The sequence below is a fragment of the Tachyglossus aculeatus genome, unplaced genomic scaffold (assembly GCF_015852505.1).
Source record: "Tachyglossus aculeatus isolate mTacAcu1 unplaced genomic scaffold, mTacAcu1.pri scaffold_78_arrow_ctg1, whole genome shotgun sequence".
NCBI classification, from domain to species: domain Eukaryota; kingdom Metazoa; phylum Chordata; class Mammalia; order Monotremata; family Tachyglossidae; genus Tachyglossus; species Tachyglossus aculeatus.
In genome coordinates, this window is record NW_024045093.1 from 1,072,699 (window position 1) to 1,144,787 (window position 72,089).

Sequence of the window (72,089 nt, forward strand, 5' to 3'; positions counted from 1 at the left end):
GGGATTAAGGCTGTGAGACCCATGCGGGATATGGACTGCATCCAACCTGGTCAGCTTCTGTCTACCCCAGTACTTAGAACAGTGTCAGAAGGGGAGGGTGACATGCTCAGTTGTAACACCAATGGGCCAAGTCTACAAAACACAAATTGTTGTACAAGCAGCCTGATCATTTGGTTAGAATCACCTAGATATTCTAATGCAAGAACGGTGAAGATATTTTTAATCAATTTACCTTACATTACTCTGAGCTAGCCAAATTATGCTGGATATCAACCTGCCCAGGCCTTGGGTTTTTCACATTCCATTTCCTTTTTTTTATTCCTCTTGTAAATCGTTTACTTTGTGTCAAGCACTGTATGAAGCACAGGGCTGGGTAGAAGATAATAAGGTTGGATACAGTCCCTGCTGTCCAACGTTGGATTCACATTCTAAGGAGGAGAGTGTAGGATTGACTCGCCATTTAACAGATGAGGAAACAGAAATACCGAGAAGTTAACTTACTTGCCCAACAACACACGGCAGACAAGCAGCAGAGCCAGAATTAAAACCCAGGTCCTCTGACTTTCAGTCCTGTCCCCTTTTCACTAGGCCATAATGCTTCTGATTTTATTCTTATAATGCACCAAGAAGGAAATGGAGATTGTCATATTCATTAGCCAGAGGAGGCCTAAAGAGTTTAAAGGTATTGTCAGAAGACAAAAGGCAGGTCAGTAGCAGGGGTTGGAAGTAGAACATAGGTCTCCTCACTCTCAGGCCTATTGTCTTTCCATTAGAGCCTACTTCATTTTTCTTCTGCATTATCCCGAGGAGAATCAACTGGCCTTTAAACATTTTGATTGGCATCCATAGAATTATTAGCAATTTTGAAAATGACAGCAGGCAGTGTTTACTTGACTGTATCTTCAATGCAGCTGGCTTAGCAACAGAAAGGAACCTCCATAGGTGAAAATGTCACTGCACGTCCAACACCCCCCTTCAGTACCCACTAGCCCAAATAGTCACAAAAAGGGATTAGAGACCTGCAGATGACCTATCTTCTCAACGTTGTTAGTAAGGTACTTATTGCTGCATTTTTTTACATCACAGCAGATGTGCTTTTAGGCATTCCCTTCTGGGAATTGCATTACAGATTTATCCCTGGCCTTTCTTTATTCAGAAGATTAGGCATAAAGTTGAATAGAGATCCATGGATGGGGAAGTTGTGACTGATATTGAAACATTCACTCTCTCAGTATTTGAAAAACAATCTGAACTGCAAGTCATCCTCCTTAGAATTCTACTATTCATCCATCAATTTGAAATTTGGGAGAGTCATGGAGCGATCGTCCTAACCAGAACTGATTCACGTCTTCACAAATTCATGAACATTTTCCTCAATAGTGGTAGGACATGAGTAGGAGGAGGAAGAGAAGGAGGAGAGAAAAATCAGGATGAAGAGGAGGAGTAAAGGAGGAAAAGCAGGATGAGAAGGAGGAGAAGAAGGAGAAGAAGGCGGAGGTGGGTGAGGAGAAGGAGAAGGAAGAAAAGGAGGAGAAGGAGGAGGACTGGTAGTAATAATGAATCTTGTATTTGTTAATTGCTCACTATGTGCCAAGCAGTGTTCTAAGTGCTGGGGTAGATTTAAGGTAATCAGGTAGTCCCAGTTGAGGCTCACAGCCTTAATTCCCATTCTACAGATGAGGTAACCAAAGCACAGAGAAGTTAAGTGAACTGCCCAAAGCCACTCAACTGGCAACTCACGGAACTGGGATTAGACCACATGACCTCTGACTCCCAAGCCCGTGCTCTTTCCACTAAGCCACACTTCTTCTGTAGTGGCATTTATTGAGCGCCCACATGGTGAGGTGCACTGTATGAGGCTCTTGGAAAATACAGAATAAACAAGTGACACGTTCTCTGGTTACAAGGTGCCTATGCTCAGCAACTTGGCATTCATCGATATCCTTTATTCCTCTACCATTGTTCAGACCCTAATCAATTTCTTATTCAAATAGAAAACCATTCTCTACACTGAGTTTTTTGGCCATACGTACTTAACTCTTGGCTTAGTCTGTGCTGTGAGTGCTTTCTCCTGGACTTGATATGTCCTGCTGTTGTATAGCCATCTATTGTTGTCTTATGCTGTCAAGTCATGTCCGACTCGTAATGATGCCATGGACACATCCATCACAGAATGCCCCACCTCTATCTGCAACCATTCTGGTAGTGTATCCATAGAGTTTTCTTGGTAAAAATATGGAAGCGGTTTGCCATTGCCTCTTTCCACGCAGGAAACCTGAGTCTCCACTCTCAACTTTCTCCCATGCTGCTCCTGCCCAGCACAGGTGAGTTTTGACTTGTAGCAGATTGTCTTCCACTCACTAGCCACTGCCCACGCAAGGAATGGAATGGAAATGCCTCCGCTTGACTCTCCCTCCCATAGTCGAGACTGGTGGCATCCTGGAAACTCTCCAGGTGTGACCCTGAGAGGTGAGCCATCTGTAGTACACTTCTTTTTCCAGGCTTTGTGTCCCAAATGGTCAGCAAACCCATCTCACTGAATCGGATTTGCCAACTCCTTAATCTCAGTAGACTAATGTTCTCTCACTTTGCTACTCATCATTTTTGATATGAAATCATCACACTCTTGACACAACCCTACTTCAGAGCCTACAAAGAGCCTAAAATCCTCCCAGACTAAGCCCCTCTTTTCTTCTGCTCCTCCTCCCCTCCCCATCACCCTGACTCACACGCTCTGCTCTACCCACCCTCCCGGCCCCACAGAACTTGTGTAAATAGGTACATATGTATTATTCTATTCATTGTATTAATGATACATATATATCTATAATTCTATGTATTTATATTGATGCTATTGATGCCTGTTTATGTGTTTTGATGTCAGTCTTCCCCCATCTAGACTGTGAGCCCGTTGTTGGGAAAGCATTGTCTCTGTTGCCAAATTTACTTTCCAAGTGCTTTGCACAGTACTCTGCACGCTGTCAGCACTCAATAAATACAATTGAATGAATGAATGAATACAAAGGAAAAATAGGGCTTAACTGGCATCTTCACCATCTCTTATAGCTCAACTCTCTCTGCCTTCCCAACAATCTCTTCCACTGATGCCCAACATAAAGCCTTTGCACTTTCACCTCCCACTAATGGGGGTGACACTAATGTAAAGGACCCTATTTCTTCACTTACCTACAACCGGATACTATTGCTTCCCCACCAGAATGATTGAGGTGCTTCTGTGTTTTATATTGAAGTATTTCCCAATCTGAATCCTTTTCTCTACAGCCTGAAGAAGACAATAAAAATCCTCTTCTGAGAGCCATGAAGAGAAAAATATTTTCTATAGGGACACGTCTCAGAATGCTAAACAATATTGAACTGAACCACCTTCCTGTGATTATTAAATTCCTCCACTTGAGAAATCTCTCCTGCTTTGGAGAGCTCGCTACTTCTCTATCTATTGTTTGTTTTAAATGTGGACTATTTGGCCACTTATGATTCCATTACAGTGTAGGAACTCGGTGTGTGGGATGTGTTCTTGTCAGTCTCAGTTGGTAATTTGCCTCATTCAGTGAAAATGGAATTGATGAAGTTGCTGTATATACTGTCCATGTGGTGTCCCCTCTTCGTGGTCATATTGATTCAATCATTCAATTGTATTTATTGAGCACTTACTGTGTGCAGAGCACTGTACTAAATGCTTGGGAGGGCGCAATATAACAATAAACAGACACATCCCCTGCCCACAGTGAGCTTACAGTCTAGAGGAGCTTACAGCCTAACAATATTGTGTTGACAATATCACCTCAGATATCACATTTTTGCCAGCAGGCTGGCATTCCTTTCTTTCCAGAGACAATGTTCCAATCAATCAATCAATAGTATTTACTGTTCACTTACTATATGCAGAGCACTATACTAAGTGCTTGGGTGACTATGATATAACAGAGTTAGTAGATATAGATATGTTCCCTGCTCACAACGAGCTATTCTAGAGGAAGAGACAGATAATATAAATAAACGAATTACAGATATGCATATAAGTGCTGTGGGGCTGAGGATGGGTGAATAAAGTTTGCAAATCCAAGGGCAATTCTCCAAATGCTGAACAGGTCTTAATACAGTCCTTGGCCCAAAGTAAGTGCTTAACAAATACACAACTATCATTATTGATAGTCAAGTCAAGAACTGTATTAAGCACTGTGGTAGCAATAATAATAATGATGGAATTTGTTCAGCACTTACTCTGTGCCAAGATGGTAATGATAACAATAATAACAAATATTATTATTATTATTATTATTATTATTATTATTACTAATAAGTACTGTACTAAGTGTTGGGGTTGATACAAAGTATTTAGGTCAAACACAGTCCCAGTCCCATGTGGCACTCACATTCTAAGGGAAAATATTTATTGGATCCCCATTTTACAAATGAAGAAACAGACAGAGAAGTTAATCAATGACATTTATTAAGTGCTTATTGTGTGTACAGCAGTCTACTAAGTGCTTGGAAGAGTACAGTTCAATCTAGGTGTCAGACAAGGTCCTCTCCCTCAAGGAGTTTACAATATAAGGTAATAATGATAACAATTGCAGTATGTGTTTGTCTTGTCTTATGCTGTCAACTCATCTCTGACCCATAGCAATGCCACGGACACCTTTCTCCCAGAATGGTCCACCTCCATCTGTAGTCGTTCTGGTAGTGTATCTACAGAGGTTTCTTTGTAAAAATCCTGAAGTGGTTTACCATTGCCTCCTTGCAGTAACCTCGAGTCTCCGCCCTCGACTTTCTCCCATGACACTGCTGCCCAGTACAGTGAGTTAAGACTTGTAGCAGATTTCCTTCCACTAGCTAGCCACTGTCCAAGCTAGGAATGGAATGAAGATGCCTCTTCTTGACTTTCCCTCCCGTAGTTAAGACTGGTAGAGCATTGGAAACTCCAGGTGCGACCTTGAGAGGCAGTGGTATGTGCTAAGCTCTTATTATGTTCCAGGTACGGTACTAAGCACTGCGGTGGATGCAAGCAAGTCAGGATCTCTGTCCTACGTGGAGCTCAGAGTCTCATTCCCCATTTTACAGACGAGGTAACGGAGGCCAGAGAAGTGAACTGACTTGCCCAAGGTCGCACTGCAGACAAGTCACACAGCAGACAAGTGGAGAAACTGCGATTAGAACTCTGTCTGATTCTCAGCCTCTTTATGGTCTTTTCACCTGGCCATTCTGAACAGCATTTGGTGAAACCCTGCACCTCAGGGAGCAGAATTAAGCTGCCTACCATCAGTGGATACCATTTCGAGCAGAAGTTAGGAATTTGGACCTTAATTGAAGTACGATGTCAGTCTTTTTCAGGCGGTCAGCCCAAAGCATTCAGGGGCTCATCAATGAGAGTCTTTGAAACCACTGTCTTGGCGTAAAGTCCCTGCAAATTCAAGAATCTAGGAGATTCTGTATGTAGCTGCCAAATTCCACACTTAGTATGTGTCAGTCAGAAACACTGAATGTCATGGTGAAAAGCATCGGTGCAATGATTAACACCATTTGTGATAGAAAAGGGTGCCCTTAAATGCCTTTTATCCAGAACTCTGACTGCTGTTCCAACAGAGCATGACGTTTTGATGATAACAAATTCGGGAAAGCCAAACTGAGGAGGATGACTCCCAGGTCTTCATGATTTACAAAATCTTTTCGTGGTCAATGAAGACCACGTACAGGGCCTATTTTGAAAGAGAAGAATCAAGGTCAATCATGCAAGCCATGAGAAGCAACATAGCCTAGTGGATAGAGCACAGGCCTGGGAGTCAGAAGGTTGTGGGTCCAAATCCCGGCTCAGCCACTTGTCTGCTATGTGTCCTTGGGCAGGTCATTTTACTTTTCTGTGCATCAGTTACCTCATCTGTAAAATGGGGATGAAAACTGTGAGCCCCAAATGGGACAGGGACTGTGTCCAACCTAATTAGCTTGAAGCTTATATCCACCTCTGCACTCAGTACAGTGCCTGGAAGAGAGTAAATTAATAACAAATATCATGAAAAATATTAAAAACTCTCATTTCTACCGTAATGCAGAGATTACAAGCTTATTGAACTTTTCAACAAAGAACACTCACATGATAGTTTATGTCTCCAGTTTGTTGCCGCACCTGGGGTTTATCTATTTCATCCAACACACCACATTTTCTCTAAATTGATGAATGTATCTGAAGAACATCCCCAAATTTCCCAATAGTGTCCTATCCAAAAAATTAGGGAAATCACACATTATGGAGAACCAGAGTGCACTTGGGTTTATCCCGTTCTGAACATTTGTCTTTAAAAAACTTTCTCATAATCTTACTTTGAAAATGACCCATGTAACCAATTTAATCCCTGCCTCCCTACGGAGAAACAAGGCTTGTTTAGTTATTAACTCTCTGGTGGAGAGATGCTCTGAGGCCATCAGCACTGTGTTGAACAAATCAGATCCTGACATTGCCCAGAATCCCTATAAATAATGCCGGCATGATCTTTTTCTTGGAATTGGCTAGTGCTGTTCTAGATTTGATCTGAATATTTTATTTGCCCAGGGATAGAGGATAGGAAAGCACATGAAAAATTTATGACCAAAATTAAATCAAATGAGAAAAGATTTAAATCACAGGGCTCTGATATTTCTTGGGAACTAAGTCCATTCTGTAGCCAAGGAAAACCTGCAATGGCAAACTAGTAGAGAGAAGTTTCTTCAGCAAAGTTACCAACTTCCTCTGAATAACCTGATTCTTGGAGGGATGCATTTTCTTTAACCACACGATAATCATTCAATGTGCACAAATGGGTGACAATTTGATATTATATCATGTTAGTAGACAAAAAAAATCTTCTGATAGCATCCTTCTCTTTTTAAAGAACATCAACATTTCTCTTAATGTATGGCATTTTTCAACTCATTCTCCTTTTGGAGTGATCCCATTGAGTAAGGAGAGTTTGGATTTCAAATAGACCCTTTCCTTAACTCTGTCATATTGCTTAATCAAAATCGGCAACCACCATAAAGGGTAAGTGATTATGTCTATGGTCAGTTACAATTTTGTAGTAAATGTTATATGATTGTATATTGGTGCCCTGGAAAGCTTCCATAATAACTAGGTTCTTGGAGTTTTGTAAAAGTCTTGAAATGGCAGCCAAAATCTAAAGTGAAATGCTTCAAAGTTTCTTTGTGATGTATCCTCTCTCATTTAAACACAAGAACAAATTTGACTTCAGTAAACTGAAAATTTCAGGAGGGAGGATAAACAAACCAGCTTCACTGAAGAGATTTTTGCAAGTTAAATCCATGTGTGTGATTTCTCACTGAAGTCATTTTTTTTAAAGGCTCAAACTGAAATTTCCAGTGAGCTTCAGAGTTTACAATAATACAACTGGTATGATCATCATCATTATCAGTTGTATTTCTTGAGAGCTTACTATGTAAGAGCACTACACTAAACACTTGGGATAGTACAATTCAAAAGAGTTGGTGGACACATTCCCTGCCCACGATGACCCTACAGTCTAGATGGGTAGACAAATATTAGTATAAATAAATGATTCGATATATACAATTTAAAGATACTTATACATCTACAGTAGGTAGATCCCTTCGGCTCTGCTCTCATAATGGAAGTTGTTCTGAGACTTGAGAAGGGAGAATAGGGACACGATATCACCACCAGCCCGCATTCATCCAAGATGGGGATTGCATTCAGCACTTTGTAAAACTCCTGTAACTGGGCCTCAAAATAGCAAGGAATCAGTAACAAGATGGGGTCAGGGATATATAAATGGCCTTTCCAGGATTCTCTGGGGCATACTCTCCACTCTCCTAATCTCATGCTTGAGGTGTTTCCTAGGTACGTGAGGCTAGCCGTCTAGAGATAACAGCATTGGACCGTATGTCAGAGGTTCCTTTCCCTACTTCAACACTTGTCACATTGTGAACTTGGGAGACAATTAACTTCTCTGTGCCTGAATTTTCCCATCTGTAAAATGGGGATAAGATACCCATCTTCCCTCCAGTTTGGACTGGGATCCTCATGTAGGACATAGACTGGGTCCCATCCAATTTTCTTGCATCTACTCCAGCACCTGGAACATAGCAAATGCTTAATAAATAATTATCAGTTTTTTAACCTAGGCTGAAACATGTTGAAAGATGAGAAACCAGAAAAGGTAAGTCAGAAGAGGAAATAGAGGGAAGAATCACATTCTAATTCCTTTTGTAAGAGTAGGAGTTCACAGGTTGGGTAATAATAATATTCGTTTATTATTATTATTATTAATAATGACGATATTTGTTAAGTACTTCCTTCTGCTGCCATTTCCCTGGACCCAGTAGCCTGAGTGGTCAATCTGTCTGTCTGTCACTCTCATTCATTCATTCATTCATTCAATTGTATTTACTGAGTGCTTACTTTTTGTAGAACACTGTACTAAGCGCACTTACTATGTGTCAAACACTATCCTAAGTGCTGGAGTAGATACAAGCTAATCAGGTTGGACACAGTTTTTGTCCCGCATGGGGCTCACAGTCTTAATCCCCATTGGATAGATGCGGTAAATGAAGTACAGAGAAGTTAAGTGACTTACCCAAGGTCACACAGCAGACAAGTGGTGGAGCCAAGATTAAAACTCAAGTCCTTCTGACTCCCAGGTCTCAGCTCAATCCACTAGGCCATGCTTGCTCCCATGTCCATCTTCTGTTCCCCATACACACACACACACACACACACACACACACATACACACACACAAGCACACACACACAAACATCCAGAACCCCTTCGTAGGTGCTGAACTCCTTTATATTATCAGAACCATGGAAATGGTTGAGAGAAAATTGAATTATTGCAACACTGTTTTAATTCTGTGTAGTTGCTCAATAACTCTGCAGTGTTGAAAGCTTTCTCCAATTCAAAGTGAACATAAACTTCTCCTGAAATGGAGGAGGGAGAGAGGAAGGAGGGGGCCCAGTCTGGGAAGGCCTCTTGGAGGAGGTGAGTTCTCAGTAGGGTCTTGAAGGGAGGAAGAGAGCTCCCTGTTGCCTGAGAAGGGAAAACTTGGGCTTCTGTGACTTCCCTCTATCCAAGCACCGATATCGAACCAAATGTGATCAAATAGCAGTTTCCATCCCTACGTATGTTTCTCTAGTAATTCTCTTAATATTCCTTAAACTGTAGGAACATTTTTCCCCTGAATTTCAATATTCATTTCTCACTAGGGGAGAGATGCTGAAGCCACTGGCTGCAGGAAATGACACCGGAATGGCCGACTTCATCCTCATGGGCCTGACAGATTCTCCAAGAGCCCAACTGGTCCTTTTCACATTATTTATCTTGATCTATATGCTGTTCGTGGTCGAGAACCTAGGGCTGATCCTGATAATCCAGAAAGACTCTCAGCCTCATAGGCCCATGTATTTTTTCCTTTGTGGTTTGTCATTTGTTGACCTGAGCTACTCCATAGCCATAACTCCCAAAACCTTGGAGAATCTATTAACATAGAGAAAGAAAATCTCATTCATTGGCTGCTTTGCCCAAATTTATTTTTTCATTTCTTTGGCAGGAACAGAATGCTTTCTCCTCTCTGCAATGGCATGCGATCATTATGTAGCTATCTATAACCCACTGCTTTATTCCTCTGTTATGTCCTCAAGATTATGCATGTGGCTTATGGTTGGGTCACATGGAGTTGCTTTTACAAACTCCCTGCTAAATCTTCTGTTCATAGCTAGCTTGCCATTTTGCAACTCAAATGTAATTCACCATTTTTTTCTGTGATAGCTCACCAATCTTGGGTTTGTCCTGCACTGACACACACAACATGGAAATCATGATCTTTATGTTAGCTGGTTCCACACTTGCAATGTCTCTGATAATGATTACAGTCTCTTACATGGCTATTATCTCTGTCATTTTGAAGATCGACTGTACGGTAGGAAGAAAAAACCTTTTTCCACCTGTGCTTCCCACCTCATGGGAGTCACTATCTTCTATGGGACTCTAATCTTTACATACCTAAAGCCAGTAAGTCTTCCTCCCTGGGTAAGGACCAGGTGGCTTCTGTTTCCTACACCACCGTGGTCCCCATGTTGAACCCCCTTATCTACAGCCTGAGAAATAAAGAGGTGAAAAATGGCTTGAGCAGGGTGATCCGTCTGTGCCCTATAATGATGTGGCTGGAAGTAGGATAATAGGCAGAAGTCACCTGCTGGAGAAGTAAGGGGAAGTCATCAGGGCAGAGACCCAGGAGGAGGGCTGTGGTCCAGGACTTGAAGCCCAGACTCTGTGTGAACCCCTCCCTCCCTCTGGTCCTCTCCGCGGGCCTTCTCTCTGTCGGTCTCTTCTGGAGCTCTTGTCCATGTGGCCTGAGGCCCGCTACCATCACCACCTTCTTTTGCTACCCCTGGTTCCTCCAGGGTGACACCAAATAGGGTTCAAACGACCTAAGGACCAGCTTCCACCCTGCTGACCTCCCCTGGCCCAAAGCAGCTGGGAGCTGGGGCAGCCTCATCACTTCACCCAGTCCTAGAAAGGAGAACACCAGCAAGGACCCTCAGATCAGAGCCCTCATCTCCTCAGCCTTGTGTCCTGGGCTATTCAGAAGAACCCAGCATTCTCCAAACCTCCTATAGGAAGATCCAAGAATGGGGGGAACAGGAGGTCCAGTTCATTCCCCACTGCCCCCTCCTCATGGCATGCTTCTTCCCAGGAACTTCAAGAAGCAAAACCTTGTCCTTGAATGACTTCATGTGAAATACATTCATTGTGGCCACAAGCAGACAATATGCTATGTGACTAAATGGCAGGGGTTGTCTTATTGAATGAAGGCAACAGAGGTGTGTTGTATAAGACTTTTCTTGTAAAATTCAATGTCTTCCAGATTAGCTACCGCACAAGATGATTTCTCTCAGCTGCCTTCGACACTGTGGACCACCCCCTTCTCCACAACATGCTATCCAACCTTGGCTTCACAGACTCCGTCCTCTCCTGGTTCTCCTCTTATCTCTCTGGTCGTTCATTCTCAGTCTCTTTTTCAGGCTCCTCCTCCCCCTCCCATCCCCTTACTGTGGGGGTTCCTCAAGGTTCGGTTCTTGGTCCCCTTCTGTTCTCGATCTACACTCATTCTCTTGGTGACCTCATTCACTCCCACGGCTTCAACTATCATCTCTACTCTGATGACACCCCAATCTACATCTCTGCCCCTGCTCTCTCCCCCTCCCTCCATGCTCGCATCTCCTCCTGCCTTCAGGATATCTCCATCTGGATGTGTGCCCACCACCTAAAACTCAACATGTCCAAGACTGAGCTCCTTGTCTTCCCTCCCAAACCCTGCCCTCTCCCTGACTTTCCCATCACTATTAACGGCACTACCATCCTTCCCATCTCACAAGCCCGCAACCTTGGTGTCATCCTCGACTCCGCTCTCTCGTTCACCCCTCACATCTAAGCCATCACAAAAACCTGCTCTACAATATTGCCAAGATCTGCCCTTTCCCCTCCATCCAAACCGCTACCCTGCTCATTCAAGCTCTCATCCTATCCCGTCTGGAATACCGTATCAGCCTCCTGTCTGATCTCCTAACCTCTTGTCTCTCCCCACTTCAATCCATACTTCACACTGCTGCTCGGATCGTCTTTGTGCAGAAACGCTCTGGGCATGTTACTCCCCTACTCAAAAATCTCCAGTGGCTACCAATCAACTTATGCATCAGGCAGAAACTCCTCACCCTCGGCTTCAAGGCTCTCCATCACGTCACCCCCTCCTACCTCGACTCCCTTCTCTCCTTCTACAGCCCAGCCTGCACCCTCCGCTCCTCTGCCGCTATTCTCCTCACCGTGCCTCCTTCTCGCCTGTCCCACTGTCGACCCCCGGCCCACGTCATCCCCCTGGCCTGGAATGCCCTCCCTCCCCACATCCGCCAAGCTAGCTCTCTTCCTCCCTTCAAGACCCTATTGAGAGCTCACCTCCTCCAAGAGGCCTTCCCAGACTGAGCCCCCTCTTTCCTCTCCCCCTCCTCCCCTTCTCCATCCCCCACCTTGCCTCCTTCCCTTCCTCACAGCACCTGTATATATGTATATATGTTTGTACATATTTATTACTCTATTTATTTATTTATTTATTTTACTTGTACATATCTATTGTATTTATTTTATTTTGTTAATATGTTTTGTTTTGTTCTCTGTCTCCCCCTTCTAGACTGTGAGCCCACTGCTGGGTAGGGACCGTCTCTATATGTTGCCAACTTGTACTTCCTAAGTGTACAGTGCTGTACACTTGTACACTGTACACTGTACACTGTACACTGTACAGTGTACAGTGCTGTACAGTGCTGTGCACACAGTAAGTGCTCAATAAATACGATTGATTGATTGGTTGATTGATTTCCTCCAACTGCTATGCTCCTCATTAGTTCCCTGACCGTATTCTGCATGTTCTATATGATGATGATGATAATGGTATTTGTTTAGTGGTTACTATATGCTAAGCAAAGTTCTAAGTGTTGGGGTGGACACAGGGTTAGCAGTTTGGATGCAGTCCCTGTCCCTCTTGGAGTTCACAGTTTTATTCCCCATTTTACAGATGAGTAAACTGGGGCACAGAGAAGTTAAGTGACTTGCCCACGTTCACACAACAGACAAGTGGTGGAGCTGGAATTAGAACACAGGTCCTTTTGAATCCCAAGCCCAAAAGGGGTCTTCTACCTCTGCCTCCAATGTTTATGGGTGCCTTCTGTTCCTAAATAATGGCATCTAAGGCCCGTCCTTCTTGGCTCTTAGGGTGTGAGTCCTGTGTGGACAGGTTAGCTTGCTTATCTTGTGTCAGCCCCAGGGTTTAGAGTATTCTTATTATAGGAACATAATCTCACAACAAGAACACATCATTCTATAGAGATGAATGCCGAGGAGCGAGCATGCTTGAAATCGATAAAAAATTGTCAAGGGTGAGGATGGAGTTGAATATGACATTGTTATTGATCAGATACTTGTCTTCTGTGTGTTCTTGGGCAAGTCATTTATCTTCTCTATGCCTCAGTTTCCTCATCTGTAAAATGGGGATTAAGACGTTGAGCCCCAGTTGGGATATGAAGAAGTAGCATGGCTCAGTGTAAAGAGCATGGGCTTGGGAGTCAGAAGTCATGAGTTCTAATCCCGACTCTGCCACTTGTCAGCTGTGTGACTTTGGGCAAGTCACTTAATTCTCTGTGCCTCATTTACCTCATCTGTAAACGGGGATTAAGACTGTGAGCACCATGTAGGACAACCTGATTGCCTTGTATCCCCCCAGCGCTTGGAACAGAGCTTGGCACATAGTAAGTGCTTAACAAATGTCATTATTATTATATGAACTGTGTCCAAACTGATTAGCTTGTATCTACCCCAGTGCATACTTCAGTGCCCGGAACATAGTAAGTGCTTAACATATAGTGCTCTGTACACAGTAAGCACTCAATAAATATGATTCAATTAATGAAATACCATTAAAAATACTGAAACATTAAAAATGAAGGATATTCAGTGAAGTTGCAGTTGGTAGTTCCTAGACAAGTGAAAATCAGTGATGTCAAGGGAAAAATTTAGAGATGATTGAGGGCTCAACAGGATTTCTACAGATTCACAGGTTTGGTCAAGAGGAATTATTAGGGGAGATGTAAGATGTTGGAAGGACAATCCATATGGGTAAATAACAAAGACGCAATCATTGTTCTGTTCTAATCAATCAGTCAATCAAACAAATTTATCAAGTGTTAACTGTGTGCAGAGCACTGTACTAGGAACTTGGGAGAAGGCAATATAAGTGAGTTGGTAGACACATTTCCTGCCCGCACTGAGTTTATGATCCAGAATGTATTCCTCCAATTACCATTTAGAGCCACCGTGTGGGAGAGAATTCCAAGTTCCAGACCACCAGCATAATTCAAGGTGACATTTTTGTCTAATTAATATAATAATTGTAAGGAAGTAAAACAAATAGCCACTCATAAGTGCAATCATCCATTTCTTTGTCAAATGGTACTTTTGTTCCTGAATAATTAAATGTTATAGTTTGCAAATGTTTGTCATGTCAACATTTAACTGGCCAAATATATTTCTACACTTTTCCAACAGAAATAAATCCACAAACACATTTAGCTAAATAATCCTGTGGTCTGCTCTCACTTAGTGGTGCAAACGTAACCTACTAAAGCACACAACCCCTTCATAGGCTACCTAAATTTCTCCAATAACCTTTGGACACCTTCTGGCCCCCGTTACATATATGATATTAAAAAGAAAATTTTATAACAGATTACTCTCTAGATGAATATGTTCATATTAAGCCTTAGTAATTTCCCCATCTTTGCTTAATAAAGGTGAAAAATATTCAGTCTAAACTGGTTAAATCAGATGTCCCCTTATCTGAGTCCACCAGATTCGACATTATATTTGAAAAGCACAGGTGCTAAAGAATCGTCCAAATTACCATAAATATTTATTAAACTTAGAGGCACTGAATTAAGCACTGGGGAGATTTTTATATGGAAGTGAATAATAATAATAACAACTGTGGTATTTATTGAGTGCTTACTATGTGCCAGGCACTGCACTGCACTGCAGTGGATGCAAACAAATCAGGTTGGCCAAAGTCACCTTCTCACATGGTGCTTACAGTCTTCATCGTCATTGTGCATATGAGGTAACTGAGGCACAGGAAAGTGAAGTGACTTGTCGGAGGTCATGATGTAGAAAAGTGGCGGAGCAAGGATTAGAAACCGTGTTCTTCTGATTTTCAGGCCTGGACTCTCCACTAAACCACACTATCAAGTGATCGTACGGTTGATTAACATGGGCCCTGGCCCTAGTTTGGGGGAAGTAATAATTATGGACCCTCTCAGGGTCTACTTGGAGAGTTTCCAGTACTCTGCCAGTTTCTACTATGGGAGGGATTGTAAAGCAGAGGCATACCCATTCCATTCCTAGCTTGGGCAGTGGCTAGAGAGTGGAAGGCAATCTGCTATAAGTTCAAAACTTGCCTGTGCTGGGCAGCAGTGGCATGGGAGAGAGTCGAGGGCAGAGAATCTTTTACTGCGCAGAAGGAGGCAATGGTCAACCGCTTCTGTTTTTTTTACCAAGAAAACTCTCTGGATACGCTACCAGAATGGTTACAGATGGAAGGCAATCTGCTATAAGTTCAAAACTTGCCTGTGCTGGGCAGCAGTGTCATGGGAGAGAGTCGAGGGCAGAGAATCTTTTACTGCACAGAAGGAGGCAATGGTCAACCGCTTCTGTTTTTTTTTACCACGAAAACTCTCTGGATACGCTACCAGAATGGTTACAGATGGAAGTGGGGTGTTCTGGTAGAGATGTGTCTTCGGTGTCTCCATGCATTGGACACAACTCGACAGCATAAGACAGACAGTGAATAAGCATGGAGAAACATATCAGTGCCTCAGAAATACAGGCTAAAGTAAAATAGTATAGCATTGGATGGAAAGAGGGAAAACTAACTGTCCAGGGGCCAACAGCCTTTAGCATGAAATGCCCTAATGGGTGGAGGTCTGAAGTGCATTTTCAGGAGTCTCTTTAGCCACAGCAAGAGCTATATTGCCTTATCAGCTTTGTGGGTGGGTGTTGATTGGAGAACCTATCTTAACTGTCAAAATCTTTAGAGTCTTCACTTCAAAACCAGGGGCTTGGATTTTATATGAAGTGAGAGGAACTGGGGAAATGTATTAGTACATTTTTGTCAGGAAATAGGCAGGGCCAAGAGGGTCCTAGGCTGTTGCAATGTGGATCTCAAACACTTTCTCCCTCCCCATCCCATCAGTCAGTCAATCACATTTATTGAACACTTACTGTGTGCAGAACACTGTACTAAGGAGTTGAGCGGTTCCAATATAACAAGCACATTCCCTGCACACAAAAACGTACAGTCTAGAAGGGAAGACAGACATAAATATAAATAAATAAATTACAGATAGGTACATAAGTGCTGTGGGGTTGGGAGGAGGGAATGAATAAAGGGAACAAGTCAGGGTGATGCATAAGGGAGTCTAAGAAAAGGAAAAGAGGGTTTAGTCATGGAAGAGAGGTACCTTCAGTAAGGCTTTGAAATGGGTGAAAGAAATTGTCTATCAGATAAGAGGGAGGATTTTCCAGGCCACAGGCGGGATGTGAGCAAGAGGTCGGTGGAGAGATAGATGAGACTGAGATATAGATAGGTTAGCATTAGAGGAGTGAAGTGTAGCTGGGAGACCTCCAACACCACTAACACCACCTCCGGTGGTCATGGGGAGAGGGGAGGAAATAGGAGGAGAAAAGTGCTTAACCTTCTCAGAGGCAAATACCACAGTGAATGGAAAATTGGCGCCTTATGATTCAGAATTAAACATTCAAAAACCCATGTTTAGCATCAGCCTAAGGATACAACATATACAGCATGTTAGAGCATATTGTAATGAGAAGGAAATTCAAAATAAAATATTCATTCTATCAATCAAATTTATTGAACACTTACTGTGTGCAGAGCACTGTACTAAGGGCTTGGGGGAGTGCAATAAAGCAAAGTTGGTATTCTTACTCCCTCTCCACAATGAACTCACAGTCTAAAATGATGAAATAAAATAACACTAATACCCCAAGAGTCCATTTCACTTAACACTTCAGGCAGCCTCAACTTTCAATGGGAAAGATATTTTCCAAGCATATTAAAGTGTAATGCAGAACACTGAAATGTCTTGGAAAGTTCTTTTTAAACAATCCATTCAAATCCTATTTGCTCTTTAGCTCTGCAGTTAAATGATCTATCTCTAAGTCCTAAAGACCTGACCTCTTCTGAGTTTCCTTATTTCCCTCAACTCATGATTTGAGTGAGTGTTTGATGAATTAAAGAGAGGGGGAGTTGGGTTTGGGAGAAATATTTAATTAGCATTGCTTGAAAGGAAAGTGAGGAGCTGGAGCTGGGGCCAGGGTGAAAAACATCTCATCTTCTGAGGGAAGGAAGAGGAAGACAGAGTAAATATGTGTGACCTACAAATCAAAAAGAAAATGTTTCTTCCTGTCAACTGTATTTAGAATGTTGACTCCACACCGTTCATTTGAAAAGGAGTCATTACATTTTAAATGTGCATAGCTCTCTATGAAATTACTTATAAAGCATCAACTTAATAAAACCTGAGTTATTTTTCAGACATGATGCCCACAAGTATGATTAATTTATTAATAGCCCAGAAGACCATCTCTTTCTTCGGGAGCTTTACCCAGATGTACTTTTTCGTTGCTTTAGCTGGTGCCAAATGCTTTCTATTAGCTGCGATGGCTTATGACCATTATGTAGCCATCCATAACCCACTGCTTTACATGGTTGTGGTATCCTGGAGAGTCTTTGCCCTGCTCCTGGCTGGGACATATTTAGACACCATCATCAACTCTCTGGTCATTAAAGTTTTTATATCTGGACTACTGTTCTGCATGTCTAATCTTATCCATCATTTCTTCAGTGATACTTTTCCTATCTTATCTCTGTGCTGCAAGAGCACACTTGAGAAAGAAATTTTCATATATGTTTTAGGGGGTTCGACACTTGTTCCATCTCTGATCATCATTTTCGTCTCCTATGTTGCCATCCTCTCTGCCATCTTAAAGACACATTCGAAAGAGGGTAGGAAAAAAGATTTCTCCACCTGAGGTTCCCATTTGATGGGGGTTATGGTATTCTATGGGACAATGATCTTTACTTATTTAAAGCCAAGTAAATCCTACTCTTTGGATAGAGACCAAGTGGTGTCTGTGTTCTATACCTATGTGGTCCCCATGTTGAACCCCCTTATCTACAGTTTGGGAAACAAAAGAGCGAAAAATGCCTTCAAACTTTCTCATTCAACCCGTAAATTCAATCTGTCACCAGGTCCTGTTATTCTGTGTTCACAAGACCTCTAGAGTCCACTCTTTCTGCTCCGTCTACCCTGCTACTATGCTGATCCAAGCATTTGTGATATCCTGCCTTGTCTGTCTCATCAGCCTTCTCATTGACCTCGCTACTTCCTATCTTCCCCTATCTTCTAGACTGTGAGCCCACTGTTGGGTCTCTATATGTTGACAACTTGTACTTCCCAAGTGCTTAGTAAAGTGCTCTGCACACAGTAAGCACTCAATAAATGCGATTGATTGATTGATTGATTGATATAGAGGAAAATAGTTCAATAGGAAAGGTAATATTCAAACCAACATTAAGCAACTACTAGTGCTGCCAATCAAACTATTCATTGTGAGTTGTCAGCAAACTCTCTTTCTCTATTCTAGAATTTTTTATGTCCAGCTTATTCATGGTTGTGTAGGATTCCCTATCTTTTTACTAGGGTGACATTCTGTTTGTTGCCTATGTTCATTCCTTTAACTTGGTAGCTAGGAAACTGAAAAACCTGAAATTCAAACTTTAATCAATCGTATGACCTCTTAAGATGGACAGCATTTTGTTCTAGGCAATGGGGAAGTTAAAAGGAAGATGTAAGATACGGTCTGTAGGTTCAGGCAACAAAAAAGTTTCAGTTTGCCTTAATAGCAGCTACGTTTCACACCTCAACCCAGAAACCAGTTCAACAGGTAAAGTCACAGGGACCCAGAAGGGTTCTATGTCTTCTTTCCCTATTAGGATGTTGGGAAACATAGCTTAATTCCTGGAAGAAGCAACAGCTCTCAACTTCTTCAGTGGACTAAATTCCACATGACTTTATACTTGTAGGCAAGGAGCACATCTACCAACTCTGCTGCATTGTACCTTGCCAAGTATTTAATATTGTGCTCTGCACAAAATAAGCACTCAATAAAAACACTGATTGATTGATATTAAAATGACTTCTGTGCTCAGAATGTGAATGATGTTTTAAAATGCTAAATCATGGGATTAATGTTCTGAGGAATCAGTGGTATTTATTCAGCACTTACTATGTGCAGAACATTGTATTAAGTGTTTGGAACAGTACAATACAATGAAGTTGGTGGACGCATTCCCTTCTCACAAAGAGCTTACAGTCTAGAGGGATAAAGGGAGAGAAGGCATCAGAAAATTCAGGGGGTATTGAAGATTCAGAAGTTAAACGATTCAGATGGTTACAAATTGTTTGCAGTTCAAAGGAGAAGCAGCATGGTGTAGTGGATAGAGTATGAGCCTGGAACTCAGAAGGCACTTCTCTCTGCCTCAGTTACATCATCTGCAAAATGGGGATTGAGATTGCGGGCCCCACACGGGACAAGGGACTGTGTCCAATCTGATTTGCTTATATCCACTCCAGTGCTTAGTACAGTGCCTGGCACATAGTAAGTGCTTAAAAAATATCACAATAATAATAATTATTATTATCTCTTTAATCTTATTTCATGACAATTTCTTAAGAGTACAGGACTGTTGACTATATTATTCATGGGAAAAAATAATTGGCTATTTTGAAGCAGAATTGAGACTTTATTACTCTCCCACAACGTTGGTCACAGCGTTGCCTTCCTCAAAAGGATGTACTGCTGGTCTTCTTCCCACCAGTTGCAGACTCTGGCCATGATGTGGTAGGCAGATACTGCATTCCAGAAGCCAAAAGACCTTTTGAAAGACAGCGTGGCCTAGTAGATAGAACACAGACTTGCAAGTCAGGGGGATCTGGGTTCTATTCCCTGCCCAGACACTTGTCTGCTGTGTGACCTTGGACAAGTCAATTAACTTCTCTGTGCCTCAGTTGCCTCATCTGTAAAATGGGATTAGGACTGTGAGCCCCATATGGGACAGGGACTATGTCCAATCTCATTAACTTGTACTTACCCCAGTGCTTAGAACAGTGCTTGGCACATAGTATGTACTTAGAAGTATCATTATTATTGTTATTATTATTATTGGTAGTAACAGTATTAGTATTAGCATTAGTATTAAAAGACCTGGTGGCCATCCAGAAGTTTCAGAAAAGCTGCCGGGCATTTCTTTGACCTGCTTTGCAATTCAGGTCAAGCTTAGAGGACTGTTCTAGACAGTTATTCAATCTTATTTATTGAGAGCTGTGTGAAGAGCACTGTACTAAGTGCTTGGGAGCATACATTTCAACAATAAACAAATTGCCTGCCCACAGTGAGTTTACAGTCCATCCCTTCTAGACTGTAAGCTTGTTGTGGGTGGGGAATTTGTCTACTTAGCTACACTGTACACTTCCAGGCACTTAGAACAGTGCTCTCAGTACACTAAGTACCAATAAATATGATTGACTGATTAATTGATTGATTGTTCTGGTCCATCTGCCCTAAAACAGTCACCTCCATCCCCAGTGAATCTCACCAGACCAGAGGCCCCCCGACAGACTATTGTGATTAAGGGAATTCTGAGATGGGACATTCTGATTGTTTTAGTAGAAAGCCTGAGGAAACAGGTCACACAGGGGACAAGGGGTGGAGCTAGGATTGGAACCCAGGTCCTTCTGACTCCCAGGCCCATGCTCTATCCATTAGGCTAGACAGCTTCTCAGTACAGTTCTGAGTAATGATTTTCAAATCACCCTCGGCTGTGTATTGTCTTTCTGCTGCTCCTTCAGGAGTACCACTTTTTGCATATTCTGCAGCTGGTGCACTCTGTGGGTTGTTTGGCTGCTGTTCACTCTTCAAAGAGTTTCTTTTTTACTTCTGCAGCTGGTCCACCGTGTACCCATGGGCCATGGGTAACCCTTCCCTTCCCATCGACCCCCTTCCCTCTGCCCTACTTCCTTCCCCTCCCCACAGCACTTGTATATATTTGTACATATTTATTACTCTATTTATTTTACTTGTATATATTTACTACTCTATTTATTTTATTAATGATGTGCATATAGCAATTATTCTATTTATTCTGATGGTTTTGACACCTGTCTACATGCTTTGTTTTGTTGTCTGTTTCCCCCTTCTAGACTGTGAGCCTGTTGCTGGGTAGGGACTGTCTCTATATGTTGCCGACTTGTACTTCCCAAGCGCTTAGTACATTGGTGTGCGCACAGTAAGCGCTCAATAAATACTAATGAATGAATGAGTGAATGACAAAAGTTACCCACTGAAGCCAACACCCACCAAGCAGTGTTGCTTTGTAGAAAGAGCCCAGACCTGGGAGTCAGAGGACCTGGGTTCTAATCCTGGCTCTGTCAATTGCTTTCAGTGTGACCTTGGTCAGGTCATTAACCTCTCTGTGCCTCAGTTTCCTCAACTGTAAAATGGGGTTTAAATTCCTGTTCTACCTACTACTTAAACTGTGAGCCCCATGCAGAACAGGGGTCGTGTCCAACCTAATTAACTTGTACCTACCCCAGTGTTTAGAACAATGTGTGACATATAGGAAGTGCTTAACAAATGCATTAAAAATGCCTCCTTCTAGTCCCACCCCACTAGTAGCAGTAATTATTATAAGCACTGGCTGTGTGCAGATCGCTGTACTCAGCCCCACTAGCTGACAAAATCTTAGAATTTAAAAATTTGCTGATCCTCATCAGTGGATCGAAAAAGAGTGTTGATCTAACTTGACCCCACCGCCTGCCTGTTGTGTGACATGGGCAAGTCACTTAACTATTTTGTGCCTCAGTTACCTAATCTGTAAAATGCGGATTAAATTTCCCTCCCTCCCACTTAGACTGTGAGTTCCATGCGGGACAAGGACGATGTCCAACCTTATTATAATAATTAATGGTATTTGTTATGCACTTACTATGTGCCAGGCCCAGTACAGCGTTTGGCCATCTAAAGAAGACTTCAAGAGCCATTTTTAAAAATCTTGATTTAGCACTAAGAAAGCCTATCAGTGTCTGCTGGGTCTGGAACATACAGGGCTGATATTTGAATGAAAAAGTATTAAAACATGGCAACCCACCCATCTCTCCAAATATAAGCTTACTCTAGACTCTAAGCTCCTTGGGGTCAGGGAATGTGACTGTTTATTTTTGTATTATATTCTCCCAAGTGCTTAGTACAGTGCTCTGCACAGATGAAGTGTTCAATTAATATGATTGAATGCAGATGGAGCCATGCCTCTGAGCGTGAACTATCTTGGATGCCAAACTGACGTTAGTGTGAAGGGAATTAAGAACTCTTTCTGTCACCAGCAGATTCTTGAAAGCTGTTTACAACTGATTTGAATGTTGTGCATTTAGGGTGACTGCAGTGGACAGAGAATTCAGGTCATCTGTAGAACAGTGAGGGCTATATACACAGTACAGCCTGGGCTAGGGCATTCAGAAGAGTTTGCTCATCCTGAGCAGAAACTTTGGGAATATCAGACCAAGAAGCATAACAAGTGAACACATCAATACTGTGAAAAAACAGACTTGTACACACAATATGGAATGGATTTTCATTCATACATCAGCCTTGTCAACAATACCCATTCGCTTAACCGGATGTCAATAGGACCTATCATCTTCAAATGAGAAGACATGATTCTCTCAGCCTCTTTCCCTCTCCCAGATTTGTGAATGTATGTGTTCCATTAAAAATTCACTTCTATTTATTCTGGTTCTATGACTCACGGATATGTCTGTGCTTGTCTCTCCCACCAGAGTGTAAGCTCCCTGTGAGAAGGAAACAGGGTTTTGCCCTTTTGCCTATCCAAACCCTTAGTACAGTAGGTTGAATTCAGCATACACCATTACTCTTGGACATTTTACTATTTATCTGGCAACATTCAGTGAGGCCTGAAGCAATTGAACATATAATAGTTGTGGTATTAGTTAAATGCTTACTATGTGCCAAACACTGTACTAAGAGTTGGGGTGGATACAAGCAAATTGGGTTGGAGACTGTCCCTATTCCATGTGGGGCTCACGGTCTCAATTCTCATTTTACAGGTGAGGTAACTGAGGCACAGAGAAGTCAAGTGATTTGCCCAAGGTCACACAGTAGACATGTGGTGGAGCTGGGATTAGAACCTATGACCTTCTGACTTCCAGGCCCAAACTTTATTGTTAATATAGGCACAAACATAATATGCTGAATATTTGCTTGACAGCCCTCACAGAAGACAGTAATGCTGAATAAAAATGATATTAAACGTTCCACTCCACATTTTAGGATATGATATGAACCCTCTTACAATGTAATTCAAAGTTCCCATATTAAATTAGGAATTACATTTACCTGGAGGATTCAAGGAAAAGAGATATTATTTTGACTTTTGAGTCCTTGTACCTTTCTCTTTCCCTCTTTCTATACTCTACTTAGGAACACTGCCTTCCAAAGTGGAGCATAAAGGCCCCATCTCCCCTACCTCTGCCCAGAATATGTCCGAACTCTTCTGCAACAGAAACTAGGTAGAACAGGATCTTCCTAAAATGTAATAATTATTACTGTTCTATCTGTTAAGTGCTTACTCTGTGCAAAGCATTGAAATAAGCGTTGGGATAGACACAAGGCAATTAGGTTGGACACAGTACTTATCCCTCATTGAGTTCACAATCTAAGTAGGAGAGAAAATATTCACTCAATCATATTTATTGTACACTTACTGTATGCAGAGCACTGTGCTAAGCGCTTGGGAAGTACAAGTCGGCAACATATGGAGACGGTCCCTACCTACAGAACAATGGGCTCACAGTCTAGAAGGGGGAGACAGACAACAAAACAAAACATGCAGACAGGTTACAAAATCATCAGAACAAACATTCATTCATTCATTCATTCAATCGTATTTATTTAGCGCTTACAGTGTGCAGAGCACTGTACTAAGCGCTTGGGAAGTGCATGTTGGCAACATATAAAGATGGCCCCTACCCAACAATGGGCTCACAGTCTAGAAATAGGCATTTGAGTCCCCATTTTACAGATGAGAAAAGAGAGAGGTTTGCAGAAGTTTACAAAGAATGTTAATGATTTACCCAAGGTAATCCAGCAGGCAATTGGCAGAACCAGGATTAAAACACAAGTCCTCTGACCACCAGGCCTGTGCTATTTCCACTAGGCCAGACTGGCATGTGAGGAGAGAGATGGATTCAGGGCATTAAAAACCTTCTTCAGAAACTTTAGAAAGTGGCATGGCCTAATGGCCTAGTGCAATAGGCCTGGGCGCCGAAGGTGCTGGGTTATAATCCTGTCACAGCAACTTGTTTGCTGTTTGACCTTGGGCTAGTTACTTTACATCTCTGCACCTCAGGTCCCTCACCTTTTAAATTGAAATTAAGACTGTGAGCCCCCCGTGGGACATGGATTGGGTCCAACCTGATTATCTTTTTTTTCTTTTAATTATATTTGCTAGTTGCTTTCTATTTGTCAAACACTGTTCTAACTGCTGGGGTAGGTACAAATGAATTAGGTCACACACAGCCCCTGTCCCACATGGGACTCACAGTCTTGGTACAAGGGAAAACAGGTAGCCCTATTTCATAGTTGAGGAACTTTAGGGACAGAGAAGTTAAGTTACCTGCCCAAAGCCACACAGCAAGTAATCGACAAGTCCAGGATTCGAACCCAAGTCTTTCTGACTCCCAGGCCCATGTTCTATCCATTAGGTCATGCTCTAGAATTAGGTCTTTCTGAATGTTATATTTGCTGGGATTGTCAGAGTGATAATTGAGAAGCAGTAGTGATAAGAGAAAGAAATACATGGAATTAGTTAAATGAGAGTCAATTCAGATTAGAGAAGCAGCGTGGCTCATTGGAAAGAGCACGGGTTTGGGAGTCAGAGGTCATGGGTTCAAATCCTGGCTTCACCACATGTCTGCTGGGTGACCTTGGGGAAGTCACTTAAATTCTCTGAGCTTCCATTACCTCACCTGTAAAATGGGGATTAAGACTGTGAGCCGCACGTGGGACAACCTAATCACCTGTATCCCCCAAGCGCTTAGAACAGTGCTTTGCCCTTAGTAAGTGCTTAACAAATACCATCATTATTATCATTATTATTAATCTCATCATTCCAAATTTCCCAGCGGAGATGACAATGAAAAAGCATAAAAATGCCACATAGGAGAACAGCTCCAGCACATTTGTCAACCTTTTAAGAATGAAATTGTCATAAATGTGCCATTTTCTGTCACCTGCTCTGCGATAAATATAGAATGTAAATTGATGTTGAAGTGAACATTTTAAAGGGAGCTTAATCCCCATTTTACAGGCGAGGTAACTCAGGCAGAGAGAAGTTAAGTGTCTTGCCCAAGGTCGCACAGCAGAAGAGTGGCAGAGGCAGGATTAAATCCCATGTCCTATGACTTCCAAGCCCGCGCTGTTTCCACTAAGCCACACTGTTTCCCTATCCTCCCTCCTCTCTGCATAGAGTGTGCACTTGGCTGTGTAAACACACAGTATTTATGTTAATATTCTTCTTCTCAACTCTTTCCCTTATCCCTAATGCTGATACTATACCTACCCCTAATTTGTCAGAAGCAGCATGGTGAAGTGAATAAAGCCCGGACCTAGGAGTCAGAAGGTTATGAGATCTAATCCTGGCTCTACCACTGTTTGCTGTGTGATCTTGGACAAGTCACTTCACTCCTCTGGTCCTTGGTTTCCTCATCTGTAAAATGGGATTGAGATTGTGAGCTCCACGTGGGACAGAGACTGTGTCCAAGCTGATTTGCTTATATACACCCCAGCTCTTAGTAAAGTGCCTGGCTCATAGTAAGTGCTTAATAAATGTAATTATTATTATTATCATCATTATTACTATTCATTTTATTAATTTTGTTAATGATGTGCATATAGCTTTAATTCTCTTTGTTTGGATGATTTTCATACCTGTCTACAGGTTTTGTTTTGTTGTCTGCCTCCCCTTCTAGACTGTCAGCCCATTGGTGGGTAGGGGCCGTCTCTATATGTTGCCGACTTGGACTTCCCAAGTGCTTAATATAGTGCTCTGCACACAGTAAGTGCTCAATAAATACAATTGAATTAATTAATTAATGTCTAGCTCCCCCTATATACTGTAAGCTTTCATTCATTAATTCAATTGTATTTATTGAGAGCTTACTTTGTGCGGAGCACTATACTAAACACTTGGGAAGTACAAGTTGGTAAAATATAGAGACAGTCTCTACCCAACAATGGGCTCACAGTCTAAAAGGGGGAGACAGACAATAAAACAAAATATGTGGTCAGGTATCAAGTCATCAGAATAAATAGAAGTAAAGTTAGATGCACTTCACTGACAAAATAAATAGAATAGTAAATATGTACAAGTAAAAGAAATAGAGTAATAAATCTGTACAAACATATATACAGGTGCTGTAGAGAGGGAAAGGAGGTAGGGCGGGGGAGATGAGGAGGGGGACAGGAAAAAGAGGGCTCAGTCTGGGAAGGCCTCTTGGAGGAGGTGAGCTCTCAGTAGGGCTTTGAAGGGAAAAAGAGAGCTGGCCTGGAGGATGTGCGGAGGGAGGACATTCCAGGCACAGACTCCGTCCTCTCCTGGTTCTCCTCTTATTTCCCCGGTCGTTCTTTCTCAGTCTCTTTGCAGGCTCCTCCTTCCCCTCCCATCCTCTTATTGTGGGGGTTCCCCAAGGTTCAGTGCTTGGTCCCCTTCTGTTCTCGATCTACACGGACTCCCTTGGTGACCTCATTCGCTCCCACGGCTTCAACTATCATCTCTACGCTGATGACACCCAGATCTACATCTCTGCCCCTGCTCTCTCCACCTCTCTCCAGGCTCGCATCTCCTCCTGCCTTCAGGACATCTCCATTTGGATGTCTGCCCGCCACCTAAAGCTCAACATGTCGAAGACTGAACTCCTTGTCTTCCCTCCCAAACCTTGCCCTCTCCCTGACTTTCCCATCTCTGTTGACGGCACTACCATCTTTCCCGTCTCACAAGCCCGCAACCTTAGTGTCATCCTCGACTCTGCTCTCTCATTCACCCCTCACATCCAAGCCGTCACCAAAACCTGCCGGTCTCAGCTCCGCAACATTGCCAAGATCCAGCCTTTCCTCTCCATCCCAACCACTACCCTGCTCATTCAAGCTCTCATCCTATCCCGTCTGGACTACTGCATCAGCCTTCTCTCTGATCTCCCAACCTCGTGTCTCTCTCCACTTCAATCCATACTTCATGCTGCTGCCCGGATTATCTTTGTCCAGAAACGCTCTGGGCATATTACTCCCCTCCTCAAAAATCTCCAGTGGCTACCAATCAATCTGCGCATCAGGCAGAAACTCCTCACCCTCGGCTTCAAGGCTCTCCATCACCTCGCCCCCTCCTACCTCACCTCCCTTATCTCCTTCTACAGCCCAACCCGCACCCTCTGCTCCTCTGCCGCTAATCTCCTCACTGTACCTCGTTCTCGCCTGTCCCGCTATCGACCCCCGGCCCACATCATCCCCCTGGCCTGGAATGCCCTCCCTCTGCCCATCCGCCAAGCTAGCTCTCTTCCTCCCTTCAAGGCCCTATGGAGAGCTCACCTCCTCCAGGAGGCCTTCCCTGACTGAGCCCCTTCCTTCGTCTCCCCCTCGTCCCCCTCTCCATCCCCCCATCTCACCTCCTTCCCTTCCCCACAGCACCTGTATATATGTATATATGTTTGTACATATTTATTACTCTATTTATTTATTTATTTTACTTGTACATATCTATTCTATTTATTTTATTTTGTTAGTATGCTTGGTTTTGTTCTCTGTCTCCCCTTTTAAACTGTGAGCCCACTGTTGGGTAGGGACTGTCTCTATATGTTGCCAATTCGTACTTCCCAAGCGCTTAGTACAGTGCTCTGCACATAGTAAGCGCTCAGTAAATACGATTGATGATGATGATGATGACGTGGGCTGGGGGTCGACGGCGGAACAGGCGAGAATGAGGCACAATGAGGAGGTTAGTGGCAGACTAGCGGAGGGTGCGGGCTGGGCGGGCTGTAGAAGGAGAGAAGGGAGGTGAGGTAGGAGGGGGCGAGGTGATGGAGAGCCTTGAAGCTGAGAGTGAGGAGTTTTTGCTTGATGCGTAGGTTGACTGGTAGCCACTGGAGATTTTTGAGGAGGGGAGTAACATGCACAGAGCGTTTCTGCACAGAAATGATCCGGGCAGCAGTGTGAAGTATAGACTGAAGTGGGGAGAGACAGGAAGATGGGAGATCAGAGAGGAGGCTGATGCAGTAATCCAGTCGGAATAGGATAAGAGATTGAACCAGCACGGTAGCAGTTTGGATGGAGAGGAAAGGGCAGATCTTGGCCTTGTTGCAGAGGTGAGACCGGCAGGTTTTGGTGATGGATTGGATGTGAGGGGTGAACGAGAGAGCAGAGTCGAGGATGACACCAAATTTGCGGGCTTGTGAGATGGGAAGGATGTTAGTGCCTTCAACAGTGATGGGAAAATCAGGGAGAGGGCAGGGTTTGGGAGGGAAGATAAGGAGTTCAAAAATCTCCCCTGGCTACCAATCAGCCTACACATCAGGCAAACACTCAACAGTGATGGGAAAGTCAGGGAGAGGGCAGGGTTTGGGAAGGAAGATAAGGAGTTCAAAAACCTCCAGTGGCTACCAATCAACCTATGCATCAGGCAAAATCTCCTCCCCCTCGGCTTGAAGGCTCTCCATCACCTCGCCCCCTCCTACCTCACCTCCCTTTTCTCCTTCTACAGCCCAGCTCGCACCCTCTGCTCCTCTGCCACTAATCTCCTCACTGTGCCTCGTTCTTGCCTGTCCTGCCATCGACCCCCAGCCCACATCATCCCCCTGGCCTGGAATGCCCTCCCTTCACACATCCACAGAGCTAGCTCTCTTTCTCCCTTTCTCCCTTCAAAGCCCTTCTGAGAGCTCACCTCCTCCAGGAGGCCTTCCCAGACTGAGCCTCCTCCTTCCTCTCCCCCTCCTCCCCCTCCCCATCCCTCCTGGCTTACCTCCTTCCCCTTCCCACAGCACCTGTATATATGAATATATGTTTGTATGTACTTATTACTCTATTCATTTATTTTATTTGTACATATTTATTCTATTTATTTTATTTTATTAATATGTTTTGTTTTGTTGTCTATCTCCCCCTCCTAGACTGTGAGCCTGCTGTTGGTTAGGAACCATCTCTATATGTTGCCAACTTGTACTTCCCAAGCGCTTAGTACAGTGATCTGCACACAATACGCTCTCAATAAATACGATTGAATGAATGAATGAGTTCAGTCTTGGACATCTTGAGTTTTAGATGGCAGGCAAACATCCAGATGGAGATGTCTTGAAGGCAGGAGGAGACACGAGCCTGAAGGGAGGGAGAGAGAGCAGGGACAGAGATGTAGATTTGGGTTTCATCAGCGTAGAGATGATAGTTGAAGCTGTGGGAGTGAATGAGTTCACCAAGGGAGTGAGTGTAGCTAGAGAACAGAAGGGTACCAAGAACTGACCCTTGAGGAACCCCTACAGTAAGGGGATGGGAGGGGAAGGAGGAGTCTACAAAGGAGACTGAGAATGAACGGCCGGAGAGATGAGGAGAACCAGGAGAGAACGGAGTCTGTGAAGCCAAGGTTGGATAGTGTGTTGAGGAAAAGGGGGTGGTCCACAGTGTCGATGGTAGTTGAGAGGTCGAGGAGGATTAGGGTAGTTTATGAGCCGTTGGATTTGGCAAGCAGCAGGTCATTTGAGAGGGCAGTTTCGGTGAAATGTAGGGGATGGAAGCCAGATTGGAGGGGGTCGAGGAGAGATTTGACATTGAGGAATTGGAAGCAGAGGGTGTAGACAACTCGTTCAAGGAGTTTGGAAAGGAATAGTAGCAGGGAGATAAGGCGATAACTAGAAGGGGAGGTGGGGTCAAGAGAACGTTTTTTAGGATGGGGAAGACGTGGGGATGTTTGAAGGCAGAGGGGAAGGAACCAGTGGAGAGTGAGCGGTTGAAGGTGGAAGTTAAGAAAGGGAGGAGGGAAGGAGCGAGAGATTTCATAAACTTGTGAGCAGGAATTGTTCCCACTATGTCTGGAAAACTGTATTTTCCCAAGGGCTTAGTACAGTGCTCTGCACACAATGAGGGGCTCCAAAAATACCACTAAGAAGGATTGGATCTGACATGCAAATATTAAAGAAATAAACAGCCTCATTGTTTCTTGAAAACATTTCTTCTCTCCTTCCTGTTCCAACTCTCCTTCGGACACACATCTACTTACACTAACTCTATGTGCAATAATTTGCTTCTTAATCTTTCATCATTAGATAATTACGAAATAGTTTCTTTGTGATACTCATGATCAATGATCCTTGGTTATTTGTCTCAGAGTCTTTCCCTCTATGGCATACATGGTTTAAATACACTTCGTTGAAGATTCTTCACCATATTACATAATTTGAAACTGATTCATGGACTTAGAGTTTCTTTTTTATTTATTTTATGGTATTTGTTGTGCTAATTATATGCCAGGGACTGTACTAAGCAGTGAGGTAGAACAAGCTATTCAGTTTGGACACAGTTTGTGTCCCACATGGTGTTCACAGTATTAATCCCCATTTTACAGACAAGGTAACTGAAGCACATAGAACTGAAGTGACTTTCCCAAAGTCACACAGCAGACAAGTGGTGGAGTCAGGATTAGGATCCTGGAATTTCTGACTCCAAATCTGTGTTCTATCCACTAGGTCACGCTGCTTCTCGAAGCAGCTGGAGTTGAGTGAGCACAAAATATGGAGATATTATAATCAACAACCTGCCCCAGTGATATTTTATAATTGCTTAGTTTTCTACTCGACAGGAGCTCTGTAGGGTTGTCACCTCTGAGTAATCAGATCCCAGGGGTCCTTTAGCTAAACATATAGAGTGTCCCACCTGCACAGAAGGAGTATTGTGAAACCTGTAAGAAAATGTTTCTATTCAGCAGTCCAGATCTTGGTTCCACTACATTTTCCTGAGTTCCAGGACTTGTTTGGAACTGATAGTTAAGTAATGAAAAAGATGTCGGGAATGTAACGATTTATAAAGTATTTGAAGCAGTCTTTAGAAAAAGCAAAGGATATTCCCTCTACAGGCAAAGTCTTGGTTACATTTGAAGAGATCGCAGGATATGAATTTTGCTATTATATGCATATGTAAGAATATCTGTGTGTTCTTTCTATATATGTACCTGTCTTTGAGTTCCAAGATGAGGCTATTGAAGGTAAGAGGTTTAATCATTCACATGGGTGGAACTGATAAAACTGAAGACTTGTTTAATGCACACTACAATCAGTTACTTTTGTGGGACAGATGGGGTAACATAATCTATGGAGTTTCTTCCTTAGCATTTTAATGTAAATGAAGTGTTTGCAATGCTAGATTCAAAGCCAACCTCTGAAGTTATTGTCCTCCTCCCCTTCTCTATCTCAATGCAGAACGATTTAGGGTATTTGAATTATTTTAAGAGGTTTGCCTTTTTGCCTTTGGAGAGTTTTTTTATAGAATATTATTCTCTTTCATTTCAGTCTTTCCAAATTTCAGTTTTTCCATCAGTCCTTCATCTTTTGCGGTTCATTTTGTACTCCCTGTTTCTGATATCCTACGACCTGAGATAACTTAGTCCCTTTGAATTCAATTTGATGATGCGCAGAACCCAGTAAGCATCTCACCTGTTGTTTCCAAGAAATAAATCCCCAGAGAGCAACACAGAATGAATCTTGGAACCTGGTAGAACATTTCCTTCCTTTCAAATGACCATGAAAAGTTCTAGAGGTAGGGATAGGCTTCAAGAGGAATGGCAGCTTTTGTTTGATTTTCTGGTTCCTTCTCTCCAGACATTGCAGAAATAGTAAAAAAAGAGAACATCTGCCCCATCTAAGCTGCAAGAGTTTTGTATGATACAAAGGGTTTGCAGACAGATTTTTTTTGAAAACAGGTTTAGGCAAGGAAATTCATGCAAATCATCAATCGTATTTATTGAGCGCTTACTGTGTGCAGAGCACTGTACTAAGCGCTTGATAATGTTGGCATTTGTTAAATGCTTACTATGTGCAAAGCACTGTTCTAAACGCTTGGGGGGATACAAAGTGATCAGGTTGTCCCACGTGGGGCTCACAGTCTTAATCCCCATTTTACAGATGAGGTAACTGAGGCTCAGAGAAGTTAAGTGACTTGCCCAAGGTCACACAGGAGACATGTGGTGGAGCCGGGATTCGAACCCATGACCTCTGACTCCAAAGCCCGTGCTCTTTCCACTGAGCCACGCTGCTTTCTGATGGCCCCATAAGATCAAATACAAAAAAAAATTCAGGTGGAAAAGAAGCTTTTACAAAAAGATCAGGCTCTTTATAGTTTTTAATCTCAAATTTATTGGATTTAAATTTGATTTGGACGCTGCTTAAAATGCAATATACTGAAAGAGACATCAGACATCACCTTCGAAAGGCAATGTGGTCTAGTGGATAGAGTACTGGCCTGGGAGTCAGAAGGAACTAGGTTTTAATCCCAGCTCCACCTGTCTGCTGTATGACCTCGGCAAGTCATTTAATTTCTTTGTACCTCAGGCACCCCATCTTTAAAATGGGGATTAAGAATGAGAGCCCCATGTGGGTTGTGGACAGTGTCCAACCTGATTAGCTTGTATCTACCTCAGTGCTTAGTACAGTTTCTGGTAAATAGTAAGCACTTAACAAATACTATTTTTTTGCTTACTTCAACAAATATATATTATATATATATATATATATATATATATATATATATATATGATTTCGTTATATTTGCAATAACTCCAACCCAATTCACATGCAATAACAAAAACAGTTGGGGAAATTTCAGTTAAAAAGTGGACTCTAGGACCAAATCCTCTTGAACAATAAGAGCCTATAATTTATATTTTGAAATGCAAGAGTCAACATCATGGTATCACAGAGGGAAGAACATTACAGCAAGTAAAAATCTCCTCTTACCTAGTTATTACCTGGTAGTGTGTGAGGTACAGAGAAACAGCATGGCTCAGAGGAAAGAGCACAGGCTTTGGAGTCAGAGGTCATGGGTTCAAATCTCAGCTCTGTCAACTTTCAACTGTGTGACTTTGGGCAGGTCACTTAACTTCTCTGGCCCTCAGTTACCTCATCTGTAAAATGGGGATTAAGACTGTGAGCCCCCCGTGGGACAACCTGATCATCTTCTACCCTCCCCAGTGCTTAGAACAGTAGCACATAGTAAGCGCTTAATAAATGCCATCATTATTATAATTATTACTATGAAAGGTGCATTCACACACTGAGTTTACTAGGGGCTGTTTAGCAGTTATGCAGTACTAGAAAATGTCAGTAATTCATATTTGTTGAGCTCTTACTGCATGCAGAGGGCTACATTAAGTGATAAGCAAGATGGCCCCCGAGTGGTTGAATTCATTTATTGCACAGTGACTGAGTGGTTAATGTCAAGTCACTGAGCAACTACTCTGTGCAAAGCTTTGCACTAAGAACTGAGGAAACACCAGAAGCAGAGACTCAGGATCTGAACTCAGGTGGCTTGCATACTTAGATATAGAATTAGGCCTGAAAGCCAGGTGAGTCCAGTGAGGACGACAGAAAGCATGTGAGCAGCCCTCTCTCTGGAACCAAAGGAATCATGCCTGGGTCTGAATTAATGGAATCAAATGTAATTTTGTCATCATTCACTCTAATGCTACTTTTTTTCCATTTACCTTCAGATTAAACACATATATTAGCGTGATGTACCCGGGCAATATCACTGTAGTCACTGAATTCATTCTTATGTGAGTCGCTTATCTCCCAGAATTCCAGCTCCTTCTCTTTTTGGTGATTCTGGCAATCTATCTGATCAGCCTTTTGGGAAATTTTGGATTGACTGTGCTAATCACAATCGATTCTCGACTTCACACTCCAGTGTACTTTTTTCTTGGCAACTTGTCTGCCTTGGATCTTTCATATTCTTCAGCCACTGCTCCCAAGATGCTTGCAGACGTCTTTCTGGAGGTAAGAACTATTTCCTTGATAGAATGTGCCATCCAGATGCATCTCTTACTGGCCTGTATAACCACAGAGGGTTACCTCCTGGTGGGCATGACATATGATTACTTCATGACAATCTGCAACCCTCTACTCTATGTGGTTGCTATGTCCCCCAGAGTTTGCACTCAGCTCATACTTGGTTCATATCTCATTGGTTTGCTCCAGAGACTCATTAAGGTGCTGCTGATATTCCGTCTGCCATTTTGCAAGTCAAATGTCATCAATCATTTCTTCTGTGATCTCCCCCCGGTATTAAAATGATCTTGCAGTAACACTTTCCCCAATGAGGTCTTGCTTTTCAGCCTGGGGTTTTTCAGTGGAACTCTCACACCTCTGGAAATTGCAGTATCATCCACTCTGCAGCAGGGAGATGCAAGGCCTTCTGCACCTGTGTCTCCCACATAATGGTGTTTGGCCTATTATATGGTACCGCCATCTTCATATACATTCGGCCCAGTTCACATTACGTGCCAGAGAATGACAAAGTGGTTTCTGTGTTTTATACTCTTGTGATAACAATGCTGAATCCTCTGATCTACAGCTCGAGAAACAAAGATGAGAAGAATGCCCCGTGGAAAATAACACATGGAAAAGCATAGTCTTGGAGGATATAATGCATTTCTCATGTAAAATGATGAATGTTTTTCAAGATGCATGTTCTCATCAAGGTAGTTCTGTAAATTGTGCATTGCATCTTTGAATCGGATACTGAGATATATTCAACAGCAGTTGTTAAACTGTCATAGGTAGGGCTTGCTATAACTGTACAAACAAGCCAGGTGTGAAAAACCATAGCTAAGGCAAAAATTAAGGCCATTATCTGGATAATTCTAAGGTAGAATGGTTTCAGACTGAACTGTCTTTCACATCTCCATACGTAGTCATTTTATTGGAAGGTTTTGCCCTCAGGAATGCAATTCCTACTGTATTCAAATGTTGCTGAAACCATCAATCATTGGCAATTAGGGCCATGAGGAACTGGAATTCTTTGCACCAGTGTTCCATATGCCATTTTGCTGTAGGAGATACCATGTGAAAAGGAACACTCATGATTAGGGTTTCTATTGCCAACATTGTAAAAGAATTTACCTTTGGCCTTTTGAACTGAATCTAAAGATAATTAATCTTTGAATTATTTCCACATTATTGTAACTCAGGTGGGTTTTTGTCCCTTCACTAAGGAATGAGGGATCAGCAGTTTGTAATGAAGAGGCAAAGCAAAGTGCAACAAACTTTTTTACGAGCTTTTCAAGAAAGAGGTTGAGAAAAATTTCAGTCGTTCTTTTATGTGCCCAAGAGCTAACCTTCTCCCATTTTGGTCTCAGGACAAAAATCTGAAAATAGGCAGGAGAAAAGAGATTGCAGCAAATCCTCAATCAATAACTCCATCAATAGTATTTATTGAGCTTCTATTCTGTGTTGAGCATTGTCAAGTACGACCTAGAGGAAAGAGCATGGGCCTGGGAGTCAGAGCATCAGGGTGCTAATCCCAGCTCTGGCAGTTGCCTGTGGAGGGTGCTAGGGTGAGTCACTTTACTTCTCTCTGCCTGCAATTCCTCATTTGTAAAAGGGGGATTCGGTGACTGTTGGGGATTCAGCGACTGTTCTCCCTCTTGCTTAAACTGTGAAGCTGATGTAGCACATGGACTGTAGCCAGCCTTTGTCTTTTCCCTAGTGCTTAAAGCAGTTTTTTTTTGCCCATAGTAAGCACTTAACAAGTACCATACTAATAATTATTATTGTTATTCTTACAATAGGGTTAATAGATTCTATCCCTGACCTTGAAGAGCAAATACCTGCAGGTAGAGACAGAGAACTCTGGGGTCTGCTCACAGAAAGCAAAGGGGGGAATTCAGTTTCTGCTTTCAGCTCTGCGCTGTTGAATTAAGTCCTTAGTTGTGAAAAATTTTAGTAATAATAATTGTGGTATTTGCTAAGTGCTTACTGTGTGACAGGCACTGTACTAAGCGCTGGGGTGATTGGGCTCATTCATTCATTCAATCATATTTATTGAGCACTTACTGTGTGCAGTGCACAGTACTAAGCGCTTGGGAAGTACAAGTCGGCAACATATATGGTCCCTACCCAACGACGGGCTCACAGTCTAGAAGGGGGATACAGACAACAAAACAAAACATGTAGACAGGTGTTAAAATTGTCAGAACAAATAGAATTAAAGCTATCGACCCACATCAGCTCACAGTATTGATCCCCATTTTACAGATGAGGTAAATGAAGCACAGAGAGGTGTAGTGACTTTCTCAAGGTTGCACAGCAGACAAGTGGAAGAGTCAGGTTTAGAACTCAGATCCTTCTGACTCCCAGGCCTGGGGTCTCTCCACCAGACCACACTCCTTCTCCAAGCAGTTTTCTGGTACATTTTCCTTCAGGTTGTCATTGGTCTGTGCAAAGTGGACTAGACTGCTCGGCACATCTCCATACATGTGTCCTCCTAGAGCAGCCACCAGACTGGAGCAACTCTTGCTCAACCCTTGATCAACACATTTCTGCCAAGAGGACTTCCTTGACTAAGCCCTCATTTCCTTTTCTCCCACTCCCTTCTGCAACTTCCTGATTTGCTCCTTTTATTCACCCCTCACCTCAGCCCCACAGCACTTATGTACATATCTCTAATTTATTTATCCAGAACAATGCCTGTCTTCCCTTCTAGTCTGTAAACTCACTGTGGGCAGGGAATATAACTGTTATATTGCTACATTGTATTCTCCCAAATGTTTAATTCGGTGCTCTGCACATGGTACGTGCTCAGTATGATTGATTGATTGATTGATTGAACCTGGATAACTGTCTCAAGGACCTTTGAAAGGAAAGCTTACAAGAAACCTTGACACATAACAAGACTCATACTATAGTGCGGCACAGTGGTAAAGGCAGAGGCCTGGAAGTCACAGAACCTGTATTCTCATCGCAGCTCTGCCACATGCTTCCTGAGTGATTTTGGATGCTTCTCTGTGCCTCACTTTCTCATCAGTAAAATGAGGAATAAATATCTGTTCTCCTTCCTACATAGACTGCTCAGTTCCACTCCATGTGAGCTTGTTGTGGGCAGGGAACTATCTACCAAGTCTTTTGTATTGTACTCTCCCAAGTGCTTAGTATAGTGCTCAGCACACATTAAGTACTCAGTAAATACCACCGAGGATGATAAGGAACAGATCACCCAGCCCCCCTAATCCAGCCAAGACCCAGTTTTAGCCAACATTTCCAGCCAATATTTCCACATATTGGGCAGAGACCTGCAGACATGCCCGAGAAGCAGTATGGCCTAGGGGAAACAGCACACAACAAGAAATAAGTAGATCTGAATTCTAATCCCAACTCCTGCCACCTGTCTGTTGTGTGACCCTGGGCAAATATTTCCTTGTGCCTAAATTTCCTCATCTGTGAAATGAGATTCAATACCTGTTTTCACTCCCTCTTAGACTATGAGTCCCAGATGGGACATGTTCTGTGTCTGAACTGATTATCTTGTATTTACCACAGAGCCTAGTATGATGCTTGACATGGAGTAAGTGCTGAACAAATTCCCCAGTAATTATTTGGGTTACTGAATACGAAAATAACTTTAAATATGCTTTACTAGTAGTGTTCAATTTTCATAATTTTTCCTCTCCTCCTTCCCATTACCCCCACCCTACCTCCTTCCCCTCCCCACAGCATTTGTATATATTTGTACAGATTAATCACTGTATTTATTTTACTGGCAAATATTTACTATTCTATTTATTTTGTTAATAAGGTGCATATAGCTTTAATTCTATTTGTTCTGATGATTTTGACACCTGTCTACATGTTTTGTTTTTGTTGTTTGTCTCCCCCTTATAACTGAGAGCCCATTGTTGGGTTGTCTCTGTATGTTGCAGACTTGTACTTTCCAAGCACTTATCAGAATGCTCTGCACACAGTAAGTTCTCAATAAATGCGATTGAATGAATGAATGAATAAATAAGGCTAGAAAATATTTCCCAACATTCCCTGCCTCACCCATCTCCTTCTAGACTGCACACTCCTTGTGGACAAGGAACGTGTCTACCCACTTATTGTACTGTACTCTTCCAAGCACTTAGTACAGTGCTCTGGACACAGTAAGCACTCAATGAATTTGATTGATTGATTGTTTGATTGATTTCCCAGTACATCTCTATTTCCTTTTACTCCCTGGGTTGAAAGAACATGAGTACGTACTTGTTCTCAGGCCACAGTTCACCCTATCCTTGCAAGGAAACAGCATGGCTTAGTGGATAGAGCATGAGCCTGGGATTCAGAAGGATCAGTGTTCTAAACCTGGCTCTGCAATTTATCTCCTGTGTGACCTTGGGCAAATCAATTGACTTCTTTGTACCTCAGCTACCTCATATGTAAAATGGGGGTTAAGATTGCGAGTCCCAAGTGGTAAGGGACCATGCCCAACCTAATTTGCTTATAACCACTCCAGCACTTAGAACAATGCCTGGCACATAGTAATCACTTAATAAATGCCACAATTATTATTATTATTTGAAACCAGAGGGAGGTTTACAACAGGTTGCCTTTTATTGTCTGTGGCTGGGATAAGTGGGACAAAAGGTTTTGGTGGGACAGACTGCTTCTCTTGGGTTATATTTAAAGGACCTGGATTCCCCGACTATAAGTTCATATTCTCTGGACTGAGCATTGACAATTAAGCCCTACCACCCATTTGCCTAATAGCTACTGGGGACTGTCAGATATGCTGTCAAAATCTCAAAGGATTGGGTCCCTATGTTCCTCAGAGCCAATATAATCATGCCTACATCTTCAGAACAAGAATCTGAGAGCCACGGAGATTTCTTTCTATTTTCATCTCCAGAGAACGAATTGTTTAGGATGGAAAAATACTCTCTGTCTAGACCCTGGAGCTAGGATAATAATGATACTAGGTGTTAAATATTTACTCCATACCAAGGACTGTATTAAGCCCTGGGGTAGATAGCAGATAATCAGATCAGATACAATCCCTGTCCTTCATCTGGCTCACAGTCTAAATTGAAGGGAGAGCAGTAGTTAATCCCCATTTTACAGAGGAGGCAACTGAGGCCCAGAGAAATGAAGTGACTTTCCTAAGGTCACATAGCAGATTAGTGGCTGAGCTGGAATTAGAACCAGTGATATTAGCTCACAGTGCTAGAAGCCTCAGTGGGTTTTGGCATTGCTGTGGAGGTGAGACTGGCAGGTTTTGGTGACGGATTGGATGTGTGGGGTGCATGAGAGAGCGGAGTCAAGAATAGCACCAAGGCTGCTGGCTTGTGAGATGGGAGGATGGTAGTACCGTCTACAGTGATGGGAAAGTCAGGGAGAGGACAGGGTTTGAGAGGGAAGATAAGGATCTCAGTCCTGGACATGCTGAGTTTTAGATGGTGGGCAGACATCCAGATGGAAATGTCCTGAAGGTAGGAGGAAATACGAGCCTGGAGAGAGGGAGAGGGAACAGGGGTGGAGAACTCAACAATCTAACAGACACATTCCCTGCCAACACTGAACTTACAGTCTAGAGGGGGAGACAGACATTAATATAAATAAATAAATTATGGATGTGTGCATAAGTTCTGTGGGGCTGGGTCAGGAGATGAATGAGGGGAGCAAGTCAAGAGGGAAATGAGAGTTTGGTCAGGGAAGGCCTCTCGGAGGAGATGTACCATCAATAAGGCTTTGACAGGGGGAGAGTAAATGTCTGTTGGATAGGAAGAGGGAGGGCATTCCTGGCCAGAGTTAGGACATGATGATTATAATGATGGTATTTGTTAAGTGCTTCCTATGTGCCAAGTACCATCCTACTTGCTGGTGTAGATACAAGGTAATCAGGTTGTCCCACGTGGGGCTCACAATCTTAATCCCCATTGAACAGATGAGGTAACTGAGACACAGAGAAGTTAAGAGGCTTGCCATGGCAAGGACATGTGTGAGGGGTTGGTGGCGAGATAGACGAGATCGAGGGGGAAAGAGAAGTTTGACATTAGACAAGTGAAGTGTGTGGGCTGGGTTAAAGTAATAATAATAATAACAATAATAATAATAATAATGGTATTTGTTAAGCACTTACTATGTGTAAAGCACTGCTCTAAGGGCTGGGGAGGATACAAGGTGATCACGTCATCCCACGTGGGGCTCATAGTCTTAATCCCCATTTTACAGGTGAGGTAATTGAGGCACAGAGAAGTTAAGTGACTTGCCCTAGGTCACACAGCTGACAAGTGGCTGAGTGGGGATTCAAACCCATGACCTTTGACTCCCAAGCCCATGCCCTTTAAAGAGAAAGAGAGTAGCAAGGTGAGGTCGGAAGGGGTAAGGTGATCGTGTGCTTTAAAGCAAATGGTAAAGAGCTTCTACTTTAAATTACCACAATATAAGCAGATCAGACACAATTCCAGTCCCACGTGGGGCTCCAAGTCTAAGAGAGAAGGAGGACAGGGATCTCATTCCCATTTTTACAGATGAGGAAACTGAAGTACAGAGAAGCTAAGTGGGAAGTAACATGACCCAGAGGAAAGGGTATGGGCCTGGGAGTCAAAGGAACTGAGTTTTAATCCTGCTCTGCTGCTTCTCTGCTGTGCAACCTTGAAGAAGTCATTAAATTTCTCTGTACCTCAGTTACTCCATTTGTAAAATGGGATCAAATCCTACACTCTCCTACTTTGACTATGAGCCTGATTTGGGGTATGGACTGAGTCCAGTGCTCAGTATAGTGCCCAGACCTTAGTATAGTGCCTGGCATGCAGTAATCACTTAACAAATATCATAATTATTATAATCTTGTATCCACCCCAGTGCTTAATACAGTGCTTGGCACATAGTAAGTGCTTATTAAGTACCACAAAAATAGTGACTTGCCCAAGGTAACACAATAAGTGGAAGAAAGGTTTAAACCTCTGGTCACTTGACTCCCAGACCAGTACTCTTTCCCCTAGGTCATGTGTGCTGCTTGTCATATAAAATGAAAATAATACGTGATCCCTGCCCTCCAGGAGCTTACAATTCAAATTACAGATGAGACCAAGTAACAGAGTACATAAGATTTGAGATACTTTCCAAGGTAGTATCTCACATAGAAAAATAAGTGATGGTGTCATTGGTAGTGACACACGGTATCCCTTGCTCAGATAGGGCTACAGAAGGCCACCATTAAGCCTCTTGCAGTTATTTTAATTCTCCAGAAGATGGACATCAAACCATCTGGACAATTTAACTAACTGTTTGGTACCTTATGAGATTGCTAAACTAAATTTGGATTGGATTTGGAGAAGTAACATGGCCTAATTGGAAGGACACAGGCCTGGGAGTCAGAAGACATGGGTTCTAATCCTGCCTCTGTCACTTGTTTGCTGTGTGACCTTGAGCAAGTGGCTTAACCTCATGGTGCCTTAGTTTCCTCAACTGAAAAATGGGGGTTAAATACCTATTCTCCCTCCAACTTGGACTGTGAGCCCTATATGGGACAGAAACTCTCCACCCAGGTTATTTTGTGTCTACTCCATGGCTCAGTATAGCACTTGGCACATAGTAAGCACTTAAAAAATACCACAATTTTCATTACTTTCGTTATTCTTGTAATATTATTATTTTCTTTAGTGATGGTCAGATAAGCATTCTACATCATGTGTAGCAACAATAATCTGAATAGTTTTCAGGTTTCACTGTCGAAGAGTAATATTGTCCATAAGGAGCTATGTTTGTGTTGGAGTATATTCAAGACCGGTTTTGTTTCATCTGAAAGTGGGTGGCTATTTTGCTGATTAAAAAGCTGATGCAGGGCCCACTTGAGCATGCTTGGGCTGTTCTTACTGATTTTCCCAAGTCCAGGTGGTCCCTAAGGTTTTCTTCCCTCTTTCTTCATCACAGAATGCTAGCTCTGCTGTGTCAAGTCTATCCAAATCCCAATAAAAATATATCTTTTCCTTCATGGATAAAGACATTACTATGTCAACCTGGACACATTGATTTCACTTATTGAGTATATAGTCCTGAGTGCTCTCCCATTTACCAAAATTATCTGTCTTCCTTTCTATTCTTCCCTTAAGAGGATTCCAATTACCACTAGAATATACTGAAAGCAGTCTTTTAATCATTGTGAATAATGAAAAGGAAGACTTAAACACATATAGGAAATGACATTCATTGTTCTGACAATTCAGAATACATTAAAACCTTCAAGTATGGTTCTTTTAGAAGAGATTAAGCCACAGTGATTTATCTTAAAGCATCTGAAGAACCCACTGGCTCCTTTCTTCTCCCACTGAAAAGAACAGCAACATAATTCTCAGAAAGTGATTCACTTTTCTCCTGATGTCATTTTTTGGGTCCATACATTCCTCATGGCATTTTTCACCTCCACATTTCTCATGGTGTAGATCAAGGGGTTTACCTTGAGAGTAATGAAAACATAGAATACGGCCACTGCTTTATCCATGGGGAAGGTGGAAACAGGCCCCATGAAGGTGAAGATACAGGGAACAATGAACAGCATGGCGACTGTGATGTGAGAGCCACAGTTGGACAGGGCTTTGCGCCTTCCCTCTGAACTATAACCTCTTAGGGAGTTCAAGATGACCATGTAAGAGATGGCCAACATGAGGAAACAGAGAGTGCAGATCAGGCCATGGTTGGCAGCCACTGATAGGCCCAGGACATAGGTGTTTGTGTAGGCGAGTTCCAACACAAGGGTACATGTCACAGAGAAAATGATCAATAATAATGATAATAATAATAATAATAATGGCATTTGTTAAGCACTTACTGTGTGTGAAGCACTGTTCTAAGCACTAGGGGAAATACAAGGTGATCAGATTGTCCCACATGGGGCTTACAGTTTTAATCCCCATTTTATAGATGAGGTAACTGAGGCCTAGAGGCCCAGAGGCCCAAAGTCACACAGCTGACAAGTGGCGGAGCCAAGATTAGAACCCATGACCTCTGGCTCCCAGGCCCGTTCTCTTTCCACTGCGCCACACTGCTTCTCTAATGTCATTCATCAATGGCATTGGGACCACAGAAGTGCAGCCAGAATAGGAAGAGAATCTGAATTATTAAGTGAAAGAAGCCCACTACCCAGGCCACCCCCTGGGTAGTGGACCCACAAAATGACATCAGGAGAGAAGTGAATCACTTTCTGGGAATTATGTTGCTGTTCTTTTCAGTGGGAGAAGAAAGGAGCCAGTGGGTTCTTCAGATGCTTTAAGATAAATCACTGTGTAGGACACACACCTGCCAGTTCATAATGATCAAGTAGTGCAGGGTTTTGCAGATGGCCACGTAACGATCATAGGCCATCACAATGAGAAGGATGGTCTCTGATCCCTTCAAAGAAGTGTGATACAAAGAGCTGGACCATGCAGGCATCGTAGGAGATGGCTTTCCTGGCAGACAGGCTGTCTACAATCATTTTGGGAGTAGTGGAAGTGGAGTAGATGGCATCTATGAAAGATAAGTATGAGAGGAAGTAGTACATAGGAGAGCTGAGATTCTGGCTAGCCAAGATGGTTATGACCACAAGTAGGTTTCCCAAAAGAGGTACCAGGTAGATGATTAGGAACAAAATAAATAAAAGTTTCTGCAACTCGGGATTCTGGGTAAGTCCCAGGAGAATGAATTCGGTCACACTGTTGGTTTTTCCCATCGATTCAGTGTTGGTGATGAACATACCAGTGAGATTGCACGACAGAGAACTGGTTTACCTGAAAGATAAAGATAATTGAATTTCTTTAGCAATGTTTTTTTCCATAGAACCCAAGATACTTTATTTCTAATACCTAATATTTCACTCATTCTTAAAACACCTTGGTCCCATTTGACAAAAGAAAAATCAAGCTAAGTAATTTGTATCATACCCCACCTTCAGCCAAGGGTTATCAATCAATCAAGGGTATTGACTGAGTACATATTCTGTGCAGAGTGCTGTACTAAGCGCTTAGACATGCTGAATCCAGTATTCTATCCACTTAGTTCAGAGCTTGTCAACCGGCATGGCTAGTACGATTGGTAATATTTCACTTGGAGTTTCACCCTTTATTCACCCCTCCCTCAGCCCCACAGAACCTATGTATCTACCTGCAATTTATTTATTTATAATTGAGCTCACTGTGAGCAGGGAACATGTCTACCAACTCTGCTGTATTGTATTTTCCTAAGCACTTCGTAGAGTGCTTGAGCAGCAGTGTGACCTACTGGAAAGAGCACAGGATTGGGAGTTAGAGGTCATGGGTTCTAATCCCAACTCTGCAACTTGTCAGCTGTGTGACCCTGGGCAAGTCATTTAAGTCCTCTGTGCCTCAGTTCCCCATCTGTAAAATGGGGATGAAGACCGTGAGCCCCATGTGGGCCAACCTTATTACCTTGCATCTACCCCAACATTTAGAACAGTGCTTGGCACAAATTAAGTGCATAACAAATACCATCTTCATCAGCATCAGTGCTCTGCACACAGTGAGTGCTCAATAAATGTGATCGATTGACTGATGGATTTCACAGCACACTGGAGCTCCTGACAGAAGCCATTTTTCTTTACTGAGGGATGATCATAATAATAATAATGATAATAATAATAATAACAATAATAATGGCATTTGTAAGGCACTTGCTATGTGCCAAGCACTGTTCTAAGCACTGCATCAGATACAAGGTGATCAGGATGTCCCACATTGGGCTCTCAGTCTTAATCCCTATTTTACAAATGAGGTACTGAGGCACAGAGAAGTTAAGTACTTTGCCTAAAATAACGTGGCTGAGAAGTGGCGGGGATGGAATTAGAACCCATGACTTCTGACTCCTAAGCCCATGCTCTTTCCACTAAGCCACGAATAAGCTTGCCTTTTCCTCTCCATCCAAACCACGTTAATCCAAGCACTGTCCTAACCCATCTTGATCACTACAATCACCTCCTTTCTAACCTCCCTGCCTCCCATTTCTCTCCATTCTAATCCATATTTCATAGGAAAATCCTCTTGGAGATATGCCTTCAACGAGGCTTTGATGGTGGGGAGAGTGATCATCTGTTGGATATGAAGAGGAAGGGCAACCGGGACAGAGGCAGAATGTGGGCAAGAGGTCGGCAATGAGATAGACAAGATCAAGGTACAGTGAGTAGGTTGGCACGAGAGGAGTGAAGTATCTGGGCTGGGTTATAGTAGGGGGTAGTGAGGAAAGGTAGGAGGGGGCAAGGTGATTAAGTGATCTAAAGCTGATGGTAAGGAGTTTCTTCCCCCTCCCATCCCCTTACTGTAGGGGTTCCTCAAGGATCAGTGCTTGGTCCCCTTCTGTTCTCTATCTACACTCATTCCCTTGGTGAACTCATTCGCTCCCACGGCTTCACTATCATCTCTATGCTGATGACATCCAAATCTACATCTCTGCCCCTGATCTCTCTCCTTCCCTTCAGGCTCGTGTCTACTCCTGCCTTCAAGACATCTCCATCTGGATGTCTGCCTGCCACCTAAAACTCAATATGTGCAAGACTGGACTCCTTATCTTCCCTCCTAAACCCTGCCCTCTCCCTGGCATTCTCATCATTGTTGACAGCACTACCATACTTCCCGTCTCAAAAGCCCGCAAACTTGGTGTCATCCTCGACTCCGCTCTCTCGTTCAACCCTCACATCCAATCCATCACTAAAACGTGCCGGTCTCACCTCCGCTACATCACCAAGATCTGCCCTTTCCTCTCCACCCAAACCACTACCCTGCTCGTTCAATCTCTCATCCTATCCTGGGTGGATTACTGCATCAGCCTCATCTCTGATCTCCCATCCTCCTGTCTCTCCCCACTTCAATCTATACTTCACGCTACTGCCCGAATCATCTTTGTGCAGAAACGCTCTGGGCATGTTACTCCCCTCCTCAAAAATTTCCAGTGGCTACCAATCAACCTATGCATCAGGCACAAACTCCTCACTCTCGGCTTTAAGGCTCTCCATCACCTCGCCCCCTCCTACCTCACCTCCCTTCTTTCCTTCTACAGCACAGTCTGCACCCTCCACTCCTCTGCCGCTAACCTCCTCGCTGTGCCTCGTTCTCGCCTGTCCCGCCATCGACCCTCCAGCCCACGTCTTCCCCCTGGCCTGGAATTCCCTCCCTCTGCACAACTGCCAAGCTAGCTTCTTCCTCCCTTCAAAGCTCTACCTAGAGCTCACCTCCTCCAGGAGGCCTTCCCAGACTGAGCCCCCTCCTTTCTCTCCCCCTCCTCCCTCTTCCCCATCCCTTGCCTTACCTCCTTCCCTTCCTCACAGCACCTGTATATATGTATATATGTTTATACAGATTTATTACTTTATTTATTTATTGTACTTGTACATATCTATTCTATTTATTTTATTTTGTTAATATGTTTGGTTTTGTTCTCTGTCTCTCCTTTCTAGACTGTGAGCCCATTGTTGGGTAGGGACTGTCTCTATATGTTGCCAACTTGTACTTCCCAAGCACTTAGTACAGTGCTCTGCACACAGTAAGTGCTCAATGAATACGATTGATTGATTGATTGATTTTGTTGTCTGACTCCCCATTCTAGACTGTGAGCCTGCTGTTGGGTAGGGACCGTCTCTATATGTTGCCAACTTGTACTTCCCAAGCGCTTAGTACAGTGCTCTGCACACAGTAAGCACTCAATAAATACAATTGAATGAATTAATTAATTAATATTAAAGTGGATAATTTCCTACGATGTTTGTAGTATTGTCCCCCAACCTCAGTAGCTCATTTGATAAAGTACTTTAGCAAGTAGCAGGCAGGATATTCCCTCTCAGAGACATACTCCTGTATTGACAGCCACATCAGTTACTCTACTCTCCTATCCATATTTCATTCTGAGACCAGAATTTATTTTTATTGTACTTGTTAAGTGCTTATTATGTGCCAGGTACTATAGTAAGTGCTGGGATAGATACATGTTAATCAGGTTGGACACAGTTCATGTCCCAAAGTGGGCTCACAGTCTTTATCCCCGTTTTACAGATGAGGTAATTGAGGCACAAAAAAGTGAAGTGACTTTCCCAAGGTCACAGAGCAAGCTAAGAGCAGGGCAGATATTATAACTCAGGTCCTTCTGACACCCAGACCTGTGCTCTATCCTTTGGCCTCACTGGTTCTCTAAAATGTTGATCTTTCTAACATGTTGTTCTGCCACATCTCTCTGCTCCTTGAAAACCTCCAATGGTTTTCCAGTCCTCTCCACATTAAGTAGGAACTACTAATCACTGGCTTTAAAACACTCAATAAACTCTGTCCTTCCTACTTATCCACTCTCTTTTCTCACTGCACCCAACTAGCACTCTTTTCTCCTCCCAGACGGTGCTTCATTCTTGTCTCTTCGGCTAGGGATTGCTTTCTCATGTCTTTTTTCTTTCTGCCTGGAACTCCCTCACTCTGCAAATCCTACAGAACCCCTTCCCCCACTTCCTCAAACTTCCCAATTTCAAACTGTTACTGAAATCATATCTCTGACAACGAGATCTACTCTGATTAATTATTTCCTCTCCTCAGGCTATGTTTCCTTCAATTGCCATCTTAGCACTTCGGTGCCATCAGAGTACCTACAAACTCAGGCTTCCATAACACTTATGTCCACATCTTATATAATAAATTCTTCAATCATTAATTCATGTAGGCATCCCCTTTTGCTCTTTCCTCGTCTCTCTACATTATTTCAGTATCTATTTCCCCTGCTGAAATGCAAGCTCCTTAAGGGCAAGGACCATGTCTGTTAATTCGACTGTATTCTCCCAAGTGCTTAGTACAGTGTTTTGCACACAGTAGGTGCTCAGTAAATTGATCAATTTATAGTATCCTGATTTGTCTAAGATAAAAACAAAGTGTGACTTCTTTTGCTTGGGAGGAGTGATTAAAGACCCATCCAAATATTCACTTTCTTTGCCTTTGTAGATGTGGATTTATTCCTCTGTTCCTTGTTCACCCAACTCCAGCAATGGCTTGCTCCAGTTACAGTCTCCTTGAGGTAAAACAGACACAAGCCTAACACGGTTAACATGGAACTGGTGGCTACTCCATTCCAGCCACAACCATGTCTCTCAGCTTAATTTTCTTATCCCTGCCAAAGATACAAAATCCTAGAAACTAGAAAAGCACCAGGTCTGAGATTCCATAAGATCCCAGGTGGCTTCTGGGTAAACCCGAACTAAATCTGAGATCTATTTTCTTGGAGTAAAGTCTGGATTTAAAGCAGCAATGAATTTTAGTCCAATTTCCAGTGATTGCCAATCTTTCTCTGCAATATTAGCTCAAGATCCTCCTCTCAGAACATCTTGATCCTTTATGAAGGAGGACCTTTGAGTGAACTAAAAACTTGGTGACTTCTCCAGGTCAGTCAGAAAGAACTGTGTTTCCCAGACTGTGGCAAACATCTCTACCTGACTCGATTTGTCTATCCTTGCTCTAGGTCTGCCCTGAGCAGAGTCATTAGATTCACTATTTCTCCTCTCACATTTAAACTGGATTCTACAGATAGTCAGGAATCTCATAACATTTTGTCCAATCAGCCTTATGGGAGTATGACCAGTCTCTCCTTGCAGAAGGTTTGCCCAAGATGATGCCAAACTGAATTTTGCTTTAGAAAAATGAGTAGAGATACAGGAAAGGAAAAACACATTTTCACTGGATTTTTATCACAAAAGAGAAATCATTTCTGTTCCCCTTATGATCATTGTCAAATTGCCAGTCACCAGAACCTTGCAACCAAATATCCACTGGTGATTCAGAGAAGACAGCTGAGAAAAATTTTCAGATAGTTTTGGAGGGAAATTTTCTAGCTCATTTGTCTGTGTATTTCAAGCAAAAGAGATGGATCACTTGCTTGTCTGACTTGCATCTCTGATTTCATACATTTGTCAAGTGGAGACGGCATCAGTGGGCACTTTAGGTTGATAACATTGTTAATAGACAAAATCAATCAATGGTATTTATTGAGCACTTCCTCTGAGCAGAGTATTGTACTAAGTGCTCTGTAGAGTAAAATATAACATAGTTGGTAGACACATTCACCACGCACAACAGGCTTACAGTCTAGAGGAAAAAAGAGTTGAATCTGACCAATAGAATGCTCCCTTAGGAAAATAGCCAGTGTTACATCTTGGCAGCAGGAAGCAAATTTATCAGTTCAGAAAACAAAAAAAAGACAAAGAGAGCACAGTCCTACTAAAATTAATCCATTCCATGTTTATTTAATATTTGGTTTTATTATGTATGGTAAGTCCACTTGGTTTTACTGAATGTTCTATTTTGTTCTCTGTTTAACAGATTTCTCTTTAAATTCAGGCAAAAGTTGGGCTTACATTCCAACCGTGCCTTTCTTCTAGCCTGATTGACAGGGGTCTTTCTGATGGACAGTTTAGTCCAGATTCACCAGTCCTATTCCTGGATGTTCCCTGTTCCATTCCCAAACCTAACCAACCCTTGGCCCCCAGTGACCACATTTTGTGGAGAAGGAATATTTCACACCCAAAGAGAATCTTTGGGTATTTCATGGATTTAGCCAGAAGTAATGCATTAATTCTGACAGAGTGCATGGATGAAAATATTGTCCACAAATGCCAGCTCATCTACATTGAAGGTCTCTGTAGATAACATCCACTTAAGAATGGGAATCAGTCAGAAGTAAGAGATGGTGCCCATTAAAGTGGCCCTTCAAAGCACACAAGGCTCCAGAGCACCTGGAATCTTCCTGAAGACTTCATTCTCCTAATACTAATGCCAATTTTCTCACTGGACCTCAATTTCATCTATCTCGCCATCAACCTCTCACCCACATCTTGCCTCAGTACTGGAATTCCCTTTCTCTTCATAACCAACAGGCAATTACTCTCTCCCTCTTTGAAGTCTCACTGAAGTTACATCTCTTCCAAAAGGCCTTCCCTGACTTTCCTCTTTCACTCCATTTTGTATCGCCTTGACTTGCTCCCTTTATTCCTCCTCCCTCCCAGCCCCGCCGAACTTGCATACACATCTATAATTTTATTTATATTAATGTATATCTCCCCCTCTAGACATTAAACTCATTGTGGGCAAGGAATGTGACTGTTATATTGCTATATTGCACTCTTCCAAGGACTAAGTATAGAGCTCTGCAAACAGCAAGCACTCGATAAATATGATTTACTGACTGGCTGTTACCACTATGTCTTGGTCAAAAGGGGTAAGAAGCTGTAGAGTTTTTTTTTTCTTTTGTTTTGTAATGTTTTACGTTTTAATGGTATTTTTTAGGTGCTTACTGTATGCCAGGCATTAATTCATTCATTCAATTGTATTTATTAAGTGCTTACTATGTCTAAAGCACTATGGTAAACTAAGCACGTGGGAGAGTATAGTATAACAACAAGCAGACACATTCCATACCCACAATGAGCTCAGAGTCTAGAGGGGAAGACAGACATTAATAGAAATGAATGAATAGATATATAAATACATAAATCACAGTATATAAAGGCACTGTAATAAGTGCTCGGTTAAGGACAAGCTAATCAGGTTGGATACAGTCCACATCCCACATGGGGCTCACAGACTTAATCCCCATTTTATAATGAGGTAACTTAGACACAGAGAATTGATTTCATTAATTCATTCAATCATATTTATTGAGTGATTACTGTGTGCAGAGCACTGTACTAAGCACTTGACTCAAGGAGCAAGGTAGACAAGTGGCAGGGTCAGGTTTAGAACCCAAACTCTCCCATATTGCTTCAGATTGCATTCTAGAACTAGGAAATCTTCCAAAGGAATCGTCAACTCATTAGCAAGTTGTAAATCACTCCCTTTAACAAGATGGAGGTCAATCAGATAGGGGAGCCCAGGCACATCCATAATCCAATCAAATACCTACATGGGAAAGGGATAGTATCCAACCCGATTTGCATATATCCACCCAAGAACTTAGTACAGTGCCTGGCACATAGTAAACACTTAACAAATTTCACAATTATCATTATCATTACTATTTCATATGTAGCCTGCTGAGGATACCATGGAGGTCACACCCTTTAGGGGACTCGGTAGTGAGTGCAGGAACAAGTATGACCTGGCACCAGGATCAGCAGGAAGGGAGAATTGGGCTCTTGAGATATTAATAATGATAATGGCATTTATGAAGTGCTCACTATGTGCAAAGCACTGTTCTAAGTGCGGGGGAGATTTCAAGGTGATCAGGTTGAGCCACGGGGTCTCACAGTCTTAATCCCCTTTTTACAGATGAGGTAACTGATGCACAGAGAAGTTAGGTGACTTGCCCAAAGTTACACAGTTGACAAATAGCAGAGGCGGGATTTGAACCCATGACCTCTGACTCCAAAGCCCGGTCTCTTTCCACTGAGCAGTGGGATATGCTACAAATAACTAGAGGGAGCACATCCAGCAGGATCTAAAATTTGGAAACCCATCTGTAAGCAGATTTTGAAATCGAAGTTTACAAGTAAAGTTTGATTCTTCCCCTCTTGCTTGAAGAAACATCTCAACTCTTCCTTCTATGCCTCTCCATCTCTATAGAAGATTTGCATTTGGTTACTTCAGAGAACTGATTGGCCACTTCACAACCAGAAGTCCCGGCTGCTTGCTGGCCAAAGTAAGGCCTCTCGAAACACTGAAAAATCAGTGAGGTGAAAGGCTAAGTCTGGGGCATTTTGGGGAAGCTAAGGAGAGCTGCAGCAAATCATCACAGCTCTAACCATCCCTATCTATTCCTCAGCCAAAGTCATTACCCCAAGAGACTTAAAAGCATCTCAGCATCTCTGAATTCATGTTTAGGGGCAGGGAAGGTGTTCTCCACTACTACCTTGTGACAGCTACGGAACATGGAGAAGACTTGACTTCGTTGACTTGACTCTTGGATCATCCATTCTCTCTGCCAATCAATCAATCTAACAATAGTCTTTATTGAGTGCTTACTATGTGCAAATCACTGTTCTAAGCACTTGGGAGAGTGTAATACAAGAGAATTAGCAGACACATTCCCTGCTCAAAATGAGCTTACAGTCTAGATGGGGAGACTGACATTAATATGAACATGACACTTGGGGAGAAGGGTTACAGTGTGCTTGTCTGCATGTATGATCTAGTTATTTCAGTGTCCAACATCCTCTTGATCAATAGTGGGGAAATTTCTCCTCAAAAAATCAACATAAAATCTCAACAAATTTCTCCAAATGCCAATAAATTAATGGTACTGAGACATTTAAGGATGATAAAAGTCAATTTCCTGCACGATACATCTTCCATGAAGCTTTTCACTTCTGAATTTCTCAGAATGTAGATTTAGGGGTTTAGCATGAGGCTTATAATAGAATAAAATACTACTGTCACTCATCGATGAGCAGGGTGGATGTAGGTCACACAAACACACAAAGATAAAATGTACAAAAAATTAGATAGTGATGTGGGTATTACAAGTGAAAGATCTTTGCATCTCCCATAAGAGCTGAGAGATTTCAGGGAAGCTAAAATGACATGAGAGACAAGAAGTATTGTAAAGATTAAGATTCACTGTAGTAACAACTAAAAGGTCAAACGTTCAGGTAAGTCCCAAGTGGGACAAGAGACTGTGTCTAATCCGATTTGTCTCTACCCAAACCCAGCACTTAGTACAGTGTCTGGCACAGAGGAAGAGCTTAATAAATACCATTATTATTATTATTATCTATCTAGGTGGTCTGTCTGTTGCCTCTCTTTCCTGGTCCAGCCTGCAGATAGAGGCTTCTCATTGCAGGGAATTTATAGACTGAGAAGGAAGAGTTGAGGGACTTCCCAGCAGCAGCTGTCAATCACCTGGGTGGCCGTGCCATCCCGAATGGCGGAGATGGGAAGGTCCTCTGTTCTATCAAAAGCTCTCAAGGTAAGTGTACCAGTAAATGAACCCCTTTTGTGAACTTCATTGATGGATGAACTACTGGCAGGTGTTTTGTCCACAGTAGGAATTCACCTAGCTGGGGTTTTCATCCCCAGGAGTCTCTTCAGAGTCTGAACCCCAGTTAGGCTCACATGGAAGATGATAAATTCAATGGGGGACTGCAGCAATCCTCTCTGAATTCACAGAATAGACATAGAATCAGGGACAGTCCATTCAAATGATGCAATCTTATACATCATTATTGTTCAAAACATATCCACAGGGTGCTGAGCCCTCTCAACCCCACTGCCCCGCCCACGATGGGAGTTAATGTCAGAGTCTACATAATAACCGATGCCACTTTCAAGAATGTAGCCAAGAACCTGTTACAAGATGATGCTCGTAATGAAAAGAACCAATTAGTCAAGGACACAGGTATTTTCCCAAAGAACTAGCCAAATTCACATAAGGCATAACTACTGCTTTTGGCATAAAGATCTTACCAGAAAGGGAGGTAAGAAATTCTACAGAGACTCAGAGCCTTAAGTATTACAATAGGTCCCCACACTCCTATAGAGGCGACTTTAAGTGCCATTCTGTAACCTAAAGAATAATCTGAGTAAGAGCAATTTGAGAGTGGGGCTGGAGGAGAGCTGTTAACTCCAATTTTTTCTTATTTTGTGGTTATAGCTTTGAAAAGGGGATGTTCAGAATGTCCTACATGGTCTATTCATTGTCCTGTCTCCTTAATGAGCAAAGAGGTCTGGTGAACAGGATGTGAATTTCTACAACTAAATGCATTTCCCTGAGAAGATTTATTAAAATGAATTGCTGACTGCTGACTTTGTAGCTAGACAATCTGAATTTTCTGCTTTAAAGGCCTATTTTGTCTGTCATCTGTAAAGGACCTTACCATGTGAAGAGGTAAGCAGAGAAATAGGATAAAACCTCACTCTTTCAGACCTTTTCAGCGTCAACAAATCTGACTAGTGTAAGTTTTCTAGTCTTCCTGATTTTTATTTTGCATTCACATTCCAAAAAACACATTTTCATCATTACTCTTTAATATTTTTGGTGGTGTCTACAAATAGATTCTACTGTTATAGCTAACAAAAATAGTCAAGTATACGTCTTATTTACATTCACTTGATACTGTCTCGAAATGATTCTTTTAAAAACATATTGCAACTGGGAGCAGTGTGGCCTAGTGGAAAGAGTATGGGATTTAGAGTCATAGGACCTGGATTTTAACCTAACTCTGCCACTTGTCTTCTGGGTTAACTTGGGCAACTCACTTCACTTCTCTGTACCTCAGTTTCCTTATCTGTAAAATGGGAATTCCCTCCTTGTTCTCCCTTGCCCTTGGACTGTGGCATTCAGCATTTACCAGATCTCTTCCACTCTGGTATCCCACCACTGTTTATCTGCATAGCCTAGCCTAAACTCTAAATCTCATGGCAGGATTTTGTAAACAATTGTTTTGACTTGATCATCAGTAGCTCGGAGGTGTTGATGCGTTTCCTATTTTGTGGTAGGTAGTCTTTAAACCACTGCCATTTTCATCAACCAAAGTCATGGGTTCTAATTCCGGCTCTGCCACCTGTCTTCTGTGTGACCTTGGGCAAATAACTTCACTTCTCTGGGCCTCAGGTAGCTCATCTATAAAATGAGCATTGACACTGTGAGCCTCACATTGGACAGGGACAGTGTCCAACCCGATTTGCTTGTATCCACCCCAGGCTTAGTGTAGTGCCTAGCACAGACTAATGCTTAACAAATACCACTATTGTTATTATTGTTGTTACTATTATTATTAGCATTAATCTTGGTAGTATCTCTTTGCTGAAACCCCAGCTTGATAGCTTCCTAAATCAATCAATCAATCAATCATATTTATTGAGTGCTTACTATGTGCAGAGCACTGTACTAAGCGCTTGGAAAGTACAAATTGGCAACACATAGAGACAGTCCCTACCCAACAGTGGGCTCACAGTCTAAAAGGGGGAGACAGAGAACAAGACCAAACATACCAACAAAATAAAATAAATAGGATAGAAATGTACAAGTAAAATAAATAAATAAATAAATAGAGTAATAAATATGTACAACCATATATACATATATACAGGTGTTGTGGGGAAGGGAAGGAGGCAAGATGGGGCGATGGAGAGGGGGACGAAGGGGAGAGGAAGGAAGGGGCTCAGTCTGGGAAGGCCTCCTGGAGGAGGTGAGCTCTCAGCAGGGCCTTGAAGGGAGGAAGAGAGCTAGCTTGGCGGAGGGGCAGAGGGAGGGCATTCCAGGCCCGGGAGATGACGTGGGCCGGGGGTCGATGGCGGGACAGGCGAGAACGAGGTACAGTGAGGAGATTAGCGGCAGAGGAGCAGAGGGTGCAGGCTGGGCGGTAGAAGGAGAGAAGGGAGGTGAGGTAGGAGGGGGCGAGGTGATGGAGAGCCTTGAAGCCCAGGGTGAGGAGTTTCTGCCTGATGCGCAGATTGATTGGTAGCCACTGGAGATTTTTGAGGAGGGGAATAATATGCCCAGAGCGTTTCTGGACAAAGATAATCCGGGCAGCAGCATGAAGTATGGATTGAAGTGGAGAGAGACACGAGGATGGGAGATCAGAGAGAAGGTTGGTGCAGTAGTCCAGACGGGATAGGATGAGAGCTTGAATGAGCAGGGTAGCAGTTTGGATGGAGAGGAAAGGGCGGATCTTGGCAATGTTGCAGAGCTGAGACCGGCAGGTTTTGGTGATGGCTTGGATGTGAGGGGTGAATGAGAGAGCGGAGTCGAGGATGACACCAAGGTTGCGGGCTTGTGAGACGGGAAGGATGGTAGTGCCGTCAACAGAGATGGGAAAGTCAGGGAGAGAACAAGGTTTGGGAGGGAAGGCAAGGAGTTCAGTCTTCGACATGTTGAGCTTTAGGTGGCGGGCAGACATCCAGATGGAGATGTCCTGAAGGCAGGAGGAGATGCGAGCCTGGAGGGAGGGGGAGAGAGCAGGGGCCGAGATGTAGATCTGGGTGTCATCAGTGTAGAGATGATAGTTGAAGCCGTGGGAGCGAATGAGGTCACCAAGGGAGTGAGTGTAGATTGAGAACAGAAGGGGACCAAGCAGTGAACCTTGGGGAACCCCCACAGTAAGAGGATGGGTGGGGGAGGAGGAGCCTGCAAAAGAGACTGAGAAAGAACGACCGGAGAGATAAGAGGAGAACCAGGAGAGGACGGAGTCTGTGAAGCCAAGTTCAGATAGCATGTTGAGGAGAAGGGAGTGGTCCACAGTGTCAAAGGCAGCTGAGAGGTCGAGGAGGATTAGAACAGAGTATGAGCCGTTGGATTTGGCAAGCAGGAGGTCATTGGCGACCTCTGAGAGGGCAGTTTCCATGGAATGTAGGGGATGGAAGCCAGACTGGAGGGGTTCGAGGAGAGAGTTGTTGTTCTTATCTACTCACTGTCCACATCGTGATCTATCTGAGGTTCTTGTTCCAGCAGGGCTACTGTGCATTTGCCACCAAGGACTTAGGAAGGGGTGTGGCCTAGTGGATAGAGAACAGGCTGGGAATCAGAAAGACCAGGATTCTGATCCGAGCTGTGCCACCTGTCTGCTGTGGGACCTTGCACAAGGCATTTAACTTCTCTGTGCCTCAGTTACCTCACCTGTAAAATGAAAATTAACGGGAGCCCCATGTGGGAGAGGGCCTGAGTCCAGTCTGATCAGCTTGTATCTACCCCAGCACTTAGTACAGTGCTGGCACATGGTAAGTACTTAAAAATACCTTATAAAAAAGGACTACCAATCAGTCATATTTATTGAGCACTTACTGTGTGCAAGGCACTGTACTAACCACTAAGTAGAATGCAGTATAACAATAGGCAGACACATTTCCTGCCCTCAGCCACTATTCAAGTCTTTTCCCAGAGCTTGATTGTTTTTGAAAGGTTGGATATCACCTTCCAATATTTTCTTTGTACCAATATCTATGCATTAAAACTTATAACAGAGACTTCAAGCTTGGCCCTACCACCAGTAGAAGTTGGAGAGGTAGCAATTACCACTCCTATCAATGGGAAGGGAGTCTGCTATTGTTTTATATTAAATTTTGAGTTAATTGTGTATTTCATGTTTCTATGTGAGATTCCTGGGTTACCTACTATCTATTTCCTTGGCAGAACTGTCTTTCCTTCTTTCTCCAGAAAATATATGTGCACTGATCCCGTAAGAAGGAGGAAGAAACCTAGAGGTGCCATAAGAAGAGAAATAATCACAGAAGAGCATCAGGTGAATAAAAAAGGTTATAGGTTTCTTGTCTGCTATCTTGTCTGTATATCATCCTCTGCCCAGTAGGATTTTAGAAGGTCCTGAACCATCAACCTAATGCACTTTTCTCTTAGGGGGAATGTGAATGTGGTTATCAGTTGACATTTATGAGACTGGAATAAACAGAATTACTGAGCTTCTTGTCTACTGAAAAGGGTATGTAAATCAACAGAGTGTACTCCAGGGATGACTGCATCAAAAAAGGCTCCGAAGATATTGACTGTGTTGCCAACTCCACCACTTAGGACCATTTAGGACACCTCTGGGTAAGTACATTCATTCATTCAATCTTATTTATTGAATGCTTACTGTGTACCGAACACTGTACTAAGCACTTGGGAGAGTACAATATAAGAAAAATAGACACTCCCTGCCCACCAGTGAGTGTACAGTCTAGATGGGGAGACAGATATTAATATAAATAAATAAATTACAGAAATATATGTAAGTGTTGTGGGGCTGGGCATGGGGTTGGGAGAATTAATAAAGGGATCAGGTCAGAGCGGTGCACAAGGTAGTGGGAGAAGAGAAAAGGGGGGCTTAGTCAGAGATGGCCCCTTAGAAGAGATGCACCTTCAATAAGTCTTTGAAGCGGGGGAGAGAAATTGTCCTTTGGATTTCAGGAGTTGTTTAGTTAACCTGACGTGCTTCGATTTCCCAATGTATGAATTGAGTAGAGTAAATACTTTCCCATCTTGTCCTGGGGTTCAAAGAAAATTGACAATCAATCAATCAATCAGTCATATTTATTGAGCGCTTACTATGTGCAGAGCACTGTACTAAGCGCTTGGGAAGTACAAATTGACATCACATAGAGACAGTCCCTACCCAACAGTGGGCTCACAGTCTAAAAGGGGGAGACAGAGAACAGAACCAAACATACCAACAAAATAAAATAAGTAGGATAGAAATGTACAGGTAAAATAAATAAATAAATAAATAAATAGAGTAATAAATATGTACAACCATATATACATATATACAGGTGCTGTGGGGAAGGGAAGGAGGTAAGACGGGGGGGATGGAGAGGGGGGACAGAGGGGGAGAGGAAAGAAGAGGCTCAGTCTGGGAAGGCCTCCTGGAGGAGGTGAGCTCTCAGCAGGGCCTTGAAGGGAGGAAGAGAGCTAGCTTGGCGGATGGGCAGAGGGAGGGCATTCCAGGCCCGGGGGATGACGTGGGCCGGGGGTCGATGGCGGGACAGGCGAGAACGAGGTACAGTGAGGAGATTAGCGGTGGAGGAGCGGAGGGTGCGGGCTGGGCAGTAGAAGGAGAGAAGGGAGGTGAGGTAGGAGGGGGCGAGGTGATGGAGTGCCTTGAAGCCCAGGGTGAGGAGTTTCTGCCTGATGCGCAGATTGATCGGTAGCCATTGGAGGTTTTTGAGGAGGGGAGTAATATGTCCAGAGCGTTTCTGGACAAAGATAATCCGGGCAGCAGCATGAAGTATGGATTGAAGTGGAGAGAGACACGAGGATGGGAGATCAGAGAGAAGGCTGGTGCAGTAGTCCAGACGGGATAGGATGAGAGCTTGAATGAGCAGGGTAGCAGTTTGGATGGAGAGGAAAGGGCGGATCTTGGCAATGTTGCAGAGCTGAGACCGGCAGGTTTTGGTGATGGCTTGGATGTGAGGGGTGAATGAGAGAGTGGAGTCAAGGATGACACCAAGGTTGCGGGCTTGTGAGACGGGAAGGATGGTAGTGCTGTCAACAGAGATGGGAAAGTCAGGGAGAGGGGAGGGTTTGGGAGGGAAGACAAGGAGCTCAGTCTTCGACATGTGGAGCTTTAGGTGGCAGGCGGACATCCAGATGGAGATGTCCTGAAGGCAGGAGGAGATGCGAGCCTGGAGGGAGGGGGAGAGAGCAGGGGCCGAGATGTAGATCTGGGTGTCATCAGCGTAGAGATGATAGTTGAAGCCGTGGGAGCGAATGAGGTCACCAAGGGAGTGAGTGTAGATTGAGAACAGAAGGGGACCGAGCACTGAACCTTGGGGAACCCCCACAGTAAGAGGATGGGAGGGGGAGGAGGAGCCTGCAAAAGAGACAAGATGCTAGAGAAGTGGTACTTTGAGTTCTGTTACTTGATCGTTTCAAAGCAAAACTATCATTCTCTATACAGAATCCACAGCTCTCACCTATACCTTCACTGCCTACCCTGAGTTGATGGGTAATGAAAACAACGTGACAGAATTCATTCTATTGGGACTTACACCGAATCCAAGGTTGCAGAAAGTAATCTTTGTTGTCTTTTTAATCAATTACATCATCACCATGGTGGGAAATCTGATCATTGCGGTAACCATAACTGCCAGTCAGACTTTGGATTCCCCCATGTATTTCTTTCTGGCCTATTTGTCAGTTATTGATGCCTGCTATTCTTCTGTCAACACACCTAAACTGATCACTGACTCTCTCCGTGAGAAGAAAATCATTTATTTCAAAGGCTGTATGACTCAGGTCTTTGGAGAGCATTTTTTTGGTGGCGCTGAGATCATTCTCCTCACGGTAATGGCCTATGACCGTTATGTGGCAATATGTAAGCCGCTGCATTACACGACCATCATGAACCGGCGCGTGTGTGGTCTGCTGATAGGGGTTGTCTGGACAGGAGGCCTGGTGCATGCGACCATCCAGATTCTCTTCATGATCGGTTTACCCTTCTGCGGCCCCAACGTCATTGATCACTTCATGTGTGATTTGAACCCTTTGCTGAACCTTGCCTGCACGGACACCCACACCCTTGGCCTCTTTGTAGCCACCAACAGTGGGTTGCTCTGCCTGTCAAACTTCGTCATGTTGATGATTTCCTACATCGTGATCCTGCGCTCCCTGAAAACACACAGTAAAGAGGGTAGGCGCAAAGCACTCTCCACCTGCGTCTCCCACATCATCGTCGTTGTCCTGTTCTTCGTTCCATGTATATTTATGTATATGCGGCCTGCCTCCACCTTCCCCTTGGATAAAGCTATTGCACTATTTTACACAATTATAACCCCTATGCTAAACCCCCTTATCTACACCCTGAGAAATGCCCAGATGAAAAATGCCATCAGGAAGCTATGGAGCAGAAAACCGACTTCTGAAGATAAATAGGTATCACCCTGTGAAAATGGTAATATTTGTACAAGGGAAGTGGCAAGCATGGATTTCAGGTAACGTTTTTAGGAAAACTGTATAGGGAATTCAAATCTCAGTGAAGCACATGTCTCATATGTCTGTTGTATTTCCCAAAACCTCATTGTAGTGTATTGCGTTCAGTAGGTGCTGAAGAAATACCACTACATGATCTACTAAAGAGTTTCTTGTCTGTAGAGGTATTCATCCTCACTTCAGCTTATTTAGCAACCTTTACATGTTCAGAGCTGGTTTTGTTCCTGTTACAGCTGTTTTCATTTTTTTTTAAATTCTTCTCTCATCTCAAATGAGGAGAAATGAGAGGAGCCAGCTCAGTAGCGCACTGTCAGACCTATTCTAGTTTAAAGAATAAAATAAATGTTTCTTTAGCCACAGAGTGTTGCCTTTTGCCTATTCTTTTTCCTATAGCTCCATCAAATATCACATTGTACCAGACATAACATAGTCATTAGCAGTAGAATGGGATGTTTCCTAATTTGATTCCTGCAAAGCAGGTAATAGAAATTAGGAATTCCTTGTGAATTTCTAAACAAACAAATGCTAACTCTTGCCAATCAACAATCAGAGAGGGACATTAGGAAGAATGATCCGTGATAGCATTCCACATGCATATCATGATGCTTAGCTATGAAGGCACTCAAAGTGTGCTTTCATTCATTGATTCTGCACTAGATTAAGCAAATCAGAAGACAATAACAACTTGGAGGAACCCAAGATCAAATCAGAAGCATTGGGACTGCTTGGCAAACTATCCCAGCCCAAAGAAAGTGGCTTAAATATGTCAGCGTCCAATTTGAGGGATCAAACTTTGCATAAGTCTGCATCAGCTCCTGAAAATGAGACTGTTACGGACCAGTTTGGGTCCACTGTGAGACGTAGCATGACTCTGGAAACAACGCATGTCTGGGAGTCAGAGGACCCAGTTTCTAACCCCGGTTACTCCACGAATTGACTGTGCCTTAGTTACCTCATTGATAAAATGAGGATTAAGACCGTGAGCCCCTTGTGGCACATAGACTGTGTCCAACCTGATTAGCTTGCATCTTCCCCAGTGCCAGTGCCTGGCACACAGTAAGTGCTTAGCAAATACCATTTTTAAAAAAGCCAGGTTGGTGCAAGAGGCAGAATCATTGCCTCTAGTTCCAGGGGAAACCATTCCACTGGTAAGACAGTTCTGGAACACTTGCAGGATAGAGGTGCAGTGGAACCCTGAGTCCTGCTAGGTGATCCCGAGTGTGGGGAAGGGTTGCTTGGCTGCCATCAACATGGCCCTCCTCTTTGGAGGAGTCAGCTATTGGAGAAGAGACTTCCAAACTGTAAGATCATTTTGTGCAGGGAATGTGTCTGTTTACTGTTACATTGTATTCTCTCAAGCATTTAATATAGTGCTCTACACACAGTAAGTGCTCAATAAATACCACTGACTGTGAAAGGTTTCTCCATAGACAGAGAGGACTCCGTCCTCTAATGTGTCTCTGTTGAATTCCTTATAGACATGGCAGGCCTGGGTCATGAGGCACTCTATCCCTCTATCCAGGCCCTACCCAGTTCAGAAACTGACCATCCCCAGAGATTTAAAAATGATGGATAGTGGTTAGAAAGACCCAGCCCAAACAACCCACATAATGCACTAATTGTTTCAATTGGGGCTGTGACAAGAACAGAAGCACAACACAGGAACTAGGTTTGCAAGATCCGTCTTGGGGAATCTTTAGATAATCTGGGTGGCAGAGGCACCTGCGTGAAAGTGTTGGTCAGCTCTATGTCTAGCCCCTCCTTCAGAACAGATTCAAGTCTTCCTTTTCTCTTGTTTCTTACACCTCTCATTCCCCCACAATCTAAAGACAGCCTCTTAAAATGAATGGAAAATGTTTGGTTTGAGTCAAAAGAGTCTCATCTGCTACTTGCTTTCTCACCCTTCCCACTTTTTCCACAGCTCACCTCCGGAGAAAAGCTCACGATGAGGTGCTGAAACTAGAACAGAGAAAGGAAGGGGAAGAAAGGGCAAGAGACCTGCTGTTTCAGACTATAAACTCACTGTGGGCAGGGAATGTGGTTACCAACTCTGTTATATTGTACTCTCCCAGAAACATAGTACAGTGCTCTCACACAGTAAGCACTCAATAAATACCTCTGATTGACTGGAGGAAAGGTGAGAGGGTAGGATAATTGGGGTCTTGGAGCTGGAGGGAAGGGAGGATAGAGATGGAGGGGAGGGAAGAGAATTTAGGGACGACCAACCCAAGGATATAGAGATAGATGGGAGCAGCGGCGAATGTGAAAAAAAATAGGTTTCTTACCACACCTACCTGGCATTTAATATTGTAAAATGTTTCTTACCACAACTACCTGGCATTTAATATTGTCACCAGCCTGAGAGACATAAACAGAAAGTAGTCACCCAAGACCTCCATATTTTTGGTCTTTGGTGTCAGGAAAGTCCTGCTGCCCTTTCAGATGTGGAGGGGGTCAGTGAAGGTAATTAGGCATATGCCCAGAAGTGGACTTTCAGATACTCAGGCACAAGGGATTGGACAAGGAAGATTAAGCCAAAAGACCATAAAGAGTTTCAGTTCAGAGGACCCCAGAGACAGGGTTGACTGGCGACCTGAGAGACTTCTCAGTGCTCCCTAACCCAGGCCAGAAGGATAATCCAGCCCACTATAGACTTGGGGGCTGGTCACAAGTGCCAGAAAAGGCTCTGGAATGAGTCACAGGAATAGGTCAGGGAAGGCAGCCACGTCAGGAAATCCTGTTCTGGCAGGTTGGTGATGACAGTGGGAATTCTAGTTCCATCTCTGTGACAAATGACTTTCAGTGTGGGGAAGGAAAGGGAGAAGAAGAGAAACTCAAAAGAATCCTCTCCCCCCAGCCACCAGACCTAGAGCTAGAAACTCCATTCTCCAAACTCCATTTTTACAGTTTCCAAGACCCTCCCACAGTTTCCCCTGTGGTCTGTCTTGAGCGTGGACTCTTGCCTCACTAACCGTTTTAAACTTATCTATTGCCCATAGAGTTGATCAGGGGAAGTAGGAAAGCTGTGTGCCCTAGCAGAAAGAGCACAGGCCTTGGAGTCAAAGGGCCCAGGTTCTAAACCTGACTCTGCCAATTGCTTGCTGTGTAATCTTGGGCAAAATCACTTGACTTCTCGGTGCCTCAGTTTAGTCAAATGTAAAATGGGGATTCAATACCTGTTCTCCCTCCTACCTGGACTGTGAGCCCCATGTGAGACAGGGAATGCGCCTGAGCTAAATTGGCCTGTACCTACCCCGGAGCTTAGAACACTATTTGGCAAATAGCCCTTAACAAATGCCATAAAAAAAAGGTAGAGAGGCTGTCTACCAAAGCTGTCCCCTTGAGCTGAGCTTCCCCTAATTTGAAATTGTTATCTTCCAAGGACATGCTCCACTCGTGCTGGATGTGGGGCCCTGTCCAGGTCTAGAACAGTTTCACAGTGGCTGGTCCATTCCAAATCTTGTAGAGCTTTTTAAACATTCATTCATTCATTCAATCGTATTTATTAAGCGCTTACTGTGTGCAGCAATGTAGTAAGGTCTTGGAAAGTACAAATCATCAGCATATAAAGACGATCCCTACCCAACAATGGGCTCACAGTCTAGAAGGGGGAGACAGAAAAAAAAAAACAAGATCCAAGGATATATATGGTGCATCCATCCACCCTGATCAAAGCCTCTATGACCTCAATGACCAACAGAGGTCAGGTGTGGTGGGAGCTCCTAACTTGCACTTCTAAGGTGGGGGGCTTGTGCCTGGCTCCTAATAGGAGCCACGTGGAACACTGGTCAACGTTGTCATACAGGATGGGAGTGCTAGTTGAATGGAATGTGTGTAGAATGAGTGGTGGGCAGGGAGAGATGCTGACTTACTTTCTAGGTCCTCCTCCCTCAGTTACAGGATGAGGAAATATTTCTGGGTGTAGGCTCTAGTTTGGCTGGATAGTGCATCAGACCCGGCAGGTGCTCAACCAATACTACTAATATTAATAATACTAATAAAGATGGTATTTGTTAAGCACTTACTATATGCAAGGCACTGTTCTAAGCACTGGGGCAGGTAGAGGATACAAGATGATCAGTTTGGCCCACGTGGGGCTCACAGTCTTAATCCACATTTTACAGATTAGGTAACTCATGGGGTAGCAGAGAAGTTAAGTGACTTGTCCAAGGTCACACAGCTGACAGTGGTGGAACCGGGATTAGAACTCATGACCTCTGACTCCCAAGCCTGGGCTCTTTCCACTGGGCCACGCTGCTTCTCTGCTTACTACTGCCTACAATTGCTATTACTAATTATGGTATTTGTTAAAGGGTCAATATAAGTAAAACACTATTTGACATATCATTATCATTAGGTGCTGTTGAGTCACTTCCGAGTCATGGTGACTCCATGGGTATACTTTCTCCAGAACGTCCTGTCCTCTGTTATAATTTACAACTTTTCTAATGGTTCTTCTGCTTATTGTTGTTATGGTCTTTATGCATCTAGCTGCCGGTCTGCCTCTTCCACGTTTTCCCTGGACTTTTCCTAGCATTTACATCTTCTCCAGAGAATTAGTCCTCCTGATTATGTGTCCAAAATATGCTAATCCAAGACGAGTCATTTAGCCTTCCAAAGACCACTTTGGTTTAATTTGTTCCAAAATCCGTTTATTTGATTTTTGGGCAGTCCAAGGCACTCGCAAAAGCCTTCTCCAACACCACATTTCAAAAAAAAAATCAATGTTCTTTCTATCCCATTTTTTCACTGTCCAGCTTTCAGATATATGCATTGTTACTGGAAACACCATAGAGTTGACAATTGGTATTTTTGTGGCAATTGCTACATCAGCACATTTCATGACTTTTTCCAGGCTCTTCATAGATAGTAACTATGTAAAACAGTGTTTGACACAAAGTGCTGGAATAGATACAAGTTAATCAGATCAGACATAGTTCCTGACCCAGGTGGAGCTAACAGTCTAACTACTACTACTACTACAAAGGCAGAAAGGGTCTGAGAATACAGTGACCAAAACAGGTAGAACAAAATTGTCTTCTTACATAACAGAGGGATAGTGGGACAGAAAACAGATGGAGAGTGAGGCAGCAAGGGGTTTGATCATAGTGGTGGCTTGAGACAGTTAGATCTACGAAGAGCTAGGTCTTAAAGACACAGGGAGAGCTTTATGAGAAGCCCAGTCCAGAGGATGAAGATTTTATAGGGGAGAGGAACTAATAATATTGGAGCTAACCAGATAGAAAATATGAATGGGGCAGGGGGAGACCGATGACCTTTTACTTCACTTTGGAAGACTGTAAGCTCACCATAGGTATGAGATAATTTCCATAAATGTTATTATATTGTGTTCTCATTCAATTGTAGGGCTTAACACACTGCTCTGTATACAGTAAGTGCTCAATAAATATGCACTTAGTACAGTGCTTTACGCACAGTAAGCACTCAATAAATATGATTGAATGAATGAAAGGCAGGGAGAACTGTAGCCAGCAGCCCAATCCGTGCACTCAGAAATTTCCCCCTGCCCTCTGTATCGCTGCTTCACTCGGGGTAATAATAATAATAATAATAATAATAATAATAATAATAATAATACCCAAGTGGGGGTCACAGTCTTAATCCCCATTTTACAGATGAAGTAACTGAGGCCCAGAGAAGTGAGGTGACTTGCCCAAGGCCCACAGCAGACAAGTGGCACTGCCAGGATTAGAACCTATGACCTTTTGACTCCCATGCCCATGCTTTATCCACTACACCACGCTGCTTCTCCAAGGTTCAGGGGCTGCTACCTATCTAGTTCAGGTGCATGGCCCACAGGTATGTGTGTGCATATTGGCACACACATATACCTCTTCCATATATGGACACACATCTGGAGAATCTGATTCAGTATTATTGGCCCCAAGGCTGCTCCTATATTAAAGGAATTGATTAGGCAGAGACACAGATAATCTCCCAAATAGCCCTGGGCTTAACTATTTTGGCACATGTTTCAAGAAAAAAAAGTAAATTCCTCTGAGAGAAGGAGAAAGAATCCTAAGCATTATAATAGAGCTGTGAACTTGTACGGCATCCCCTTTAAATGTCTGTCTGCAGCTCAAAGAGAAACCTGTAAAGTTGTAGACTGGAAGGAGGGATGGAGAGGCCTTAATCAAAGGGTCTCCTAGTGGTCTTTCCTATTTTCTGCAGCTACAGATTTGCAAAGAGGATGGTCAATGAGCTGTCTTCCAGGCATTAAGTTTTCAGTCCTCTGCCAGAGCAAATGGTCACATGGTCTTTGTTAACTGAACGTGGTAGGTCAGCTGCCAACTGACCTTGATTACCCTGAGAAGTTTTACCTAAATGATTTACTTGTTTTGTAACCACATATCCAACCTGTCTATCTCAAAAGTGCATTGTGTCCTTCATCTCTAAAGCAGCTTTATAATGTGACGATCTAAGAGCTAGGATGGTAAAACCCTAAATTCACCAAAGAGTATCAAGATTCACAGTGGCAACTCAAGGTAGGATTCCCATCTCATTGGCTTTTACAGCTCATTCCTAAATTTCTGTTTTAAGTCATCTGAAGCCATTCAACTAAGGATACTTCTTTACTATTTTCTCTGCTATTTTGGCAATGTCCCTGATTCTCAAAAATATGTTTACCAGTTCTGCAGATAGTGCCCTGACTCTGCAAAATTTTTATAGACTCATTGCAAAGGCCATATAAGTGTGGGACATCACAAAACAACTGGTTGAGGAGAGATAGTCACTAGTTCACCTAAATTTGTTTTTATTGTTTTTATGGTATTTGTTAAGAGCTTATTATGCACCATGCACTGTTCTAAGGGCTGGGGTAGATACAAGCTAATCAGGATGGACACAGCCCATGTCCCACATGGAGCTCACAATCTTAATCCCCAGTTTACAGACGGGGTAAGTGAGGTCCAGAGAAGTTAAGTGACTTGCCCAAGGTCACAACAGCAGAGAAGTGACAGAGCTCAGATTAGAACTCAAATCCTTCTGGCTCCCAGACTTGTGCTTTATCCACTAGGAAACACTGCTTCTCAATATTCTTAAGTAATATTTATTGTCTAGGAATTCATCTTTGATCAAATATTTCAAAGAAGACTTGTGACATCTCATTGAACTGTGAGAATAATTGGATGGAAATCCTGTAGGTGAGAGATATACACTGCTACATACTGATAAAGAGAGAATGCTTGGAAACCAATATTTGAACACAGGACTTAAATGATGTAAGGATCAGTCCAATATGCTAAAATGAATGTTGGGTGAAAGTATATAAGTGAAAACAAAAAAATAGAATTCAGTCTACTTGTTGAAATCTCGCACCATCCAAACTCTGATTATGAGAGTTAGTCATGTTAGGCTATCATCATCATCATCATCATCAATCGTATTTATTGAGCACTTACTGTGTGCAGAGCACTGTACTAAGCGCTTGGGAAGTACAAATTGGCAACATATAGAGACAGTCCCTACCCAACAGTGGGCTCACAGTCTAAAAGGGGGAGACAAAAACAAACATACTAACAAAATAAAATAAATAGAATAGATATGTACAAGTAAAATAAATAAATAAATTTACATCTAAACTTTCCTACTAGAGTAATTTTTCAATGATGGGCTGGCTGCAGTCTATTTGCACAAACTCCCCTTGCCTCAAACAAAGCCTTTCTGAAGGCATATCTCCAAGAGACCCTGCCTAACTAAGCCCTCATTTCCTCTTCTCCCATACCCTTCTGTGTTCCTTCTGCATTTGGATTTGCACACTTTATTCACCCCTAACCCAGCCCCACAGTATTTATGTACATATCCTTAATTCATTTATATAAACATCTTTTTCCTCCTCTAGACTGTAAGCTCATTATAGACAGGAAATGTATCTGTCAAGTCTATTATTTTACACTTTCCCAAGTGCAGAGTACAATGCTATGCCCACAGTAAGTGCTCAATAAATATGATTGATTGGTTGATTGATTGTTTAGCAGAATGCCTGGCACATATTCAGAAACATTTGCTACACCATCTCTGTTCCCATTTCCTTTGTGGGCTTAAACCTCATCAGTGGTATGAGCACCAAAATCTTTTCCTATTGGAGGCAATTTTTAAGAAAATAAAATCATTCTACCGGTTTTGGTCACTGTCTTCTCAGACCGCTATAATAGTGATAATAGTAGTAATAGTAATAGGAGAAGGAAGAGGAGGAGGAAGAGGGGAGGAAGAGGGGAGGAAGAGGGGAGAACGACAAAGGAGAGAAGGATTAGTAGTAATATTTACTGAGTATCCACTGAGAGTAAAGGACTGTACTTAGCACCTGGAAAACAGAAAATAAAGACACATTTCTGCATATATCCATAAATTACATATTATAAATTATTTATTTATACTAATTTCTGTCTCCCCCTCTAGACTGTAATCTCATTGTGGGCAGGGAATACGTTTACCCACTGTTGAGTAATACTCTCCCAAGTGCTTAGTACAATGTTCTGCACATAGTAAGTGCTCAACAAACGCCATTGATGATGATGGTGATTTAGGGGCCAGTGGGATATCCAAGAGGAGATGTCTTGGGGGCAAGGGGGCTGTGGGATTGCAGGTTAAACATGAGGAGTAGGGCTAAAGAAGTAGATTTGGGAGTCCATTCATTCATTCACTTGCATTTATTCAGTGCTTACTGTGTACGAACACTGTACTAATCACTTGGGAGAGTGCAATATAACAACAGACAGTCTAGAGGGACAGACAGACATTAATATAAATAATTCTATATAAGTAAATAAATAAATATTTGATTCTAGATGGACACATATGTGCTGCGGGGAGTTTTCCATATGGAGGTGGTAGCTGAAACTACGAAAGTGGGTAAGCACCAAGAGAGAATGGGCATAGAAGTAGAGGGGACTCATAACAGAGCTTAGCATAGCAGAGAGAGGAGAGGTGAAAGACTCGACATAGAATACCAGCAATTGGACTGACTCTGGCTGGGAGAGGTTTTAAGAGTTTCTTGTCTGATGCTTTTTCCTCATGTTGGTGAAATCGATTAGCGTTAGAAAGTGAATCTGTGAACACGAAGCTAAAACCAGATTACTGGCAATGTAAGAAATTTTGCTGAGCTTTTAGCTTTAATTGGTCTTAAAAGCTTCAAAGGCTTTGTAAAATATATTGTATGCAATTATACTGTTTTCTATGTTCTTTCTGAACCTCTCTCCTCTCTTTGAATTCTGGTACTTTGTGGCTCTGTGGCTCTGACCCTGTCTCTGCCCAACTGAGATTCTGTTTTTGCCTTTCTGAATCCCTCTGTATCTCCATTTATGACTCTTTCTCCCTTTGCTTCCCTGTTTGTGTGTGCTTTCAGTCGCTGTGTGAGGCTTTTGGGAGGTTTCCTCTCACTTCCTTAGAAATCCCCGATCCATCAACTTCTTATCGCTGCCCACTGCTGTCACAGTGCAGTGTCCAGAACATGGACCTGGGAGTCAGAAGGCTCCAACGCTTGTCTTGACTTTAGGCAAGCCACTTAGCTTCTTTGTCCCTCAGTGACCTCATCTGATCCAAATGTTTAGGGACTTTGTAGCATTCCTTTCTTTTCCCTATATAACCATAACTTTCCTTCTAGTGTAACCAATTTTGAATGACTCGTCCACAAATTGGTTCAATTCCTTCTTAAAACTCCCAACACTCTGTGCCTGCTCAACGTCCTGTGCTCACAAGGTCCTCACCAATTGCTGCATTTAGAAGCATTTCCTTTGAATTGTTTCATACCTAGCACCTCACGCTTTAATGGTTCTCCCCACATCCTGGGTTGGGGGATTTAGTGAACCCCAAGGAGAAGAGCAATGAGAAGCAATGTGACCTAATGCAAAGAGACTGGGAGTCAGGAGATCTCACAGGCCGGGCAACCATGACGGCCTACAGCAAGTTCCTCATGGCGTGCGACTCATCGCTGGTGGCTGTGGCCGTCCTGTGCCTCTGCCTCCTGCACAGGCAGCGCCAGTGATAGAGTGGCAGCAGCAGGACTCCACCCTCCAAGGCAAGAAAAGTGGAAAGCCACCATTACAGAGCAGTGAGAAAGAGGGAAAGAAAGAGCGGGCTATGGTGGACAAAGTGTTCTTTGCAAGGATCAGGCAAATCCTGAAAATCATGGTCCCCTGGATGTTTTGTAAAGAGACAGGTTATTTGTTACTTATTGCTGCTATGCTGGTATCTCACACGTAGTGTGATGTTTGGATGATTCAAAATGGAACCCTCATTGAAAGTGGTACCATTGGTCGCAGCAGAAAAGATTTCAAGAAATATTTGTTCAACTTCATCGCTGCCATGCCTCATCTCTCTGGTGAGTAACTTTTGGAAGTTTGGGCTAAATGAACTTAAACTGTGCTTCTGAGTAAGACTCACCAAATACCTCTATGAGGAATATCTACAAGCTTTCACATACTATAAAATGGGCAATCTAGACAACAGAATAGCTAATACGGACCAGTTACTTCCTCAAGATGTAGAAAAATTCTGTACCAGTGTCGTTGGCCTGTATTCTAACCTTAGCAAGTTCTCAGGTCCAAATAATCACTTGATTATTACCCCTTGCTGAAGTCTTTGCCATCAGTCTTTCCCTTCTCCAACCAGTCCTCTCCAGGGTAGTAGAAACAGTCTCTCACAGGTGTCATTTTGACTGCATCATTCCATGCCGCTAACTTCCAGGAGCCTACAGCTTCAAATTCAAGTGCTTCATCATTTACTTCCAGGCTCTTCAGTCACAGCTTTTGCCTTCTTCCCATGCAAAGCTGGATGACCGCAGCATCTAACAGGGCTTTGGCCCAAAGCCTGGGGCCAAGGAGAGTTCTGACTGGCACCCTCCCCTGCACAAGTCATGCCTCCACTTGCCATGGCCACTGCTTGGGGCATTTTGAAGCTGGGGCCATTTCTAAAGCAACTACCACAGAGTGAGCTCCTCTGAGACTGGCTCTTGAAGGGGGCTCTGCCTTTTAAACTGCGGGGAATAAATTTTTAACTGTGGTGAATCCATATATTATAAATTTATATAATATATGATAATTTATTTTTATTTATTTATTATTCATTTATTTATAACCGAATAAATTATTAATGACAAATAAATAATAAACAAATAAAATTTATACATAATTCGCAATTATTATAAAATATTATTACCATTGCTTATCATTATATTTAATCTATATTTCACGCAGCTGCCCGGATCGTCTTTGTGCAGAAACGCTCTGAGCATGTTACTCCCCTCCTCAAAAATCTCCAGGGGCTACCAACTAAAGGTATGCATCAGGCAAAAACTCCTCACTCTCAGCTTCAAGGCTTTCCATCACCTCTCCTCCTCCTACCTCACCTCCATTCTGTCCTTCTACAGCCCAGCCCGCACCCTCTGCTCCTTTGCCGCTAACCTCCTCACTATGCCTCGTTCTTGCCTGTCTCGCCATCGATCCCCAGCCCATGTCCTCCCCCTGGCCTGGAATGCCCTCCCTCCGCACATCTACCAAGCTAGCTCTCTTCCTCCCTTCAAAGCCCTACTGAGAGCTCACCTCCTCCAGGAGGCCTTCCCAGACTGAGCCTCTTCCTTCGTCTTCCCCTCCTCCTCCTCCCCATCCCCCCACCTTACCTCCTTCCCTTCCCTACAGTACTTGTATATATGTATGTTTGTACATATTCATTACTCTATTAATTTATTTATTTTACTTGTACATATTTATTCTATTTATTTTATTTTGTTAATATGTTTTGTTGTCTGTCTCCCCCTTCTAGACTGTGAGCCCGCTGTTGGGTAGGACTTGACGACTTGACCCCTGTCCACATGTTTTGTTTTGTTGTCTGTCTCCCCCTTTTAGACTGTGAGCCCACTATTAGGTAGGGACTGTCTCTATATGTTGCCAACTTGTACTTCCCAAGCGCTTAGTACAGTGCTCTACACA

The 72,089-nt window shown here is 43.0% G+C and overlaps 2 protein-coding genes, 2 non-coding genes and 2 pseudogenes across 4 annotated transcripts; 5 read left to right on the plus strand and 1 right to left on the minus strand.

The window, feature by feature from the left end:
* Positions 1–2,334: 2,334 nt before the first annotated feature.
* LOC119924084 lies at positions 2,335–2,472 on the minus strand. The gene has a single exon (XR_005449037.1). It is a non-coding gene; the product is annotated as a small nucleolar RNA SNORA7 (small nucleolar RNA).
* A 5,687-nt stretch (positions 2,473–8,159) lies between these two features.
* LOC119924039 lies at positions 8,160–18,432 on the plus strand (annotated as a pseudogene).
* LOC119924080 lies at positions 14,880–15,016 on the plus strand. The gene has a single exon (XR_005449034.1). It is a non-coding gene; the product is annotated as a small nucleolar RNA SNORA7 (small nucleolar RNA).
* Positions 18,433–18,477: 45 nt separating the features above from the next.
* LOC119924040 (olfactory receptor 1002-like) lies at positions 18,478–34,439 on the plus strand. Its single transcript, XM_038743129.1, has 3 exons — positions 18,478–18,595; positions 33,605–34,017; positions 34,143–34,439. Exons 1-3 carry the CDS (start codon positions 18,478–18,480, stop codon positions 34,437–34,439), a joined length of 828 nt encoding a protein of 275 aa, XP_038599057.1.
* Positions 34,440–59,157: 24,718 nt separating this feature from the next.
* LOC119924066 (olfactory receptor 4C46-like) lies at positions 59,158–60,087 on the plus strand. Its single transcript, XM_038743138.1, has one exon. It carries the CDS (start codon positions 59,158–59,160, stop codon positions 60,085–60,087), a length of 930 nt encoding a protein of 309 aa, XP_038599066.1.
* A 9,964-nt stretch (positions 60,088–70,051) lies between these two features.
* Positions 70,052–70,738, plus strand: LOC119924042 (annotated as a pseudogene).
* Positions 70,739–72,089: the final 1,351 nt, after the last annotated feature.

Bases quoted from the DNA above. Each gene is read 5' to 3' on its own strand.
- LOC119924040 (XM_038743129.1), top strand. From the start codon at position 18,478: ATGGGGAAGTTAAAAGGAAGATGTAAGATACGGTCTGTAGGTTCAGGC. The intron at 18,596-33,604 runs GTAAAGTCACAG...CTTATCTCCCAG, and splicing joins CCCAGAAACCAGTTCAACAG to AATTCCAGCTCCTTCTCTTT. The intron at 34,018-34,142 runs GTGCTGCTGATA...CTTGCTTTTCAG, and splicing joins TGCTCCAGAGACTCATTAAG to CCTGGGGTTTTTCAGTGGAA.
- LOC119924066 (XM_038743138.1), top strand. From the start codon at position 59,158: ATGGGTAATGAAAACAACGTGACAGAATTCATTCTATTGGGACTTACA.